The sequence below is a fragment of the Solea solea genome, chromosome 20 (genome assembly GCF_958295425.1).
Source record: "Solea solea chromosome 20, fSolSol10.1, whole genome shotgun sequence".
NCBI lineage: Eukaryota > Metazoa > Chordata > Actinopteri > Pleuronectiformes > Soleidae > Solea > Solea solea.
This window is the reverse complement of record NC_081153.1, coordinates 8,550,789-8,605,933: the sequence shown is the minus strand read 5'-3', so window position 1 is coordinate 8,605,933 and position 55,145 is coordinate 8,550,789. Positions and strand designations below refer to the sequence as shown.

The window sequence follows — 55,145 nt, the reverse complement described above, 5'->3', positions numbered from 1 at the left end:
TTCTTAATTTATTCTTTTATTTTTCTATCAAGGTGTATATTTTGTGTCTGGACGTACCTCAACCCTTGACCTGACTGAGGATTTGAACTGGCAACCGTCTGGTTCAGGCTGCCCTCTTGTATTGTAGGAGTTGTTAATTACCTGAAACAAACAAACAGACAACCTAACTACCTTAGCTAGCCTAGCTAAGGTAGTTAGGTTATTCACAACAAAAACAAAAAATATCTATAAAAAGAAAATATCTAAGCTAGCCTAGCTCATTCATCTCCTGCACCAAAAACATTGTATCTCTAAGATAACCTAGCTAGCTTGTTATTCATTCATTCATACATTCATCTTCTACACCAAAAGCCTAGTTAGCAGCCTTGTTATCTATGCCAAAAACAGGAAATACATATTTATCTAAGCTAGTTAGCTTGCTATCTACACCAAAAACCTAACATAGATATCTAAGCTAACCTAGCTTGTTATTCACTCGTTCATACTCCACCTCTTCTACACCAAAAACACAAATATGGATCATAGGGCTGTGGGAATTCAGGGCTTGTACAGAAGGAGTTTAAGAGAATCGGCAAACATTTTCTATCATTTCTGCTTTATTATCCACACAGAACTGGGTTAGGGTTGTTTTTGAAAACTTAAGTGTACAAAAACATTTATTGAAACTGTGTTTACAGAAAACATTTAAAGAACAGGAAAAGGAAAAAGATCATAAAGGGAAAGTGTTCTGTTTCTGTGTGGATACGACCCACATAATAACCCCCATCAGAGTGCAGAACCTGGAGAAACCTCACACATCCACAGGGAGAACATGCACTTTCACCCCACACTTCACCACTGTGCTGCCCCTCTCCAGTCAACCGTCCTCACCTCAGCTTTTCCTCTGGGTCGTTCATACGTCGATGTCACCTGGTCATCAAGGTCTTGTCACAGTCACGTGAGAGTCGTAAGCTTTGGAAGAATGGATGTGTGAATTGGTGTCAAACGGCCTGTGGGGGGAAGTCAGGACGGCTTAATAATCAGCTGATAGATGACGTGTCAGGCCTTAAAGGTGACCGATACTCACATGTGAATTCCTGGATTATTGTCTCTGCACTGTAACACTGTAACAAGAGGATTTCCTCAAAGGAAGAGGCGGATACAGACTTCTGCTTTTAATCTGGACTGAAGACGTTCTTTACATTGATGAAAAGATGTTTACTGATTTATACCAAACTTTCACTTTTTAAAGATAACAAACTAAATGAACCAAAGGACAACAGAATAACTTCCCTGAGATGTTCTGTAAATTATTAAAACATTAAAAAACTAAAAAAAACATAAATCTTGAGTAAAAGGTTGGGGAAAAATCTGCAAATTTGCTTGGGGACCGAAAAATATCCCCGGAGACCCGTCCATGGGTCCCAACCCTGACTTTGGGCCTGAGTGAATTTAATCTTCAATAAGAATGTCAACAATTATTTAAAATACTACTTACTACTTTTTTTCTTAAATGATTGGTTCTATACAACTCTTTACACCAAAGGAACAACAAAAAGAACATAAATTAATTTAAAGAAGCATTGGTATTAGTATAAGAGTGTATCACCCATATATTTATTTAATTTTTTAAACATTGTTGTTTTTCTATTTCTGTTGGGTGAATCAATACTTTTGTAATGTTAAGCGTTGTGTAATTCTGAAAGGTGTTATAGAAAGAAATAAAACATATTTTTGTTCTTACTCAGGCATAAAAACTGACACAGTATTTAACATATTATCTTTCTCCACACCACCAGGGTCTGAAGACACAGGTTGTAAAGTTGACTGAGGCAAACTGTTAATCTGTGAATTTTGGCTTTACTAATAAAGTTTTTAAATAGGGGTAAATAAATCCAGATATTTCCGCAAACAGATAAAACAACATTTTCTCGTCGGCTTTGGACTCAAATCATCGGAAATCCTGTCAAATCTACGCCTGCAGCGTCCGTGTGCTTATCTGCATCAGCTGATCGTGTCCATGGGGGACACAACACAAGGGACGAGACAGGAAATGACTCTTACGTGAGTGTTTTTTTTTTTAAAGAAAATATTCCGATCACTATGTGCAGCCTGCTCTCTCTGAATAATAAGGTAAACGTCAAATAAATTACTTTCTTCTGCTCTTTTTGTGTTTATTTCTACCAACATGGAGTAAATGTCACATCTCTGCTGCCTCTGCAGAGTTTGCTTTTTACAGAATATACTATATAATCCGTCCTGTATATGCATTAGGGTATTTTTATACATTTTGATCCACACATTCAATTTCTGTTCTTTATTTTTCTCATAAAATAACTTCATATATCATTTTTCTTTTAAAAACTACAGTATCAACAAAAATGTGAATTCAAAAATCTAATTTTCCCAGATTTGTTTACTCAGCATGACTGAGCATCGTCCCCCTGTCGCTCAGAATGAAGCAGACTCAGGTCTCAGATCTTTGTTTCCTCCCTGGTACTTTGACCAGTTCAGATCAGGAGACCCGGAGCTCCAGATGTTTCCAGGCTCCATGAGCTCACTCTGCTGGTGGTTCGGTTGGACCAACGTCTTCTAGTTGCCGGGAACCAGCAGGATGAAACCGTCTGGGCTCTTCTTGAAGTCTGCGTTGGTCTGACCTGGTTTGGCTTCCACTGTGACCGTCTTGGGTTTCCCTCGCATGTGTAGCTGCAGGGCTGAACGACACACCTTCACAGGAAACTGGACTTTTCTTATACTGGAAAACAAGAGACAAAGATTGATTGATTTAGTGCTTTTGTGTGAAGACATATTTACCAAAACAGAGTCCCTGTTTTTTAGACCGCGGTCAACTCTGAATCCTACTTTTCTCAAGTAAAAATCCCTGAGCATCAGCTCATTTTTTATGAACACTGTCTGTTTCTTGCCGTGAAGCAATTTTTTACTGGTCCTTAATAATTTATTTGCTTAGTTGCACTGGTGTTTATGTAAATAGTGAGGTTGCAACCAAAAATAACTCTTGTGTATCATATATAAAGGTCTCTGTCGATGTGCAAAATTAGTCTTTGTCTCATTTCAAAATCAACCCATTTGTTCCTGATGAAAATCTCCCCAGAGAAATTTGAATTAACGATACAAGGAACACAAAAAAACAACAACAGCAGGTTTGTTGTTGTTCTTTTGGACAATTCTGGCATCTCATTATTATAAGTGATGGGGTGGTGCCGCGTCCTCCACCCAGCCTCGCTGCTGACAGCAGGGATGAGGAGGAGAAGCTCGGTCAGTGCCTGGTCACTGCACAGTCAGCTGAAGATGATCCAGTGTGAAGTTTGTGCTTCCTCTCAGCCCTCGGGGATCCTACAGCCTCAGTCTGGCTAAGGAAAACCTCACTGCTCCACCAAACAGAGCTGGCTCTGCACACGGCGTCTCTGCAGTGTTCACACAGAGCGCCAACAGTATGTCACAGTCGGAGGCCCGGGAGACTCTGAGAGCACCGCAGATTTTCCTGCACGTGAGGTTATTTTTCTCTCAGTGAGTTGTTGTTTTTCCATCAGTGGACGAACTGTGTTTGAACCCGAATTAAAGCAGAACTTTGCAAGAGTGGTCGCTGTTTCTCCTTTTTCTCTATGGAGCTCCCCCTACAATTTCGGGGTACATATTTTAACAACATCCATCCATCCATTGTCTACCACTTTGTCCTCCCTCCTCTCTTACCCTCTCCTGGCCATGTGCATTTGTTTTCAACAGAGCTTGTCCATGCCGATCAATGTCTGTTTTGCATGCTTCTGTGTCAATTCTGGCCGATGTTTACTTGTGTGTGGCCCCTCGCTCGGTCAGACAGTCGCTTCTTCTTCCACTAACTGTCCTGATGTCCATCCATGAACCTTTTCTCTGTAGTCATCAACATCCTTTGTCCCATATAATCCCTATCCCTCCTCTGTACGTGACCAAACCATCTCCCCCTTGACTCTTTTACTTTATCCCCAAACCGTTGAACCTGAGCTGGAATATGCTCATTTCTAATCCTGTCCATCCAGGTCACTCCCAAGAAAATCTCAGCATCTTCAGCTCTGACACCTCCAGCTCCACCTAGTGTTTTTTTAGAAGTGCCACTGTCTCCGAGCCATTCATCATAGACCGTGTTGTAGACCTTCTACTGGTAAACCATGATGAAAATAACGTCAGAGGCCTGACTGAACCTGGTGCGACCAGAGCTGAACCCAACCTGTGACCTACTAATGACCGAAACTTTAAAATACAAAAATAAACCCAAAGTCCAACATAGTACCGCAACAGTACAATAAATAACTGTTTTCCTATAGAATCATCAAAGTTTGACCTCAGTAGTCACTAGAAACCTGCAGAAGAAAAGCTCGTCATTCACACCATTTACTTTCCTGCTGCTAAAAGAATTTGCTCTCAGCCTTTAGACATTTCCAAAGCTGGGCTGCTGGTCATTTCACTGAAGGTCACTCCAACAGGTGCAGCCTTGTTGCTTCTACACGGAACCATTTGGCTCTTGGAACCCCGTTAAACCAGCTGTCCGGCCTCAGAAACCCAATGGCCTCTGCAGGGGTTAGATTCGTTTGAGATACTGATCTCATCGCGCTGGTGAAACCCGACGCTGGCGCAGCATGTCGGGAAAAGCCCCCCCGGGCTGTGCCTGAGGAGAGTGGATGTTCTGCTGTCTGTGAAGGTCTGTGCTGCAGAAATGTGCAGTTTCCTGCTGCAGCGAGAGAAAAGATGAAACCTGTGAGACAGATTTGTCTTCAGCTTTCTGTTTAACAGATTTCACAGCCACAATCAAAACCCATTATTAACTCCATACTCTCACTCAGACAAACACTGGACAGCTGTTGAGCAGTGAAACTGATTGATTTCCCGCTAAAACGCTGGTCACTTGGCAGCTACAGTCGTGACAGTTGTTGCAACGTGGATTGATAACAACCAGCTGATATGAGGCCTTCAGTTCCATCAATTCAAGCAAGTTCAACACATTCTCCATGGTTACACTGTGTCCAAAAATGTAAGTTTAACGCCACAACTAATTCCATCACTGCATCTAGTGCACAAAAGTCAGGCACAGTAACCCAGACAGCATGTACATGTGGGCCCCATGAGGCTCATATTCAAGCTGACAATATACAGTAGGTCCAGAGTGGGTTTGTCCGTGGTTGCCATGGTGGCCCCACCCGTGTTACTGAAACCATATGGGACCTGCATAATTTGCCCACTTCAAGCCCATGCTCACTTAGCACCCACTTAGTACTCAGGTAGCCTAGAAAGGGGATTAAGAGGGCAAGCATGGGTGGGGCCACATTAGAAAACCACAGACAAATCCACTTGGGACCCATACTGTCAGCCCAAATATAACCCTTATGGGACCCACAGGGACATGCTGGCTGGTAAGGGCAGCCTCTACTGTTGTTATTGGGTGCTCGCTGGGTCGTTACCTGCTCCGTGAGCATACTATTGTTACCCAGTCCTGTTTCCGTAAAACCTGAGTCGTTCAATGCATGTGCAAAAGTGTTACCAACCGCCATAAAATAACCGCTAACCTCTAACATGTATATGTTTGATAGCAATAACTACTAAAAGGAACTATATCATTATTTGATTATCCAAACTGCCGTAAATTATTTGGACAGGAAGTAGCCTGTTTTGACAGGAAGTAGGTTTGTCATACTGCGGCAGCCTCGTGTTGCAATAAGACGCGACTTTGTTATTGACAAAGTAAGAGTTGGTGACTGTTAATACAATACACCATCATCATTATTGGATGTAACTTTAATTTAAATGTCCTTATTTGTATCATATCTGCAATTGCTCATGAGCTTGATTTTTATTTATTTAAAGGCTTAACACGGGACAAGAGTTGGAAACTAGCAATAACTATAATTTCTATATGTAAAGCATCAGTTTAAACAGCGTGTTTATAGCAGGCTGGAGTCGTGCTACAAGAGTTTGCATTGTCCCCCAATAAATTAACTACATAAATAAATAAAAATAGTAGCAACAATCTTAAGCAATTTGTCAGATATGAAACATAAAGTCTTGTTGTTTTCTAGTCATAGTTATTATTATTTGGTAATAATTAGTCACTGATGCCAGATTAATACTGATCAGGAAATTATAATGAAAGTTATTTCTGAGAAACTGAGAGCAGAAAGTGCATTAAAATAATATAATACACAATAACAACAGATTTTCTCTCGGCTTCTGTAAATCCGAGTTAAGTCGATTTTTTTGTTCTCGACTCTTGTGTTCTCTGAACACGGGCGTTTACATGAGAGCTCGCGTCACATGAAGTGTAGCGTTAAAACTCAAAATGGCCTCCACGGGCATAATGAAGGCGGCAGCACAAACTGCTTGTTTTGACATGTGTCTCTCTTTTCAGTTTTATACGTGTGATCGATGTGTGTGTGTGTGTGCGTGTGCGCACTGGGATTCTGTTCATAAACAAAGCCCACGGTCGACTGTCTGCCAACCAGCCCTCAAACTGCACTTGGATAATTCAGAGAGTGAAGCTGGAGACAGATCTGGGGCAGCAGCAGCTCCTGGAGGACCACACCACTCTTCCAACCACCTTCAACTGCTCCCCGTATCTTTTATTTGTCTGCCACCATCCTTCATCCCCTCTATGATTCCGGCTGCTGCTAATCTGACATGAAAACCTGCTTCTGGTGTCTCCATTATGGGGAATTACAGGCCGTTTTATTTTGCAGCCGAGTCGCAGAGGACGGACGTGTGTCGAGGCGTTGCCGAGGATCTGAGCGCTACACCGTGTTACTGATGCTGTTTGTGCCGCATTATGGGGGAATCAGATCAACGCCAGAAGTCGCTCCCAGGGAATGATGTGTCATCTCAGATCTCTGCTAACTTTCTGCTAACAACAGCTTTGTTCCTCCTGGAGGACAAAAATCTTTCCACTCAATAACAAGAAAAAGAAAAATGCTCTTGTGAAGGTTAATAACATAATCAGTGTCAGAGAAAACACAAGTTTGTTCTGATTGATCCATCAACAACTGTGGACAGCAAGTTGCAGAACTTACAGTTCAATTTGAAAGAGGCAAAAAGCTGGAAGCCATCACATAATCAGCTGTGTCTTTTCGTCCGTCTGTCCACACTGCCCTTTCTGACAGCCCCACATCAAAACAACCCTGCAATTTTCCCCCAGCAATCATAATTAGTGGTTCCCCAGCTGCCTGGCAACCATCACTGGGGAAACAGCATCATCTCCCTACATTGTGTGTGGGGGGGCAACGTGGGCCGAGGGCACTCGGGTCTTCAGGTGTGAGGCGTTATGGGTGAGGGAAGTGCAGGGTCTGCTTTTTCCATCACAGTGTTGATCACCTCTGATCCACTCTGATATAATTAACACCACCGTCATCAGGAAAACGTCTCCACTAGAGATTCTGGGAAAGACTTAGTCATACTGTAAAAGCAGCAAGACGTAGAGAGGCTTTTGATAAGAGGTGGAATAAGATGCAAAGCCGACGCTCACGGCTTGAATCATCGACGTGTGTCACCAACCGTGACGTTGTTAAACAGCGGGGGAATCAATCATTTTCTTAACACCAATTATTTTCAAGACTCCTGACACATTAATGAGAAAGTTTAACAGTGAATCAGTGACAGATGGAAGCAAACAGAGAGTCAAGCCTCTCCTCAAATCCATTATCAATGGGAAGAGATGTTTGTATCCACATGACAATTATGGGGGTGACTTCCAGCACGTCCTTCATGGTAACTGGACGATAATCACAGAGAATGAACCTGTTTCACCTCAGAAGAGATGATCTTCGGTCTTCGTCTATGCAATAAATATTATACCTTGTGAAAGTAATGCTGAAAGTGTCAAATACAATTGGGATTTGAGTTCATTTTAACTAAGTGTGAACATAAGTAGTTAAATTGACTTTTATTTTGACACTAGCTATGTTTACATGGACACAAGAAATCGGAAATAAAAGCCGATACGGCCCATTCGGAAACAAATTTCCTTCCGAACGAGAGGGCGGGTTTGTGCTGATCGTCATTCAGATCATATGAAGGGCTATCACGTGTCTGATCCATGTAAACGTGGTGTATTTCAGTTTTGTACAGGTACATATTTTTTTACGTTTCCATTAGGAAATGTCATCGTTTCTTGCAACGTTGCACAGTCCACACCCTGCCTACAGTTCTCAGCCGAAACGCAAGCCTGACACAGGGCTTTACCATTCCAAACCAAACCGGACCGTAACATGATGGAAACACAGCATTAGTGTCCAACATCACCAAGCCTGGGTTTTTCTTTCAACATCAGGTGATTTTCAAACTGCAGTAAGTGGACAGAACTCGTTTATTGCTGCCTCGTCTTCGGTTCCGGCAGTTTCACCCACCATCGTTTCTCCTCCGGTAATAGGGTTGGACAGCAGGAACATTCAGCCCACAAGTCAGCTGTTTGTGTTTTGTTGTCTCCGGCAGCGCAGCCAAACATGTGCCCGACTGAAGATAAAAGCCGTTGTTTAAACGGTTAAATTGCTGTGTAGTGCTCAACACAAGTGTCACTCTGTGGCGGAGGAATCCATTTGTCGCACTCTGTGGTCAATTTACAGGCAGCACATGTGCGACGTTTTGAATCCACAAAGAGGCCTTTTGATGCCGCCGCAGTGCTCGAGGTCAGTAGCTGAATCGCTCAGCGTAATTTCCACGAGGCTGTGTGTGATGCCGCTCGAGCGGATTGAACCAGCGAGCGAGTGGGAGGCACAGTGAGGATACAGTCTTTATAAAGAACTCCCGCTCTGCCAGAGGCCACGTCTTTGATGTGAACGTGTGGGAATGAGCTCATGAGAAAAATATGATGCGAGTGTTCACCGTCTTTCCCACCTGTGTCATCACACGGTTAAATTCTCCACTTCACCTCTGCTGCTCCCTCATCGTATTTACATTCAAACTGTGTCAGAGGTCAGCATTTCACCTGCCTGTGAACGCTGAAAAAGAATAGCTTTAGCATAATAGCATAATATTTGTAATCATTATTTCGAGATTTGGGACATTTTTCAACTTTTTCTGACATTTTGTGGATCAAACCACCCGATTAATTGAGAAAATCATCAAAAGTTTCATGGATTATGAAAGAATTTATTGGCAGCATATACAGTATGCCTCCAAAGGGAATACATGCCTGTTATTTTTAAATTCTATTCACATGTTTGTCGTTACTTTAAACGTGTTATAGCTTCAAGTGGTGAGGGAAAAGTCAGACACAGTAGTTACCAGAACACTTTAATACTGAGCTCACTTGTAATGAAGGTCACATGGTTTGTATCGTTGACTATTAGTGAAACCGTCCGTGTAATTTGCCAGTGGCTAAAACACCACAGTATTTTATGACCCACTTCCTCTTGTAATATTAATCCTGTCTGAATGGAGCTTTTGTCAAATGGACACATGAAGCATCTCAGCAGTTCAAGTAAACACGAAAGTCACATGCTCTTGTTACTGTCAAGTCAAATATATATATATATATATATGTATATATACATACATATATATACATACATACATATGTATACATATATATTTACATCCTGTTTCTAATGCTAATGATCATTTAATTAGCAATAAACATTTGCCTGCCCTCTTCCTTTACCACCATCCTCCTCACTCTTTAGATTTAAGAGCTTTTTATTTATTTAGATCTCTGCTTGTGTGTGTGTGTCCTCGTTGAACCTCGACAAAAACAAACATTTTTCAATCAAGCTGCCACAGAAATCAGGAGTGAGTCATCCTCTTTTCTCTGTCTTTGATGGCTCACGTGGTGTGAGGGGAACGCGAGTCTGACCCCAAGTTAATTTTGTCAAGATCGACGCCGAACAAAGAACGACTCTCTCACTTTGCAGGAAAGTAAAAGTAGAATTTATTGTTGTGTTGGAGCTGTTGTGATACATAGCTGTTGTATGTTTGTTTGTTCTTTTCGTGTATCATGAGGTCACATTAAGGTGACACTTTATTTTGATAGTCCACTCCTGACACACATTTACAGTTCTGTTGATTGTATACTGTAGTGTGGTTGACTGTCAGCAACTAATCTATGATTTGATGTTACTTGATGATCCTGTTAACTTTCAACTGACAAACTAATCAGAAGTAGATCAACAAATAAGATGCCGACACAATCTAACGATGACAAAATACTATTTATAGTCAACAAGCACTTTTGTATAGGGTTAGGGATTCTTTGGCACCCTTCCCTTGGGCTACTATGGTACAGTACAGTGTAGCTCCGCCCACGACAGTCAGCTGATTGGGCAACAGGAAGACGTGACTACTTTGCGACCGCTGTTCTCATGCAAAGCTTGACAGCTTTTGAGACGCACAGCTACAAATCGATCAAAAAAGAGCTGTTGGACGTCCTCCATTGTTGTCTGTTGTCACACTGGTATGATGTCGGGCACAGCCCACACCTGCTACCAAGTACAGGTATGCAAGCCTTACCGTTCCAAAACCATACCAAACCGAACCATGGTGGAAATATGATGAAGAGAGGCCTGTTTTGGCTATTTTCCATTACACAGTTTGATCGTGAGCCGAAACACAACCAGTTCAGTCGTAATTCACAGTTCAGTGACCGTGTCGGGAAGTACTGAACGATTCTGTGAACAAATCTTTTCAATGAACTGATTCTAATGATTCGGTTACACTGAAAACAACCACTTTACAAGTCACTACTTTGTGTGCTTGTGTCGCGTATAAAACGTCACGTCACAGCAGCTTCATGCAGCCGTGGTATGATGACTCCGCCCACGTTGAGGAGGTACTATAGTAATGGAAAACCATACCAAAACGAGTAGAGTCGAACGGTATAGTGGAAAAGCACCATTTGATTAAGACAGAAAATCAACAGATAGATTCAGGCTCTGTGGTTTAATGGGGAAAAACCAGTGAACCACACGACCGAGCCGGCTTTTACAGACAAGTAAATAGGTCAGGTCTTTATATACATCCACCCCAGGTTAAAAGCTGTTGCCATAGTTACAATCCATATGATGAAAAGTGCACAGGCTCTGGTTCCGTGCCATGCATCGAAACCAAAGCAACAGCCACATCAAAGCAAAAAAAAAAAAAAACACTGACATAAATGGAGAGTGAGAGGGTAAATTGAGCGGGAGGTCGAGCAGCCTCTGCTGTCCTGTCACTGCAGCCAGCAGGACTGTCAGAGACATGAACACATTGAGGACAGACACAGAGGGAGGGAAAAAAGAGGGGAGGCAGCAGAGAAACGGAGGAGGCTATTTCAGGCTCAGGATGACGCCTTTCACGACCTAAAAAAAAGTGAATCTAGAACAGAGACGGACGATTTTCGCCGCAGCCGACAACAACCTGACAAACTGTTGACGTCCGTCAAGGTCGAACAACTAAGTCAACAAGTTCTTTTCACATCAGTAGCTGTGTTTATACGTGTGGGTTACCCAACCCCATAGGACCTTTTTCCTGGCATAAACATTGACCTTGTCAGGACCAGTAGTCCTAGTGGAGACCAAAAACCTGGTCCTGATGAGGCCGAACCTACTCGAGGAACAGGTTAAGTTTAGGACTAAGATTTGAATTGTGGTTAGGTTAAGGGTTAGGGTTAGGCCCTTAGTTGTGATAGTAAAGGTTAGGGTAAGGTGCTACAGTACGTGATGCATTATGGCTAAGATGTGTCCCCTCTAAGATATAAAAACAAGTTTTTGTGTGTGTGTGTGTGTGTGGTCACTTCCCTTTGGGAGTTCATTAAAGCCACATCACAAGACCACACTAACATATGCTTTGAGGTTAATGAAATCATGTCGTTTTTTCTGAGGGTGACCCAGATGATTTCTATTAATGCAGGTTTTATAAAGAAGTAGAGGAACTGCTGCGGAAGAAGAAGAGAGGAAACACGGGGGGGGGAGAAAACGAAAAATATGTGATTGTGTGTCTCTAAAAAGACAGAGCCGGACCCAGAGGGGGTTTAATCTGTATTTTTTTTAAACTTTATATATCTAGTATTAATGATGAGTGCAGCAAATTATTAGCTACTGAGACGGATGAAAATCACATTATTCTGCTGCTGATTTCAATGGGAAAAATATTTTTGAATTCATTACCTCTCCTCTACAGTTATGTTCTTTTTTTAAGTACACCAACTGACTTATTTTATCAATATGATGCATTCACTAATATATCTTACTTAGCTTGATTTATTGTGGATTTTATATTATATACACGTGTCTGACCCTCAATGTGGACATAGGTTAAAATGTCCACTCCATCTGTAAATATATTTGAATTACTGTATATTAGAGGTTATATTCTAATTGTTATTATCTACAGAATTGTCTACACTGGGACATGTGTAAGTATATATACATAGATGTATAAGTACACACATAAAGCTTAATAAAATTATTTAAAGTGATTATACACTCACACAAACAATTTAAATGTTTGCCAACAAAGCCTTATAAATGTGACACACTGGACCTTTAAATGTTTTACAGGAGAAGAAATATATTTCACTTTGTTCAACAAACTAAAAGCTGCACATTTTTTGATCAAGCATCACAGCTCATATAAAGAATATATATTTAAAAACAGACTCATAGCATCGCCATATTGCCTTTTAAGTAAAGAATCCTCCTCAATCTTTGAGGTTGAAGCAGATCTTACCCTAAATCCTGCCTGTGCTCCCCCAGCTGTCCCAGCAGATGGTCCATGAGGCCGCCACCCCCTTCCCAAACACACACACACTTCATTCATGGTAACAGTTCAGACTCACGTCTTATCCACATCAAAACAAACGTGTCCCTATACGATCTTTTTTTTATTTTTTGTTCTTAAAAAAGTTTTCCACTAAATGCTGTAGTACATATGCCAGGCCTGTATGTGGCGCTGTAACACTACCATAAAAACACACCAAACACAAGAAGAAAACGGCGACAATACTGGTGAATCCCTAAATTGCATAATTTGGTTGTTTTCACGAAAACAGGGTGGCCTGGGAAGGAACCATTTCCAAAAAAATAGTGTTTTCGGGCTCCCAGAAAGCTGCTTCCATGTGAATAAAAACTTTTTCAGATTCTCCTGAACTCATTCCCGTGTGTACAGGCCCTACAGACACATGAGGATGTACAGGAACGAGCGACAGATGAAGATGGAGGAGGGACGTGTTTCTGTCTTTGAAGTTCAATTTTACCCTGTGCTGCCTTCACTGACCCAGTTTTTGTACAACGAACAAACTGTGCCACTGCCACCAAACATCTTCTCATCTGTAAAAACTCCCACGTCAGCTCTCTCAGGTTTGAATTAGAGTGATTCAATTTAAACAACAACAACAACAACAACAACAACAACGCGAGCCACAGTCTGACTTCACATCACAAACTAAAATGACGCCCGTGTTACTCGCCCGTGATCTGACTTCCTGACAGAAGGAAGCACAAGAGGAGTGTGTGTTTGAGTCTTCCTCCTCCTCCTCCTCCTCGCACACTTTCACAGCTCAACCCTGACATTGTCTCATGAGTCTGCTTTTAATGAGTAGCTCTGTAGAGGTCACAACCCCCGCCCCCCACAACCCTCCGCCCTCCATTCACCGCAGATGGCGGCACAAAGACAGGCGGAGAGCGGAAGCTCGCTCCTGATGGTCGTCTCTCCTTCTCTGACGCCCGACAAACACCGGCCAGAGCCGCACAGCTGCCGCTGCTGCTGCAGGCTCTCACACACACATTCTCACACAGCATTCTTACTGAGGACACTCATAGACATAGCCTTATCTTTAACCTAAATACAATTCTAACCCTAAAACCAGGGCTGAACCCCAAAAAAGCCCTTTAAAGTTGTGGGGAGCAGACAAAATGTCCTTATTTTCAGAAATGTTCTCACTTCCTATGGTTTATACGGTCTTTGGTCCTCACAAAGACACACATACAGGAACACACACACTCACACAGCATTCTTACTTAACCCTCAACATAAATCCAATTATAACCCCAACCATAAAATCAGGTGTTGATCCTAAAAAAAACAAAAACATTTAAAGTTACATACAAGAACACACACACAGTCTGGTTTCCATGACTTTAGAGACTTTAGACATTACAGTCATTTCCTGGAGACATAACCTTAACCATAACTAGTACTGGCCTAAGCTTAACCTTAACTCTACCCTCATCCTAACATGTCTTCACCCTAATATGTATTATTTTTTTATTATGGGTACATTTTTTATCCCCATAATGTGAGTGTCCCCACAAAATAAGTAATACCTGGAATACACATTCTCAGATTTCTATCCATTATAACCATAGGCCCTTGCCTTAACCATGACTAGTTAATGCCTAACTTCACCAAAATTCAAATCTTAGTCCTAAACTTCCTCAGAAATGTGGTTCTATCTTATTGTGCTTTTAAAATGCATTGTTTTACCAAACTCTAGTTTTTATTACTTTATGGTTCATGCTTTTATAAGTCTCATGTTAAGTGATTTTAGACTTTTATTGCTATTATTATTATCAAGTAAGGAGGAATTGGAAATGGAATTCCATTCCCCCGCAATAAAGTCACTTAAATTGTGGTTGAAATCAGGGCAAAAATGTCTACATTGACCTATGTTTTTTGAGTTTATTTTCATTTACAAATGTTTAAGCTACTACTTATATAGTTCATTTAATGTTCAGTCATATTTATTGTTGCCTCTAAACTTTATAAGTTGTCACTGAACTGTATAGTGTTTCTAATTTCATGCCTACCTGCAGATAAAACAGATGCAAACGTGAAAGTATTATTATTATTACTAACACAAACTCCTCAACTTCTCTATAATGACAAATTGTTTATTTCTTTATGACATGATCTGTGTGTTTTGTATCATGTAAGTGAAAAGACCCTAAAATTGATCAACATTAATTGTTCTTTTATACTGTATTTTATTCTAATAGTTCTGTCTATTTTGGATTTAATTTCTTATTTTATTTACTTTGCGGAGTCTGATCGATAAAGTAAATATATCTATCTAATTATCACAGCATAAAAAAGCACATTTTTTTTGTGTTTTGGCTGAAACACAATGAAAATCCGCAAAATGAGCTCTGATGCAAGTTTGTTTACCTTTTTTTCGCTCTCTCTCTCTCTCTCTGCGTCACTGCGTGTGACTCTTCGAGGATTTAAAGGACTAATACTTAGTGCTGCGTCTCAGCGGGCTGGACTTACGACAACTTGCCCACACTCATCGATTATCACCACAACCAAAACAGTCTGCTCTGTGTGAAAACTTGCAGGGTGCCCCATTCAAATCCAGTCTGGCAGAGACTAAAAGTGGGCGGAAGTGAATCAGATTCATAAACAGCGGCGACACAACAGGTTCAGAGTGATAAATGCGCCAAATGTCAGCGTGACTGATTCATTTCACGGCAGTTATTCAGAGCAAAGGCGCAGACGGCGACAACTATGACAGTGATAAATGCCAAGAATATGATTTGTGCAATTGTTATGCTGCATTAATAGACCTGCTTTTCTCCAAACGCCTCTGACCAGCGACAATGAGTCTAATGCTGTGTTGTTTATTCATGTGGCACAAAGACCCACAGGGATGCTGCGTATTTTCTTACCAGACAATCATTTCATCACCTGATGTCACCAATTAACTCCGCTTCTTCTGTTCTAATCAGTAAAATCAGCTACTGGAGAGTTTGATTCTCAATCAAATCTGCATAATAATTATTTTATTAAAACGAAATTCAGTCATCAGTGCAAGCAGGGGGTTAACCAAAAGTGGTTAACCAGACACGCCAGTTAAAATACCCATAATTACACCACAGATAAAAAAAAAAAGGGTACAGCCGTTTTGATTGCACTCGTAATTCATGTCTCTTTTTCAAGTCATCACAGCTATAACTGTGGTAAAGACTGTGACATTTTAGGGTTGGTGTTAAATTCCGTATTAGCGTTTAATGTCAGTCCTTAGTACCAAAGTTACCACTTTCAAACTGTGACTTAAAAGCATGTCACTACTTTTATTTTGCGTTTTTGTGAGTATATAGCAGGTTCAATAGCTAGGCTAGCTAATCTAGCTACGATAGATAGCTATAGCTAAGAGATAGATAGATATTTTTTGAAGTGTGTTTGTATAAAGCACTGACAAACACTGATAGCTAACCTTCACCTCGAACCCACCAAAATCTCTGTTAGTGCTAACATGCCTGCCAGCAGGGACACAGGGAAAAACTGATTATAGCCACATAACAAAAGTGTCAAATCTGTGTCTGCTTGCGTCTACGATATCTTAAGAATAGGATTGTTGCTTCATCTAAAGTTTGTCAACTGCTCACACGTCTGCGCCAAAGTCCATAGCGATTTTAGATCACAGCACACTGCTGCCTTAATCAAGTAACTTAAAATGTATTCTTTTTGTCTTTATTGTTTGAAATCCTTTAAAATCTGATTTTCCAAAGTGGCTCAAACTGAGCAAAAATGAGGCAGCAGTAGACCAGCAGCTCATGTGTCCATGTGAGCTAAAAACACACAGATTTTCTCTATGGACTTTGGTGCGGGAGAGTGAGCAGTTTACAGACATCAGTTTCCATTTTGGAAACATAAAGATGTGTAAAAAGATAAATTCCTCATCACCAGGTTAAGATTAAGCAGAAAGAGAATATGGTGATAGTATTATTGTCTGTTTTAGTGTTATAAAGTAGTAGTAACTGTTGGTACTGACCGTGTAAAATAGTCGACCAGCATTCCCACCAGTTCGCCCACTCGGTCCTCGTTGGGGCACAGCTCCCCTCGCTGCAGACAAAACAGGACATCATCCTGTGTAGACGTGTGTAGCGCCACCATCTGGTCGACCCCACTGGTCACGCTCAGTCCTGTGAACTGAGGTGAGAAACATGTGAGTGTGTGATTCAGATTCATAAAGTGTCTTATCAAAATGCTACACAAAAAAAAACATGTTTCATATTGTGATATTGATTTTTGAGTTCACTCTTCATGTTCTGCCTGACTGAGCAGTGATGAAAACACTGACACTCCAATAAAAAAAGGAACATAAAAGGAAAATAAAAGGCTACGACGATATAAAAAGCCAGTTTTTATATCGTCGTAGTCTTTTATTTTCCTGTTTTCTACAGTTCTGAGGACAAGCTTTCTATAAAAGGAACCACTTTTTAAAGATGGCAAACTATCCTGATCCAAAACATAATATAAATCATGACAAGAGCAAATTTGTGCACAATGTAGCGACTAATTTACAACCATATCTGTAAAGGCTAATATAATTTTGAATGAGTAAATTCATTATTTCCAAGAGATGTTAAATAGAAATAATAAAACTTGATTTTATGCATGTCATTTCAAACATTTGCACATAAATCTTAACTAATTAGGTTGAGAAAATTCTGTAAATTTGTTTGGGGACACAAAAAAACTCCCGCCCCAGTCCACTCCGTTGTATAATAAGAGAACATATAATGCAAAGGAGCTGCATGTAGGCTAAGAGATACTCAGTGGTACATACTTACAGCAGTGCCAGAAATTAATTTGTTTAAAAATGTCAGGGATTATCACATCAATGTATAATACTGGTGAATTTAATACAGTAGAGCACTGTATCTCCTGGATATAATGAAAACAATAATAATGCATGAATGAAGGCAGCGGATTATATCTGCTCTCGGTATGTAGGGTGAGAGAAATTATGCACGTGAGGTGCAGTGAGGGGAAAGCCATGAGGTGTGACCCAGTTGGAATTACGTATGGATTTAATGCGGCTGAGAAAACGTGAACGGGAGAAAGGTGAGGGAGTGCGAGCGAAATAGGAGAAACACAAAGTGAAGAGTGGCAGAGATTTTTTAGAAAGAGAAAGGGAGTTATCAGAGTTATCTAAGCCTCTTTAAGCCCCGAGTCCACACAGGTTAATCCAGCAGGGACGAAAGTGTGCAGGATGTTCCAGCTCGGTCAAGGCCAGAGTCTCGTTCAACCTGTCCCTTTAGTGGACAGAGAAACGCAGCGGTTTTTCTCTAAAATAGCAAAACACAGTGTTTCTATATTCATTTCTGAGTAAAAAAGTAATGAGAATCCTTAATCCACAAGTTAAAATATACATATGACTATGACATTTATCTAAGTGACTTAAACTAACCAAACGAGGCAGCAGTAAAGTAGCAGCTCCAGTGTTCCAATGAGCTAAAAACACAGATTTTCTCTATGGGCTTTGGTGTGGGAGAGTGAGCACTTTCAAAACCGGTTGGTGGGATAAGATGTTACATTTATCGCATTGTTGTTCTTGTCAAGTTCCACTTTAAAGACAAAAAAAAAAATCCAGTGGATTTAAGATAATCGGTTCTGAAACAGTGAGGTGTTAAGTCATGGTAAACCAGCAGATGACCGTTCGATCTAAAGAATCTGGTGACAGTGTGAGTGGACACACTATTCTGACCTGAATAAGACTCATATAAGGCTCAGTCTGAGCGGCAGAGCTTAATGGCAGCAGCTATCTTTAGTCGCTCGGCTGCTGCATACTGATGGTTTTTAACCCTCTGGCGCGTTTTTGAGCCATTTCTTTCTCTCTTTCTCTCTCGCTCTCCGCCTCGCTGGCATCCAGCTGTGCTGACTCATTTCATTAAGTAGGTGTTGCTGGCTTTTCTTTCTGCACTAATGCAACATTTCAACCTTTTAACATGTCAGTCTTAGAATATCTTCCCTCCAACACTGCACTACAATGCACTTCAAGCCACAGCAAGGGACAATTTCATGAATGGAGCGACACATAAAAGCAAAGACAAATGACATGAAATGAGAGAAAAATCATCATTTAGATACATAAATATAAGGAAAAGAGACATTCAATGTCCCTTAAACATCATATATTTCTATTAAAGCGGAACTTTGCAGGATTGTTACCCTAATTTAACAGCTTCAGAATCATTGTGATGGTTAAATGTCTTGTTGTTTAAGAGGCCGCTGTGACATTGACCTTTGGCGCCCAAATTAAAGCCCTTCATTCTCAGATCCAAGTGACCATTTGAGACAGTTTTCAAAAGGATTCAATTAAGATGTTTTTGTGATATTGTGCTCAATAATATGTTAAGCCTCCGCTGACCATGCTGCATGCTTTGGAAAAAGGCCATTCATGTGTTATGGAGAACATGTTTATACTTCTTTTTTATTATTTTTCTCTTTTGTGAACGACATATCAAACAAAGACTTTTACTTTGAAATTGTGAGCAATATTAACCTGGATATTTTACATTTTGATGAATTATCAATAACATATATATATCGATATAATTTTAATCTCAAATCACTGAACTTTTTTCGCCCCCTCCTGACCAGCCTAGAAGTTCACTGGCTCTCCAGGTCATTTTGAGTTTGAGGCCCCTGTAATACACCTCATGAGTTCAACACAAAAACACAAGAAAGAAAATGACCCGTGACCCGCAAGCGTGGGATAATGAATGGATTGTTTTATTTTGCTGTATTTATAAGGCCACCTTGAGTTCCGTGAAAAGTATTTTTTTGTATCGTGGATCATCAGCTAATAAGAACCTTCATTGGCTGTATCCACCATCTTATAGCACAACAGGCACAGAGCACATATGTTTTACAGCTCTCTCTCTCTGGACACAGTTTTCTAAAATGACAGTAAATATCAACAGTAAATTTGCCACAGCTTTTATTATAAACTGCTGGACTCACTAAACGGTCAAGATAATTCCAGCTTCTCCTGAACTTCTCTCATTAAGTCCCTACTGTCCTGTTTCAATCAAGTAAAGAAAAAAATCGGGATGAAAAAGCTATTTGAAATGACCTAAAAGGATCAGATTAAATAAAAGTGTCATCTACCATCTTCACTTTTAGTCTCCTTTAGTCCCCCGTGAGAACCCTGATCCAGTTTCTTAGATTAGACCATAAGAAAAAGAGCCAGTTTGGCCCCAGATGGCAGAAAACCTTCAGACTAGTTAACACAACACTGCAGCCTCACGTATACATGTACGCACCACAACGTCATTGTACGTTTCTTCTGTTACTGATAAACGGCAGAGACTCGTGTTAGAGATGATGGATGGTGAGAGTGTGTGCAAACAAAGTAAATGGACAAATGAGAAATAAAGGACATCTGGGATGAAGTACAGCACACGTCTGACCCACATCAGCAGCAGCTGTTAGGAAGTGGAGCTGCTATGCTGATGCCGTTTCATCCACACTACGATATTTTTCAGTTTCCCGTTCACGACGTGTCGTCAAAGTAGTTTAAAGGTAATTTTTGGTGAAAGGGGAAGTCACACATCTCTGCTTTTGTTTTATTTCGATTGGTCTTATTTATATTATATATTATATTATTATTATATCTTATATCATTGGAGGAATCCTTTAAAGGTACAGTGTGTAAAACTCAGCATCATTTACTGCTGCAGCTGAATATCCCTCGTCTCTCCTTTCACTTGCAAGTGAAATGGCAAAAATGGCCATCTCTGTAGAGCTGAGCTGACCCTGATATATGTATATATATATATATATATATACATGAATATAAAGGGTTTATTCTGAGATAATGACATACAATAATTTGTGCACACGTATACAAATTTTATTAATTCATCTTCAATTTCTGCCAAAATTAAGATGATTTAACTAACATTTCATACACTGGGCCTCTAAGAGCCATAATAACTATAACAATATTTGATCTTTTTTTTTTATATTTCTTCATTTTATTAAACATCATCATTTAAATCCCCTACAGTAACTAAAACTACACGCTAATTTAGTGAATCCTGTTGACAAAAATCCATGGATCTGATTTAGAAATGTTGGAATAATTTTGTATATTGATGAACCAGGGTATTACTTAAGCTGAATTTAAGAACGTATACCACAGAACGTCTTATATTTGGACACTATTCTGTGATACATTTAAAACATACTTATGCACACCAGTAGTGAACACAAAAATCATTGTTTTAGTTTCTTACTGGTAATTAAAGCTTATAAAGACAAAGTTAGACATTTATTCTGTTAAAATTAGAATATTTTTCTTGTCTAAAACTTGCTTCCCAAGATTATTTTTCTCTTAGGGCACAAAATAAGACCAATATTCCAGAAACGAGGCAGTGCAGAGTGAATATAATCACTGTTGAGTCCCTACAAGCATAGCAAATCAGTTTGTGTGTTACATTTCTTTGTGTGTTCTCCCACTCGAGTACTCACTGTGTCTAAAGGAAGCTTCTTCAAAACCTTGTACTGTTTCTTCGGCTCTAATTTGTAGACGTACTTGTCGGTGACGAGCACACCGCGATCTGTGCTCCTGTTGAATCTGTTCACCTGAGAGAGAGCAGAGAAAAGGAAAATAATATAAGTATAACTGTATGTGTTCTGTTTTCTGTTTTCATTTATAGAGCCCGTGTTTGCTGCTTGTGGAAACATCTGGGTTCAAATTCCGCATGGAGCCGCAAACACACATGAACAACAGAGGCGAGACAAGCGCTCTGGTGTTTCTGTCACTGTTGGCTCTTTTATTCCCGTTATCAAAGCCCACATTTCTTTAGATGTTTTAAATCTAAAGCTTCGCCCAGAATGTAGAGGGAGTCTCGCACTGCAAAATCCCTGATAGAGAGAATATGGTCATTATTATCTCCAGGGAGATTATAAGAGAAGGTTCATCAGGAGGTGAAGTAATCCTTAAAAGGGCTTCGGCTGCAGTCGATGGAAACCAGGATGAATCTTAAAGGTTAAGATAAGTTTAGAGATTAATTCATACTTAAATTCATAGTTTCTTTCATGATTAATCCTTTGATTTTTTTTCTTTTTCTTATTACTCTCTGAGAGGGTTATATTCACTGCTGGTACATGAAATCTTGAAAGACGAGCTTGTACAAGTGCGAAGGGATGGACCGGGGCAAAAAAAAAAAACAGCAAGTGAGAAAAACATCCCAACAATAGGGAAGAAACTCCTTGTGGGTACAGAGCAGATATTTTCTGTGTCATTGTTCTTTTCCCATGTGCTGTACCTTCCTGCAGAAGCTGGAGAAGAGGACCTGACCGTACTCGTCCCTGTTCCTCAGCTCCTTGGACACTCGGATGAAGCTGGAGCTGGTCTGAGGGCAGTCTCGTACCTGCGGACATGAAAGACACACATTATCGCATGACAGTTCAGACGGTGTGGGAGGGCGAATCGTCATTAGTCGTAAAACTCTCCGTGACCTCCCTCAGACTCTTTTTTTATCGCTGTAATTCCCTACGTGGAAGATCAAAGCTCGGGGCCTGGAGCTGCTGTTATCAGACACGGTGTTTGACACGAGGGAGCAGAGTGGATGATACTGGAGCTAAACTGCCTGATGAGAAATACAGTCACGGTCGGCTAAGAAGGAAATTTAAAACCGTGTCATGATAATAACGTCTTAAATCTTCTCTGGCAGTTTCTCCTCAGAGCTATTTTGCATTCATGTATGTAAACTGAGGACACAGTGTGACCCGGCTGGACAGCTGGAGCAAAACTGCATTTTTTTGTAAACGTGTCGAGCAGCAGAGATGGACTAAACTAGTGTCACTCGACACTTTGTCACCTGTACCGTCATATTTATTTCTTCTATAAACATTCAGACGTAAACATCCTGTTGCACAATGTCCGACTTTTGCAGGGGTTGTCCACATGAAAATAAGTCTAGGTGAATCCACGGAAGTTTTATTTTATCGTGTTGACATTTCCTCTGTACAGAAATTAAGATTTTAGTATTTTTTCTTGTGTAGTCAACTTGTTCACTAGTCAATGATGTCATAGTTCCACCTCTGTCACGCTCTGGCTGTCACTGTCTTTTTCTTCATTATTATCGTCCTCCTCGGGAGATTGTTTGGTCTGTTTGCGGCATTACAGCACCACATACAGGCCTGGCATATGTACTACAGAGTTCAGAGTTGTTTTTGGGCATTTGGACGATGACGTTTCCTGATGCAATGCTGTGTTTAACAGGGTTTAAACAATGTGAAGGCTGCGTTCGCCTCATGGTCACAGCCTTTTCCAGACCTTTCTGGTGTTAGCCAGAAAACGCCACTTCAGTGTGGATAAAGACTTGATACGATACAAAACTCTCTTCCTTCAAGTCAGTTGTTCAAGTCTCGTGGTAAAAAACACAACAACATCTGTTAAAACTGATTATTTCTATAAATACACGACACAAACAACTGTCTTAATTCACACGCTGCTCTATCCTTCCTTCCTGTGCGTCAAGTGATGTTAAACAGCCACATAAATCCAATCCATGCCGTCTATGTGCTGCGTCACACAGACTTATCTATAGGTCTTTGCAGAATTAACAAAAATCACGTGAAAATTGAAGCCCAGAAGGAGGCCAGGCAAGTCACAGATCATGTGACTGAGTAACGAGGAGAGTGACTCAGGATCGTGTGGCGGTCATGCTCACAGTCCCCTGAAGGCACCGCTCAAGCCTCCGGGCCACCAAATAACCCCAGATTAGCTGGTAAATGAGCCCACTGTGGAGTTCATAAAAAAAAAAGCCTGTGTTCACCAGCACCATCCTCCTTTCCTTTCATGCTGTTTACTGCGAGTCCCGTCACATGCGCCGCATACATTCACCATGTCAATGGATGATTTTCTTATGCTGCGGGGTCACTAAAGTCCTGTTCACTGTGAAAGTCCCACCAGGAGGCAGGGTGAGTCCAGTCCACTGGACAAAGGAAGGTGAAAGCATATGACGGTGTGGAGTGTGACACTGACCACAGAAAATGTCCCAGGTATAAAGTAGTAATAAATATGTGGAAGAGAAATAAGACAATTTTGCACCAAAATGATTAATAACACCATGTTAAATGTACATCAGCTAATGACTATTGATTTTGAGATACATTTTGTTTTTCAAATCTTAAAACAACAAATCTGACAACAACACCCTCAAAGATCTTGTTTTTAGACCTCCAACTAACGATCATCTGTCGATTATTTTCTCAATTATTATTTGGTCCATAAAATGTCAGAAAATGTTAATCTGTGTTTCCCAAACCTTGAAACAAGGATGTTGTTTTGTCCACAAACTAACATGATTCAGATGATGAAAAAACAATAAATCCATTAATTAATTCCGATTAATCATTTAGTAATTGATTAATAATCGATTCATCAAAAGTAGTGCTTTTTAACAAAGAAAAGCTGGTGTAAAGTAAATAAAAATCACACATCAATTAGAAAATAAAGCCTGAACGACTTAATAAAGTAAAACTGCATTAAAAACCACACTGCAACCCAGGCCTCATCTCTTACGTTGGCCAGGTAGTCCCTCTCCCAGGCTCGACTGACCCCCCAGTCTTTCCTCTCTCCACTCAGAGCCGCCAGAGCCGCCACCTTGGCCCGAACCTCGGCCATGTCAGACGGAGGGATTTTCTTTACGATCTGCCTTGCCCACCACCTGACAACAAGGGACGAGAACCAAAGAGTGTGCTGCGTGGGTGAAATAATACATCAAAAGATGCTGTACAGTACAGAGCTACAAAAACAGACTTTATCTGCAGAGTCACAACACAATCTCGATAAAACACATAACACCACCAAAAGATTAATTCCTGCTACAGTTGCATGACATACATTTGTGAAGCACTGTATAAATACTTTCTTGCTGTGACTGATGAGAGAATCAACAGCTCTTTTATGTCTGTGTAATAAATATGAAGCTACAACCAGGAAATTGTTAGCTTAGCTTAAAGCAGAGCATAGCAAGAGTCGTTGTTGTTATTATTATTTATTTTAGTAAAGAAACACAGTAATGCATACTATTTCTTGGTGTGCTACAGAGACTAGTGTAAGCTAAGTCCGTGCTAGCTGAAGTTTGAAAACACAGTAGCCATGTTGTAATTTGTCCCACCACAGTTAAAACACACTGTTTTAACTTTTAGTTTTTTGTTTTTTTTTACTTTTTATTACATTTCTCATAACATTAAAGATCTCTAACTTGTTAAGTTTGTTTGTTTTGTTCAGCTGCTGTGCTGTAGATGCACATGTAGCGCTGTTTGCATGAGCTAGAATGCTATCACATGCTCAGACTGTTGTCAATAAAGCTAACTCTGTCTTTTTTATGGTCTAAAACATACAAAACGTCAAACCTTTATTTAAGTATCAAGTATCTACACATTAAGTTGTTGACATTTATTTATTTTATTGCCTTGCGTGAGCTTTTATGTCTTTTTAATCTTCTGTACACTTCGTTCTTTGAGTGATTTATGGTGTTGGAGTTTTGTTTTGTAGGGTCTGACCTGCGATGCAGCATGACAGTATTGTTGTGAAACTGGGACAGAGCTGCAGGCGGGGTCGGCCACTCGACACTCTTTCCGTAGTCGGCCATAGTTCGCACATTAGCGAACCTCTGCACCACCTCCCAGAAGTGAGCCTTGACCTTGTAGCGTTTATAGCAGCTCATGATGGTGTAGATGGCCCTCATCCTCTGACACCTCATCCGAGCTAAAGCACCACGCCAAACCTTAGAGTTTTGAGAAAAAGAGGGACGCATTAAAGAGCAGGACGATGTCCCGCTGAGTTGGAGACAAACTTACGCTTCAGTTATAGAATCAGACTCTGCACAGTCATCAAAGTAGGTCAGGGAAAGGAGAGAGGAGAAGGATTTCTCACTGAGCAAGCAAAGTAATTGACTTTAATGTAACTATACTCTGGATCTCATTAATTCTCCCAATTATTGTTAGAGGAAATTAGGATTCATGCTGGCAGATGAATTTCAGTGAGTCATTACCAGGAGCCACATATTCATGAGGCTGTGGGGCAAACTGCCACCTCCGTTTTAAAACCCAGGAGCCTAACGTTTGAAAGTGGAGGAGATAATGTTGTGGATGATTAACTGTGATCACAAGATTCCAGCTCCACGTGAAGTCAAATTAAGTCTCTGTGACGATTAATTCTGTCTCTCACATCGATACATACCCATTATATTATGAGCAAGGGTTTAAAAATGACAGCAAATTACCTTTTGCAGGAAGAGCACCAGGATGGGGATGAGTGTAGCTCTCTCCTGTTCCAGGGTGAAAAGAGAGCGTGGTGTTCGGACAAACAGCTTGGTGTGCCCGTACGCCACGTCGTCCTGGAAACCATGCTGGGTGACGATGGCCTCCACCGCTTCCCTGTCGGAGGCCATCAGGTGGTTTGGCCAGGTGTACTCGCATGTCATTTTATACCTGGGAAATAAGTCATATTTTATGAACAAAACAGTGCTATTCAATATCTTTGGTTTAATCTACAGGGATAAACGATATCATAAAATTACTACTTGTCAGTTTACAACTTTGAAATCAATTTATTGGTTATGGTTATTTGCATTACAGCACTTTTTTTTTAATGAAATCCAAATTTTCTTCATGGTCTTTTTAATAGATTATTTCCACAAATTATGCCATCTCAATACCTGGAGTGCTCTCAGAAAGATACGTTTTTCTGCATTTGTGTATTAAGACAGTCTAGTTTCACTTTATTATGTAAATTCTCTTTAAAAATCAGTGAACAGCATCTAGTTTGAACTTTCTGTTTCCTACGGTTAACAGAGAGGATCGTGTGTAACAGTTCTTCATTGTCAAATGAAATTTGTTGAGTGATCACTTGTGAAAAGTTCTATTGGGTCAAAAAGAACTTCCTTGTATACCTTATTCATAATTCCTTAAATATCCCTAATTTGAAGATATGACTTATGGATTTCTATGAGGATTCCATATACTTCCTTATAATTGTAAAGGATCTATAGAGGAGAATGAAGACAGAGCTGAAATCCTGAGGAAATTTTGTTTCTTACCGCTGCAGGAAGCGAGCGTAAGGCTGCCTGTAGGCGAAGCCCGCCCTGCGCACCCTCACGTTCTCCAGCAGGCCGAGGTACGCCACCTGGTGCTGGCAGCGAGCATCGTCAAATAACACCGGTGACTTCATCTCGTTGGGCTTTATGCAGCGCACATAGTAAGGCTCCTGGAAGACGGAAGAAGAGAAAAGCAAAATAATTTAGCATTTAGGACAATTATTCAGTTATTAAACTGACTTTTAATAATTAAAACTAGGGATGAGCTGATTAGACACTTAGTATCGGTCAGATACTGGTCAAAATCACTGGATAGGATGTTGGAAAGATGAAAATGTGAAAACTGATACAATCAGGATTTTCAAGAAAGTAAAATAAGCTGAATTTCTGGGAAACTGTTTTTATTTTTCGTCCTAAAAAGAAAATATAATCTTCGCAAGCCAATAATAAGTTAAAACAATGCTTTGCATGAAATAACAACAACTCCTGGTACTACTGGTGTGTATTAAAATGTGGAATATAGAAATAAAATTCACTATCACAGATTGTTGTGTTTGTGCAAATACAAGAAATTATATGGTATAAATTCTTAAATTCAGCTCGATCAGATAAGTTAGGAAGACAGATTTCTGACATAACAGAATTTCTTTGCTTGTTTTAAGTACAATTTAAATACATTTTGGTCAGTTTTGTCTAGTTTTTCTTTTCCATCCTTTTAAGACCCATAACAATCTGTAAGTGGTTGTAGATTTACAAGATAGTTGTAGTTCCCCCATTGGCAGATTATTTTTCTTAAAACAAGACAAATTTTATCTATTTAAGAATATTCAACAAACAAATAATAAAAGAAAAAATGGTTTCCTTTCATTTCTCCTGAGCCACACAAGGACAAGATAATACAACAGCCTGACAGCAGGCCATCCCAAAATAACAGCAGGAAATGTCAGACTTCAGCCAGTGAGATGAGGCCAAGAGAGGTGAGGAGCAGCAGCAGCACATGCTGTGGTCTCCCACCACCTCCTCCTTCTCTCCAGACTCCACACAGTCAGACAGGATGAGGACAAGCAACCTACAAAAACTGTCTGACACCAATAACCGGCACATGGCCACATGTGCATGTTTCTTCAGGACAGCTGCAACACGCCATCACTTTATCATGCAAGGTAACAAAACGTCGCAGAGACCTCAGAATAGACTATGACTCAGACAAATCAGCTTATAAGAAACATGTTTTTGTTTTACGTAACCTTTTTGAGGGGTTCAGATTAAGGATCTTGTTGGTAAAAGAGCAAAACTAAACTACAAAGTCAAAATAGTAACTGCAAACCAAATTGTGCACAATAGATATTGTAGTCTTTTATTAAATGTCATTGGAGCAAATGAGCATATTATGTCAGTATCTTAACAGTAATTAAATCTGAATCATGATATAAGAAAAACTCAACCTTAATGTGAGCCCCTAGCTAAGTTTGATACAGCTAGCTACCACAACGGATTAGCTCAAAATTCATGTATGATAATGTTCTTCAGTGACTTGTAATTCCCTTATGTGAATGTATTTAAGTGTTTGTGTATTGTGTTTAATGTATTTATATACAGTATATAAATTGAATTTGTAAGAAAAAAATAGCCAAAAGTGGCAGTTAAGCACCAATAGCTGGATGCTAACTGTTGTATCAGAAAAAGGAGCTAAACTCAGTGCTTTTCACTGCCTCGACTAGTGTAAATCAATGTTGATTAGCCTCAGCCATTGCTAAGCTGAACATTTTCTTATGTGTTTTCTGTAGTTTGAGATAGATTATGACTAAATGTCATTGTAGCAAATGAATGAAGAATAAGAAAAACTTATAACTTAAGTTATAAGTTAACTTATAACTTAAGTTATAACTTATTATTTAATACCTACCTACCTACCTTGAAACCGACTATAGGCCTACCTAAACATTTTTTCTCAACTTCACAGCTCTTACACTGACAGAATCAACTGATAGAACAGCTGTAGTTGATCTAAAAATTGCCAAACGACATCTGCAGCTTCCCCTCTGAGGTTAAATAAAAAGTTAAAGGAAGTCAATCATAAACTGAAACCACTGACCTTGCAGGCCAGTTTATCCACCAAGGCCACAATGGAGTTCTTGAAGAGGGTGGCGGCAGTCAGAGGTCGCTTAGTGACCTCGGTGATGCTCAGCTGACCATCTGGCCACATCTCCTTCAGCACTGGGTTGGAACTAGGAGAGAAAAAGAGAGAGATGGAAAGCATGCTGTTAACTGGGCTAGTGAGAGGGAGGGGTAAAAACTCTTATTTCCTCTTAACCCAGTTACTGAACTGTCAAGAACAACATGATTAAAATTTTGTGAATGTATTCAGCACCTGTTGTACATAAGACGCTTGAAATCTTGGAAAAGCAGGTCCTTGTTTTTGTCCAAAAAGCCCTCGACAGAATATCTGGAACAGAAATAGAGGCGAAAAGTGAGTGTAATTGGACAAAAGTAGTTCAGAAGAAGGTGGGAGGCCTCACTGAAGGGTCCTTAAGGTAAAGCAGAGGTGTCAGGATGCTACAAGTCAGACAGAAAACAACACTATTTGAAACAGCGAGTGCATGTCATTAAAAGGGTCACTATCATGACCCACTAACTGACTGTAGTCTGCACCGGATGATTCACGGGCCTCAGGCCAGAGGATTAGAATAATAGTCATACTGCTTAGATGATTTACAAAGTAGGAACATGGTGAAAAATCCCTTTTTTGGGGAAAAAAAATGTAAACACTTAATTGTCTACAAACTAATCTGTGTGGCTGTTTCCAAAATGCCTGGGGAAAGAGCCTGCTGTTGTACAAACACTGCCTCAAATCCTCACTCACAATTCAATTACATCTCACACAGTGTAAATACTTTAGGAAATAAAAAAAAAAGAAATAATACAGACAAAATGTGCAGACTCAGACACTACACCCGGCACAACACGAACAACAGCCAAGTACTTTATCTGCAATTAAATATTTGTTCAAACATATTTAAATATTGGAGAATTTTACAAATGTGGGCCTTAAACATTTGCTTCAGAGAAATACATAGTAAAGGCATCTGTTTTGAAGTTGCATGAAATGTTGTTAAAAATTCAAGTTCAGCTTTGGCATCAAAAGTAAAAACTCGTTTTTTGTACATTAACTGTGTCCACATACTGTATATTCCTGAGCTTGCCATTCATATAATGTATAACAAACCCAGTGGGAGATTGTCTGGGTCAGACGCTTTCACACCTTCACAAGCTGTTCTTGATGTGTTCTCACTTGGACGTTTTCTGCAAATTTACCTAAGGAGTTGGTAAGAAAAGTTCTGGAAAATGTTCCAAACTTCAGTGCATGTCTGAAAACAGCTTATTTCCCAATGTCAGCTGAAGCTGTCTCCTGATGGATGGATGGATGGATGAATGGATAATACTCTTAAAACTTCACTGCCATAGCATATTTCTTGGGGGATACTTTTAAATATGAAATAATTACTCTTACATTCAAGCCAATACTCCATGGGACTCTATGTCTCAGTATAATGGTGTTTTGAATCCCTACATTTTCCCTGCTGCACACAGGAGGTGATTTATTTTATGTCAAGACAGACAGAGGCAAGGAAAAAGCACAATGGTGAAAATGAGCTATAATGGCTATACGGCTGAAAACACCAATAAGCCTCAAGAGAAGTTTCTAAAACCGATCAGTTTGATGAGATATAATATGCTTCTAGCAACTGAGTAGCATGGGGTGGGGGTGAGGGACACCGAAAGACATACGTCATGTAGAGACCGCTATTATTATTATTTTTAATCATTATTATTATTATTATTATTTATTATTATTATTTTTATTTAATAATTTTTTTTAATAAACTTTAATAAATAATAATAAATTCTTCAGGGGGGTTAAAGTCACTTTCCACAACTGCTGCAAGTCCCAAACTCCAGGTATAGGTTCAGTATAGTATGGTATGTTTTCTTTGCATTTCCATCAGGAATAGTACCGAAATAACCAGCCAAACCAAACGTTCCATTCTTTGGCACCCTTCCCTTGGATTACCAGAGTAAAAGGGTGTGGTACGATAAGGGTGGTTCCACGAAAGTCAGCCGATTGAGCTTTTCCGATTGGGCCTTTGTGATCGGTGTTTCGTCAACACTGTCTATTCTCTTGCATCGTTCGTTGTCATTCCACTGGTACAACACCACACTATGTGGCAATAGAGCACAGCACACGTTCCGCCTACCAAGTGAAGATACCGTTTCTCAGTCGAAAAACACAAGCCTGACCCAGGACTTTACAATTCCAAATTGAACAGTACCATGATGACAGCACAGCATTACAAACACACAACACGTCACATGTCCTCTGCATGGCTCTCTGTTTGTGTCTGTGTCCTCGTCCGTCACAGCTGGATGCAAGGAAGCAGCGGTTGTCCATGATGACGGATGTGTCCCCTTTGGTCACGGACACCACAACCACCGGACCACATTCTGGGAAGCTCGATGAAGGAGCGAGCAACAAGAACACACGCTTCAACAACAACAAGCCACAGTGCTGGTTTTACAAGGACAGGACATTGGCTGGAACAGGACGGACAGGACAGGACATGCAGTGATAAAGGCAGAGGTTATCCAGAGACGTGGGGATGATTTAGAGGACGGTATACTCATGTGAAGGTCAAGGTTGGTGAGCAAGGCGAGTCAGGTGACACAAAGATGAGATTTCTTGTGATACAGAGTTGCGCAGCATAAGGGACAATGATATATCTAATGGCCGGTGAAAGTGCTGCATGAGCAGGCATTAATACTGCAGGGAATTAAAAATGTGGACAGAGAAGAGAGTCAGGTGAGCTTTGCAGTACAGGAGAAGAAAGAAAAGGAGGGGCAACAAAGTAGGTCAAAGCTTGTGATGGCGCAGGGATGTTTTGGTGAGAGGAGGTGGAGGAGGATAGACTGGGATAGGATGGGACAGGCGATGATGGGGGGCCAGTGCCGTCAGAAAGCAAGGCATGAGCGGTGACAGCTCAGCTGAAGTGACCTCAGACGTGGCCCCGAGACGCGCTGAAGCCCGGTGATGAGGACAGGTAGTGACGGGGCCGAACATCTGTCATTATCGCTGCAGGTCTGTCACACACACTCTTGTATGGACCGTCAGGTTCACGCTGGCCGTGGTGGAATGTACAGAGAAGTACATTTAAAACAATAACAAGAGGGAAAATGAACCTAAAACACCACTAATAACAATTTTTTTTCCACTTGGAACCAATAAAAAAATACACGACCATAAACTATATTAAAGCCAAATGTAAAACCTAAATAAATAAATTGTGCCAATAAATACAGTTAACACTTCTACAATCAATATCTGCGGCCTCCCTGAATTAGTGATTTGCAGCAAACGCTTGTTAGAAGAATGGTCAAGGAGAAAAAAGAGACTCAAAGAGAGAAAATTAACCAAAAACCACAATAACAATAATTAATATTTGTAGTAACTGTATATGAGAGCTACAGCATATGAGCTTCAGAAATTGATTTAATTGCTGATTCTGAGATTACATCTCATCATCAGCTGACTCCATCCCACCACCTCCTCCTCCTCCTCCTCCACATTCCATGTTCCCTTGACACATTAACATCCTTCCCCTCACTAGACTGAGGCCAGTACACGTGAGCATTGAGGATCTTCTTGCCCAGAAGTCACAGAGGGTGACTGACTGCTGACTGTTAGCCAGGAGTACCCATCTGGCCTCACTGCCACTTTAAAATCCACTGAACACATTAGGGAAGTGGAGCATCGATGAAGGAGGAACACACACACTGTTTCATCGCCACTCAGTGACTCATAAACAGAAAAACCATAGACTTCAACATCAGAAAAGGATAAAAGCTAAAAAAGCCTCATTTATCATACAAAAACAATCACAAACCTTGAATCTCAATCTCAATATTAATAAAACTAATAGTTTTATTAATATTTCTTCACATTCCCGTAATAACCTTAATAAATGTTTGTATAAATAATGCAAAAATCATCCCATGGTGCCCCTTTCAATAAGATTATAAAGGTTTAGCCTCCAGCATATGAACAGAGCATGTATATGAGACTCACGTGACGTCTCCAGCATAGTGGCGAACACGAAAGTGTCTCTGGAAGTCCAGGGTTTTGTCCGTGGGGCTCAGCTGGGTATGAGGAGAAGGTTGTGCAAGTGTTAATAGAGGGAAAAACTCTCATTAAATGTATTTTTAAATAACACATGTACAGGAAAATAACACAGATGTCGACTTTAAAACCATTTGTAGCCACTGTTGTTTGAATTAATTTTTCAATAGTTGGTTTTGTGATTGAACAAAGGAACAGACTGAAACTCAAGGTTAATATTAATGTTTGTTTATCTTCAGTCTATCATATACTATATATTCTCTTCTCTTCTATCTTGATTTGTAAAACAAGTCTGAGCTCTGAATATTAGAGAAACTCTGCTCTCTACTGGCAGCAACACAAAACTGCACCTGTGTTAGTGTCTTATTTTTAACACTTGTGTATTTTAAAACAATATTTAATATAATAAATGTTCTCCAAGACACACGTACATTTTTAGCTGATTTATTTATTTTCATGGTTCTGAATGTGATGTGTGTCAGCTCATCATCAGTCATTCACAGTGGTGCCGCCTCTGTGGACTCGATGTGTTTACGACCTAAAGTGCCTCTCATTTAAAGTGTGAAACAACTTCTGTCACTAAGTTTTTTCTGAAAATGGTGACATTTGTGGCTTTGGCTAAAAATAAGATTTCCCCATTTCGGGTTTTTTTCCCCCTCACAGTTCCTGTAATAGTCTGAGGATATGTCAACAAAGAATTACCACTTCCTAATATAAGAAAATTCAAATATCTTTTTTTTTTTTTAACACGCTAAAAACAGAATGTAAAAATGTGATCATAAATTGGTTAACCATCATTTAAAGATGTCTTTGACTTTGTCCGCTCAGCAGAATGTGTTACGTACCACTTTGTCACATTTGGTGATGAAAAAGGTCTCTAAGTGTTTAAAAAAAACATGTTTCAAATCATGTAAACTTCAGTAAATATCACTGTTTGTCACTGTTTGTACGAATATTAACGTAAAAGACTAAAATCACAGGCGACATTTCCACCTTTTTGGCGTCAGTTCAACAACATACTGTATACAAACAGAGCTGGTTTAGCCAGTCCTGCTCTCTGTCTCCCTTTGCATCTATCAGTGGTACTGCAGCCTCTTCTACTTTATTTCTCATTTTTAAATAAAGTGTTTGAGGTTTTCTGTTTTTCTGTGTGTTTTTACATTGAGACACATTTTCAGGACAAAGCGCTGAGATAGCTAGCAAACTGAAGACAGTAGTGTAGAGCACACGTAGTTTTAGCACCATCAATTTAAATCTGAAGGCGGAACTGGGAGTGAATTTACCTCCAAATTGCCTGAGTAATGGACAGAAACATATCTCGCCTTGTGTTGTTTTTATTATTTACGCGAGTGGCCGCCATCTTGGCTAGCCATCTAGACTCAGTGAATTTTGACGACAACTGGAACACACCATTCATTCACAAGTGAATGGTAAACCGTTGTTAAGGAACGTCGAGGATTTTTATACCGTTTGAGCTCAGCCACTATTTTCTGACATATATAATGTAATTATTATTCTGTGATTGTGGAGAAGCTGACGTGTTAATGACAGAGTCGTTCATATGAGGGGCAGAGACGCAGCTCCAAACTTTAACGCCGAGGGCTGTTCTCACCTTGCGGGACGTGTAGTGGGGGTGTTGGGCCAGTTTGGTGTCCATGCTGTCCAGGCAGACAGTGTCTGTGACGTTACCCACAGTGAGACAAGCCTCGTCCAGGATGGAGATGATGCCTTTGTGCGGCTGCTCCACCAGATCCACGATGATCTGGTTGTTGAAGTAGTCGATCTGTGTGAACGGCACAGAAACAAGCCAGTGTTTATGGATTACCATTCATGTTTGGGATCCCTAACAAAGACCTAACAACATCGAGAAACTAGGAATAACTGTGTTGATCTCTGAACTGTCGACGCCATTTTGTTAGCGTTTGTCTCTCACATGTTGCCAGGTGATTCCCTCTCTCTGATATTCGCCCTGCTCCTGTCGGAGGATCAGCTCGATGAAAAGCTGCTGCAGCTTCTCGTTGCAGTAGTTGATGCAGAACTGTTCGAAACTGACAGGAACACGACAAAGACACAAAAGCTCTTCTGTTACCTCCGTCAACCATGAATCATGTATGAAAAAGACAAAAAATATTACCTGTTGTTCTCAAAGATCTCAAAGCCGTAGATGTCCAGGACTCCGATTACTGTGTTTTTCCCATGAAGTACTGGGTTGTAGTTTTTCACTTCAATGACGGTGTTGATGCGGGCGACGATCCAGCCAAACAGTCTTTCATAAAGAGCCTGCAGCGAGTAAAGTGTGTGTGTGTTAACAATGCATCCTTACACTAAATGATTCTAAATGACAAAAACATGAATCTCGTCCCGTTCATTTGCTCTGTCAAAATTAATCCAGTCATCAGAACCTTGGCAAAAGCGTCCCGTCCGAAGCAGGCCTGCTGCTCCGTGTGACCTTTCTCGATGACCTCGCGGCCCCCGGTGGCAACAGTTCGGTACAGCAGGCTCTTTGTGACGCTCTCTGGGTCTGTGGCCATCAGCTCAGCAATGTGGTTCACAGCCTCCAGGCCCACGATCTCAACACTCTCACCGTCGCTCTCAAACTGCATATTTCCCTGAAGGAAAGAAAGAAAAGAAAATTCAACTATAAGAAGTGAAACTGTATGAGTTTTAGAATTATTGAAGGTCCGTTTATCGGTATTTAAAGCTGTAAATCGTCTTGGGCCTTCATATTTATCTCACTTCAGTATGTGACTTTTTTTGTTTGTTTTTGGGTTATATTTTTGGGGAGGCCTCTTTTGTATATATATATATAAATATTGTACACACACACACATATACAAATATACATATATATATATATACACATATATGTGTATATTTAAGTTTGAGTCCCCGTCGTCTAAATCCTTTTGTATGAGCTTTAAAATGTCATATGTTTATCAGACTGTGCTGTAACTTACCAGCAGAAGAATGGAGGCCAGGATCTGGTAAATTGAGTCAATCTCATCATTTGTAAAGCCGATAACTTCCAGTGCACTCCTGACTGCTTTGTGGCTCGTGTGATCATTGTTCGAGGTCTGAAGAAACAATGAACAATGATGAAAATATGATTCTAACTCTGGACTTTGGCAACGGAAATCGTAAAATGTAAAACACAACTCACAGTTGTTGCTGCTCCCTCTCTGGTGAACGTATAAACAGCAGGGTCGTTCTGCAGGTGAAGTGACTGCAGCATTTCATTAGAGCCTCCACGCAGCAACTACACAAACAAAAACAGACACACAAGTTAAAACGGACCTTCATACCTGTACAGTTCATCTGCAACACTGGACTGTTCGTTTGGACATGAGTATAATCGTGTGTCATCTGTGAGTTTTGTCACAGCAGCACTGATGAGACTTTACCTGGTAAAATGAGTGGAAGTTCCTCTCACCCCCCTGCTGATGAACCACCCTGGACTTTAAGAGGAAAACAGCAAAACATTACATTCATTTTCAAAAGAAACACGGCATCATTTCAAGAAATGTCTTCATATACAACCAGTACAGAAATACACCAAAAAATGGAGAAGAAGAAGGTGTGAAGCTTGTTTCATATCCTGGGCGAGCAATTGTTAGCAATACCAGTTGGTAGCAACCTCTACACAGTTTTTTGTGCACACAAACTGTGTAGCAACAAATAAAAATGAAACATTTTGTCATACACAACAGAAGTTGACTGCATGTGTGAATGCGAGAGTGAATGGTTGTTTGTCCTGTGATGGACTGGTGACCTGTCCAGACAGTGTGCGACCTCGTCTTTCATTCTATTTCAGCTGGGATTGGCACCAGCTCCCCATGACCCTCATGTGGAGGATAAAGCGGTAGAAAATGAATGAATGACTAAACGTAAATAAGACGTACGGACAGAGCAGAGGGATGAGCTGTCAGATGTCAAAATCTACCATTTATCTACAGAAACCCTCTTTTCTCAGCACTTCAGTTGTTTAAATTCTTCAAGAAAAATAGACCATGTCCAGGAGAGTGTGTGTAGCAGTTTAAAACTGATGGCTGCCAGGGCAACGGCACCACTGAGGAACAGTGTGGTTATTTCTGCCCTCTGAGAAAGAATCATGGCACCATCATTCACACCGACTCCGAGCGCCAGACGGTTCTTCAGCGGAGAGAATAAATGCAGCAGCATGGAGAGCAGCCCCCCAGGTGAACCATTCATTAACACAGAGCAGCAACAGCAGCCGCACACCGGCTTCACAGACGCGTCTATTCGCGGATCTTCCCTCACACCTCTTTGTCTTTGCCTCGTGAAACATTCATGGTCGGGGGAAAAGTACATGAGCAGAACTTTTTCTCTTTTGTTTTGCAGGTTATTGGACACGTGAAGGTCTCCAGTCTAAAGTGTAGGACCCTCCATCATCCAACCTCCACTCACCTTCTCCAGTAGGTAGTTGTTGATGTGTCCTCCGGTGGGTTCGCCGTTGAAGTTGAAGTTGATGTCCATGTACTTGCCGAAGCGGCTGGAGTTGTCGTTGCGATTCGTCTTGGCGTTCCCGAAGGCCTCCAGCACACAGTTGGACTTGAGCAGCACATTCTTCACGCTGATTTATCACGTAGATTTATCGCGGGCAGCCGTTGATGGAGGCAAGCGAGGAACAGAAGAACGTGAGATGATTTGTGGGAGCATGAAACCCTCACAATCTAATAATTTATTTGGGTTACATTTGGAGCAACATTTGAGTTCATACCTCTGTCTTAAAAAAATCATACATGATCAGTCATGACCTTAAAATGGCAGCACTGCTCACCTCTCGACCTCTGCCCTCTGACTCGGGTTGGTGATGGCTGCTATGTACTGCATGATGTATTTACTTGCTTCTGTTTTTCCCGCACCACTTTCACCTGAAGGACAAAACACAAAAACTCAGAAAAACAGCATCCTAACAGCTGCATGTATTAACTAAACTTACAAGTCCAGTATGTGTGAAATAGTAACATCTATTGGTGAGACTAACCTCTGTCTAACCAAGCGTTTAAGGTAACAATGGTTATCTTTGTGAACCAGAAAGTATTTCGTTCTTCCTTTTTTAATCGCAAATTTACGCTTAAAAACACAAACTCTGGCTAGTTTGTCCACTCAGGCTGCCGTATAACCCATGTGTGTTCCAGGTTCCTCCTGAAGACCAATAGCCACCAGGGGGTGAAGTTTATTCTAGTTCTCTCTTGACTTATAACACCAGTAAACATTTTCCTGAGGAGTTGAATTTGCGATTCTGAAGGCTTTAAAACAAGAGTTCAGATACTTAAGTGTGCTCAAAATGGCCGCCTTCTTAATGCGAGGCATTTACCTAATGCACATATAAAAAGATTATTCTATGGCTCCAGAAAGAAAAAAACAAGTACTGTGAGCTCAAATATTAGGTGAATAAAGGTCTGAGGTACAGAAGCTGGGACAGAATGTCTTTAAATAGAAGTCATGTTTTCATCATGAGAGTCAATTAAAAATGATAAAGGCCTCAGAGAACTGTTGCTAGGAGACCAACCACAATGTTCTCTCATCTATACCTGGAATAAATACATAGAAAAAGCTGAAAGAAATGGCATCATTCATATGTTGTTTTTTCAATGTTTGAGGCCATTCAGTGAATCATTTGTGAGAAGGAGGAGAGAGACAGACAGACAGACAGACAGATGACATGGAGCCAAGAATCTGAGCTGCTGTGGGAAAGACTGAGACTTTGGAACGTGCATTTAACCGAGTATGACCACATATCTCGAACTAAAGTGTTAGGTTTAAATTCCATTTCTCTCTATCATTTTGTTTTCACTATTGTGACCCAAATCACAACATGTACAGGAAGCTATGAATCAACTACTTGAAGAACAATCAATAACGTGACAAAAACGTCATCAATAAAGCCACGGACTGATGGCTGTTGTCATGTCAGATAATATAGCAAAAGAGTTCTAACATGTAAAACAGTGAAGATCTAAACTACTATCTCTTTCATATGTTGAGCAGGTTTCACATGAAATCTCCCACAGTTTTGGTTTGTTCCACTGAGAGAGGAAGTGAGACTCTGCCAGTGACAGACCTGATATGACGATGCACGTGTCTTTGGCTCTTCTCTTCATGGCCTTGTAGGCTGCGTCAGAGACGGCGAACAGGTGAGGGGGGTTCTCATACAGCTCCCGGCCCCGGTACGCATCGATGGTTTCTTTGCCGTAAACGTCCATCTGTCTGTAAGGATTGACAGAGACGACCACTTCTCCGATGAAGGTGTAGATGCGACCCTTCTCAAACCTGTCCCCAAAAATAGACAACATGATTAGAATCTACATTACAGTATAAAATGTACATGTGAGAGTGTGTGTGGGTGTTTCATTTATTCAACCACTCATTTCAGGAAAGAGAACATTTGCTCATGGTTTCACACCACCCATGACCCTCAAGATGACGGTTCTACAAAATGATCATGCATTGTTGTCATATGTGGCTGACAGGAAGTGACACAAGTGTGTCGGTGTGTGTGTGTGTGTGTGTGTACTCCGAAAGCAGGAAATGAAGACTTGTGGCTCAAAGGGCGTTGTTGAGCTGGGAGGAGTGAAAATGTCATGACACACTAATCTTACCGCAACACAAAATGCTAACAGTAACTGTGTGTAAGTATGTGTTATAGTAACCAAACAATGGGCCAATATGAAGAGAAAGAATGGTGATCTAATGCATGATGCCTTAGTTTGATGGATACATCGAGGTCGGCTGAGAAATGCCACCTTGTCTTTGTGTTCAGACGATGCAACTAACCCTGGATTACCCCAATGTTTGGAATACGGGAATATCTAGGCAGACTTAATCTGCTGATGCGTGAAGTGGGGAAAAAAACATCTATTTATTTAAATATTTTGTCTAAATTTGAATGATCAAAAGCTGGGCTTGTGTTTCACATTTCTGCCAACATTTACAGTGTATTAAGATCAGGGGCCTCAAATTTAAATGACCTTGGGTTCACCAAGCATCTAGTCTGGTCAGTTGGGGTCCAAGTCAAACTTTCTTGGAAAAAACCCCATAAAGCATTAAAACATATTTATGATATTTGTGATGGCAGATATATACCACACAATTTCAAAATAAAAGCATCTGTGTTGACAGTAAAAATGTATTTACATTTATATCAACTGCATTATGACTTGATATTATGTAAGTGGTGGACCACATGATACTGACTTGAGGGCCACATGAAGCCTGCGGGGTGTGAGTTTGAGACCTCTGATCTAGGTTATCCTTAACATTTCCCACAATGACTTAAACTTCAAGCACGCAGTCTAGTGAAGTTAAGTGAATATAACTAAACATTCATCTTCTTTCGGCCTCTCCCCTTTAGAGGGCGCCACAGCGGATCATCAGCCTGACAAATGTTTTCGTTGTCAACAATGAAAATGAAAAGCTCCAGACACTAGAAACAAACGCGAGAACGAGGGAATGTCACATAGTGCAGCCTGAGAAATTATTATTCTAAACCATAACAATATAAAATGGGACAGATAATATAAACAGAGAACTGACATCTCAGGAGAACATCTCACTATGCTAACTAGTAAAAGGAAGCATGACTGAAATTGATAATATTGCTTTTGAGGTTTCCTCTGAGGAAGAGCTGGATTTGGCTCAGAAAAGAGAAGTGACCGCTCGTCTCCTTCCTGGTTAGTCACTGAACAAAAGCATCATTCACTGTGACTAATAAATGTAGCTGAACGTGAACACTTATAGATTTGAAGTCAATTCTGTACTGGAAGGAAAGACATATAAATATGCGGCTCCTTTTTTACTGGAACTACTTCAAAACTTAAAGGACCAGTGTGTATATGTATATATATATATATATATATATATATATATAGATGATGTGCTGGCTGTATGTTTTAATAGTTGTAACACTGTCCTCTCTACAAATCTAGAGAGATTAGCTCAGGACAAACATGTTAGCATTTAACCACCTGAGTATGAGACATTTTTCTCGTTTCATTCCTTCTTTCTAAAGCTTTAAGGCTACAAGCCACTAATGCTAAAAACTACGACATTTCCATGTAAAAACAGACGTCATGTAAATCGTTAAAGCTTTTAAAGCAGCTAACAGAAGTAAAGCTTGACCGCCTGCTTACACTGCTAAACTGCTAAAAACTCTGAACGTATAAATGTGATTTGATTATAGTTAGCGCTTATATTTAAAAAGCTGCATAATATGGTTTGATTAGCTAGTGCTTGTGTTAATATAGCCACATATGGTGATTTGATTAGTTGGCGCTCGCGCTGCCACAATGAAAGTGTAAAATGTTTCTACTTCTGTCTGAAAAACATACCCACAATGCAGTTCATTTAAAGTCTGTCAGCAGCATTTTGGCCTGTCAAGTCATAAAATAAAAAGTTATTTTATGTTTTGAAGTTATTACACGGTTTCAATCAGCACCAGATAAGTTTTAACAGGTGACAGTATGAAAAAAAAGATTATTCACTGTGGTTAAACCAGTGGAACTACATATGTGGAAAAATGTTAATTGAGGGTCTTGAAGAAGAAAGAATGCAGCTACAGTTTATCTCATGTTATTTCTGCTTCTAGGTAAAGATCTTGTGAGGACAACAAGGAAGTGAGAATGAAAAAGGCAGTCAATGCCTTTTACCAAAGCCGAGTGTAAAATACCAAATTTCCCCAAACAAAACCAGGAAAGAAAATAACACTTTCACTGTGACGGGTGTTTTCTAGAAACCGTTGTTGTGTTTTGGTACAATTTGCTTGACATGACAACCACTGTGATGTGGTGATGATCCAATCAACCACATGTTAACATGTAAACCCTGAGGCTGAGCGGGAAAAATAACCTCATGATTCATCCTTGTATCTTCAGTCAGGTTAAAGCTTCAGTACGTAACTTTAGGTGATTTTTCCCCCCACTTGTTTTTCTTTTCATGTTTTTGATGTCACTCGGCATCTGTTTGGTCTGAAATAGGCTCTCTCAAATAAAACATCATCATACCTGACTGAGGGAGTGTTTGGATGTATACAGCAGCAGAGCAGACTACTTAATGACTCTGCTAAAGGTTTTTTGAGCAGCAGAATTTTAACTTCTGAAACTTTTAATCAACACTTATTTATGTTTTCATTCAAACTCCAACCTATTAGCAGTCTCTAGGTTACTAAGGCAAAGCTGCATCTGTCTTGACATGAAACAAATCACTTCCTGTGTGCAGTGAGGGAATGTCACCAGCTGACACAAGATCTAATCACTGTTATACTGAGAACTATACTGAATTTAAGTTGAGTTATGATTTCAAACAAGAAATACCAAGTACAACCAACTAGCAAGTTTAAACAACTACTTTTTTTTTTACAGTGTTGCCGGACAAATTGTGTCTCAGTATAGCAGTGTTTAGATCTTGTGTCGCACGGTGACATACTCACACAGGAAGTTATTTGTTTCATGTCAAGACAGAGACAACTTTGTGTTAGTAAAGTGAGACAACTGCTAACAGGTTTGTAACCACTTTCACTACTTTCTTTTTACAGTGAATGGTTTGAATGAAAGTAGTGGTAAATATTAAAGAGAAAAGACCTTAAAGGGTTTCAGAGACATCTGAGCAGGACTGTAACAGCCAACTTAAGGAAAAAATATGAAATAGAAATAGAAATATGAAGCTTTGCCTATCATACAGAGAGTACACGTGAAGCGTGAACCTCTGCATCTCTGACACCCGGCTGCTTCCTCTCCTCTCTAACAGGACCTCAGGCCTTACCTCAGCTTCAGATTCTCCATAAACTGCTCCATCGTCACCTCATCCAGGAGCACAAAGTCTGACTTCCCAAACTCCAGGCCCTCCAGCTCCGCCATACCTGCGTTTAACCCGGCAAACACGCCAAAAAGAATCAGTCAGACAAGATACAGAGGAAGAGAAAGCAGCTCAAGGAAGAAGAAAGAGAAGTAAAGTCGACTTCTGGGGCCCGGTAGTGTGTGCGTGTTGTGGGCGTGGAAGTGGTGGAATCAAGGGTGTGCTTAGTCAAGTCACACAGAACTGTGGTTTACAAGCTGCAGCACGTCATCCTGCCCGTCAGCCTATGCCCTCACGCTGAAAAGACTGAATGTAAAAAGGCTGCCGTCTATCTTTAAAAAGCTTCTGCATCCTCTTCTGTCCGTCTGTTTCTTCCTGCCACAAAACCTCCATGTTTCTGAACCCTAAACTCTCTCTCGCTTCTTCTCAGCCTTGACTTGTGCAGAATGTTTGTGCGAAAGTCGGTTCTTCCCAGATGCAGGAGCCGACATGTGTGCCAGCAGAGTTAACCTTGCAAACTTGAGGTTATAGGAAAAAGAAAAGTGGCCTTTATCTCATGGGAAGGATCGAGGCATTTTTCTAAACTTAACATTGGCATCGACAACACAACGTGTCCCTCAGGGGTTTTTTGCTCTCAACTTCAGGTTCCCAGCCCTGTTTGGATACTGGAGCCAAAAAGGTGGTTTTTTTCATGTCACACAAAAGCTAAGCGTGTCTTTGTGTGTGTGTGTGTGTGTGTGAGGTGAGTTCAGGCAGCATACAGGAATGCTGACGAAGGATTTCCTAATCCTTATTCACACCACTTGCTGTTTTTTCTTGAAACCACAAGCATAATTTGTTTTTGCTTTATACACAAAAATGTTTTGTTTTCTATACAACTTTGAATAAACATATACCACATTACATCCTAACAAATATTTTATCTACTCACTGACCACATAGGTTTCTCAAAAAGGGGGGGAAAGGAGAGGAACAATTCAGTACAAGCACCCTAACCCTAACCCAGTAAAAAAAAAGGGATGTAACATAAGCACCAGATGGAAATAGGTGCCAAAATTGTAAAACTGTAGTTGTGGCTCATAAATGCTAAGTAATGCTGGAAATCCTGGCCTTCTGTACCTTTAATCACAAAAACAAGAGTTAGAGATCCTTTTATTCAACGACTTATAGTAAAAACTGAAAAACTAAGAAGAAAAACCCCCTTCTGTCATGTTTTCTGCATTGTAAATGTTAGTGGATCACTGTGCCTTTAAAAAGCTTTCAGAACACCGACGAGTTCACACACAGTTGAGCGTTTCAACATCAAATGTCACAGTAAAGAAAAGAAAACAACAAAGCGGCTGCTCTGACATGTTTGAGCAGCGAACGCTTATCTGTCCAACAACAGACGAGGGACACAGCTCACAAGCTACAGTCTGTTCAGTGACTACATTGACATTTACATTTTTCAGTGACACTCACTTTTTTGTCAGTTATTTTACTTTAAATCTAATCTGGTACTGATTTTTTTTTGTAATCATGTGTTCGAAACTGTTACGACATCAGTGTTGGAGAGGACTCTCTAAATTTACATGTACTTGATTTCTCCTTCTCACTGACGGTGAATGAAAATAAAACCAAAACTATCTGCATGGCTTGATTCCACTAAACTTAGAAAATGTTTTTCCTTTTGTTTTATATGTATGAAAGACATGGAATCTACTGTAAAATGTGGACTTTTCTCCGCTATCACAACATTTCTAATATGTAAAATATAATGTTTGGCTTTAAATTTGACGTTCACATGAGGTGAAAGTAATTTAACTGAAAATGTCTGATTGTGGGTCAGCTTAAAGGTTAAATTTACCCAAATTACCAAACAACTTTAGGCACACAAGGTCAATCTTTGTTAGAAATCATACTTTGAACAACACTAAGTTAGCATAGTACACAGACTCAAGCGGTCAAAGTAAATCTTTAGTTAAATGTCACCATGAGTGCAGCTGTTGCTTCCTATGGACCAATTTTGCACATTTTATGCACTTTTCATTCTTTGTTTTTTGATCATTTTGGTTGTAAGATTTTGATTGGTTTAGAAAGATTGTTTATTTTTATTTGATCTTGTTGTTTCCAGCTCAGCTCCTACAGTAAGGCTAAAATACACTGTGTGCAAACAAGTGTTATACTCACTGTTCAGTACAAAAATGTCCATTTGAAACTCACTTAAACTGACATTTTTTATCTCACTTTTAAAGCATAATACATGCATCATATGGAGAAAAAGTATGCCCTTTCCACTAGGTGGCACTGTCACAATTTCCCACACTCACACAAAATAATTTTCACCTAAGACCATGACAGCATCATGGCAAATAACCTGAGATTTAAAGTGTGAAAACATGAAAAACAAAAAAAAAAAGTTTAATATCAATAATTAGGTTAGATGCAGGTGAAAAAAAAAAGCTGATTTCCAATAAAAAATGTTTCATAGCTTGCTTATAAAAAGCACTTATTTGTGCTTAGTGGTACTAGTGTGACAAATATTAGAACCAGACCTAAGGTTTAAATCACTTGATACAAGGATTGATCAGAAACCTGTGAGTTAAAGGGACCTAAAAAATCAGAATGAGACTTTATGACGTACCTGTTTGTCTCAACATGTTCACATGTCCCGGTGATAAATTGATGACCAGTCCTGGATGAACACTCGCCCAGTGTCTGCTGGGATGACTGCCTCCAGCTCCTTCCTCAACCTCCTGAAGATAAGCAGAATGAACAATATACACACAAACAACACATTTCTACAGTAAAAGGTGTTAAATGTGTACAGTCACACAGTAAAGCACTCAGTCAAACATCCTTTCAGTTACCTGTTACATCCTCATCATCACTTCCTCTATCAAACACTGAACTGGGGCATCAACTAACCATTGTTTTCATCATCAATTCATCTGTCAACCATTCTTCTCGATAAATCAATACATTGTTTTGTGAGAAAATGTTGAAAAATGATTCTGTTTTAATGATTTCTTTGTTACAGAATCTGCATTGAACTGATGAAATTAGGACAGAAAATCACAAATAAATCACATGAACAAAACATTAATTAGATCACAAAATATTACAAATATTATTTAACTCAACAACTGTGCCGTATCTGAATTTAAGTGTGGGGAAGTACTTTTTAAACATAACAAGACAGAATCATCAGAAATTGTCGATACAGAGATTCATCAAATACAATCAGTTAAAGTTAAGATTCTTACAAATAAAGTTAAGATTCTTATAAAGAAGTACAAAGAACTTTTTTTGCACTAAAAGAGTCAATTTAACCTTTAGTGTCAAAGTTACACAAAAAATCTCAATTTAAGATTCTCTCAACTCTTTTTTTTTTTTAAAGTAACATTAAAATAATCAAATTCAACAATATTTCCAAGTACATTTGGTCCTAAATGGACTCTTTCAGTGTTATTATACCACGACAAAATTTACAGTGATGACAGCAGTGGTTCCCAAAATCTGGGTCGGGACACACAGGTGGGTCATAGGAGATTTATTTTGAGTCACCATCTTATTTGTTTTTCAAGCCTTTTACTTAAGATTTATTAAATATCATGCATAAAATGAAGTGATATATTTTTTAAGTCTTGGATGTTCAAAATGATATAAGTTGAGAAAAATATGCAATAATATTTAATATGCAATTTTGTGATCTTTAAAAAGTGGGTCCTTGTATGAAAAGTTTGAGAAACACTTGGTGGATAACAGAATTTTGCAAATGACGTGTGATGCTGGGATCAGACAACACTAATTCACAATTTTAAAGCAATTTATGGACGTCGGGAACTATGAACAGACGTGTGGTTTAACTGAAGAACAGAGATTTGGTGTCTGGGACGCTCCGAGACATCTCCTACGACATGCTCCAAATGTTGGTGAGAAATAGCGGAGCAAAAGAATTCCTGAACCTTTTCATTTCCTCAAACTTTTAAACTTTTGTTTTACATTGTTCTTTAAAACTAGTAACTGCTTGTAATTTGGAATTTTAAGTTTGTTTTCCTTCGCTTGAACAGGAACGTTGGTCTTTTCTTCTGTTTTCCTTCCACGCGTCTCAGAGTGGACTCTCCTCAAAGCTACACTTTGACCAGGACGAGCTCCTGTTTCCTGCCTGACTTTGACAACTTCCTGTGACGGCGAGTATCCTACAGCACCTACAGGTGATGGCTGAGCAAAGGCCCCGCCTTCTCTTTCATTGTTCTGTCGGTTGATTGGTGGCAGAGAGCGGCTCCTCCACCTGGATTTCTTCTCGAGCGTTCTCCCCGCACGCTGCGACTGCTGGACCGGTCTCCCCAGCAGCTCCTGCTTCACCTCGTAACTCTCGCTCGACGGCCCGATGAGGCGAAGTCTGTCGCTCATCTCACACACGAGCACCGTGTCCTGAATGTTGTTGTTTTTCTGAATCCTCTGCAGAAGCACTTTGCCTTCATGATTCATGTCCTTCAGGAGAACTTCCTGTGTGCGGAGTGAACTGTTCAGACCCTTCAGGAGCCTCTGGAGTTCATTGGCGGCCATCTTTGCGTTCCTCCCCTGTAGAGTGATGTTTGCGTTATCGGCAAATTGACGCACTATGATCTGAACTTTGTGGTTCTCTACAATAGAGTCAAAGTCTTTCCTCTTGATCTGCGCTGCGTAATGGTACACGTCTACATCAACTACAAACGACTCATGACTTCCACGTCTGACTGAAGTATGTTGAACTGCTCCAGGAGAAAAGGAATTTCTCTGCTCTGAAGAGGTTGAATCACTGCGAGTGTTTGACGACGGTGGAGAAACGTGCAGAGGGTCGTCTCCAGACCAAAACCTGCCTGTGTTATCACCTGAGCCTGGACTGCTCTTGTTGGTGTAGGATTTGGAAATCGCTCCAGAGGAAACCGACTGGACTCGAGAAGATGAGCCCAGAGGAGGCATCTCGGTCTGGATTTGAGAATCAAGCTGCTCCAAATGGGCCTTCACAGCTTTGAGCTTCAAAAATGATCCCTCGACAGACAACTGACCTCTGCTCACATCTGTCGTCACAAAGTCATGTGACCTGAAGAGTTCTCGCACTTTGGCCTCATCGTGGTAAACAGTCAGATCCACCGTGGCCGACACAAGGAAATCCATCTGCAAACACAAAACACATAGGAATAACTTTTTAAAGGTTTAAATACATCAAATGGCTGAAAACACACTGTGAAAACAGCCCGACCCGAAATAAGCTAAATATTCATTTTAAGAAAAACAATCCTCAAATGCAGGAAGCAAATTTTGCTTGGCTAGAATATTTAAAACTAGCTTGTACATTTTGGAATGTAATGTTCCTTAAAACGAGGGAAAAACAGGCCAAAAACTAAACTTTTTTTTATAAATTATGCAGATTATGATTTGTTTGCCATACAATTAGAAGAGGCTAGAAGTAGACTGTACTGTAGTTATATGAATTCATTGTATTTATTTCCACAGTCACTGGGGGAATTAATGCATGAAATACAATAAATAAGAAAAAAAATCAAGATGTAATACTTTTGGTGAACAAGTACACATGATAGTGTAATTATTGTTGTTGCAGTTCATGCTGACTGCCAGCAGAGGGCGGCGCGTGGTTAATAATCTATGAAAAGGAGTCCTGAGGGCAGAAAACTTGGCGCGTATACTCTGTACTTCTCCATTTCTTCAAACACTATAAACACACACGAACGACGCATTAACGGCGTCCATTTTATCGAACACGTGCTGCTGTTGAACACGTGACCTCTCAGCTAGAAACTAAAGGTTGAGGACGTTTTATCCAAAGTGAAAGTGTTTCAAAAGTTGTCGGTTTAAATTGTATGAATTACAACGAAGGACAGTGAAAACACGTGAACGCGCCAAAGTTAAAAGTAGCATTTTTAAAAACAAAACAAAAACGCACTTTGACAAATAGAGTTTCTTTCTAAATTAGCAGCAGAGAACAGCTGTTTCGAGTCACTGTTTGTTAGAAAAGGTGAAAATACTACCGGGTTTAGACCGTGAACGTCTCACGAGCGCAGAAAACTTACTTTATTTGATCGCTTGTTCACTTCTTGGCTGAATTTTACTGCAGTCTTGAGGAAACTGAAAGTAACGACGTCACTTCCGCTCGAGACAGAATAAAATACCAAACAGTAACACTTGTTTTCAGATCAACCTCATGGGCAACCCCACAATTAAAAAAAACAACAACCTGTAAACGATCAGGTTAAGTCCAATGCCATTATGATAAAAATAAAAACGTAGTTAAGTCAAATTCGATATTTAAAATCATTATGTAATCAAAATTAACATAAAATGTTCTAGGTGAAAGTAACTTTGCTTGCTATACTGACGCTGAAATATTGATTTAAATTGGTTTCAATTTACATTCATCAATCACCACTCAAAGGCGTTCCATGTTTAACCTTAAACACCTTATGCGTAGTTTAACACTGAAGTTACTCACCTGCAATGACCTTGATCATGGTGAAAGTCAAACAGAATCAATGTATTCAACACAAGATTGAAGTCATAAAAAGGGCTAATTAATTAATATAATGGCCTGCATGATATTAATCAGTGAACTGATCATGCTTGGGTGTTTTTAGTGGCTGAACTCAAGCAGCAGAACAAAGACCCTCAACATGAAGATCATCTACAACAGCAACATTATATATGACACATGAAACAGCAGTTTTTTACCATTGTACCATCTATTTTATCTGCCATTATCACACAGATAGGAACGGCCATCCAACACAGATCCAAATGTTTAACTTGGAGTCATTTTAGCATTTAATTTAAAGCATATTAGCTTGGGTTATTTGCTTATGTGTCATAACCGTGTGTCCATGTTCCAGCTCTGGTTTGAGTCTGTTATCATACAAAGTAACATACCAACAAACAACGGCTCCTACGTTTTTTTTTTTTTAAGTAGTTCATCTTTAAATCAGGAAACTCAAATGAAATTACAGCACATTTGCAACAAGCTTTGCATAGAGGACAATAACTTATTTAATTCCTAAGCCTTCAACAATCTTATTTCCTAAGCCCTCGACAATTTTAGTTCTTTAAGTTAGTAAAAGTGCTCACAAAAAACAAGGTACAAACAGAGCAAATTAACTCACATTTAATAAAGTATTTCAAATCTTTACAAAAAGAAAAATTTGGGAAAATACAGAGAAATGTTAACAAATCCACTGTGCAACCAAGTGTGAATATGGATATTGCTTAAGAAAAATAATTCTGTTTAATTGTTAAATTTCAACATTACATATTCTTTGTTACTCCACAGCTGACCCACTTTACTGTGCACATTGGATAATGATGCACTTGGCAGTATTTGCCAGCAGGGGGCAGTAAAAGTTCATACAAGTTCTTGTGAATGAGCTCCACAAGCTACAGGTTTTCCAATGCTTGGGCAAAATTCCTGCATTAAAGAGAGGATGCTGCGACTTTGTGCTCCCACTTCCTGTGAAAAGAAAAAACAGAACATGAAACTGATGGAAAAATCTGTTCAAGTTGTATTCTAAGAATAGTAATTGTTATCTTTAGGTGAAGATTTTGACTGAAGATGACAAACTTGGTATTTTTATATGACATACTATTGTTTCCTGCAGCTTCATATCCAGGTATGCTGTGGCAATGAACACAGTCACATGACCTACTGTGGCCAACCCAGGACGTTCTAGGACATCTGGAAAAGAAAATTAGAAATATTTCTATAACCTATGGTGGAAAACTGTAAATTCAACAGCAGAAACTGACAGAAGTGGATTTATGTTGAGGTTTAACTGAAAACAGAACAGTCAGATGTGTCATTTTAACCCATTACACAAATCACTCAGACATTTAGTGCATGAACCCAATTTCCACAAACAAGGTCTTGATTTTACTTTGTCAAAATACTCATGAAAACATCCAAAATCACAAAATCCTAGTCTTCGTTGTTTTATATTTCTTTTATCTGCTACAACTCATGATAATCATTGGTCTAAACAGTGGTGAAGTTAAGTTTAAAGTAATAAGATAAGTCATTTTGTGTGAGGTTTACCTATAACCCTGCCATATACAGTACACAGCAGGGCCTCAAACAGCCTCACATGTCTCTCTCTAGCAGACACGGTAGGAAAGAACAGAGTCACTGTAGACTCAGCCTCGCTGGAAACGGTCTGCACAAGTTTCACTATTTTAACACGTATAAGGAAAAACACTAGGGCTGCAGCTAATTATGATTTTATAAGTCACAAAGGATCATTACACATAAGAAAACTGGTATCTCACCACTGACATTTTCTCATGAAATCCCCCACTTTAAAATACAAACCTGTCTTTTTCAGCGTTGAGTCAGACTCATCTAAGACGAGCAGATGTCAGTCATCAGTCAGGAGGAGCGAGTGGAGCAGTCATTTCAGCAGTCCTGTTAAAAACAAAAGGTTTTATTAAACAGCAGCAACAATTCAGCGAGTTCTAATCAATTACTGCATTAATAGCCAACTATTGATACTCAATTCATAAACAAATTGGCGGTTTGTTTTCAAATAAATACAACTGCTGTTTTTTCAGCTTTTTAAATGTGAATATTTCCCAATGTCTTTGCTCCATTTAACAATTTATTACAAACTATGAAAAACTTTAGTTTGGTTAAAAAATGTCATGTTTTGTCCACAAAGCAGGAATTCATTGAACATCCATCCATAATCTACCACATTATCCTCCAAGGAGGGGGAAAAACAGAATAGAATAGATAACATAATTGCCTAATATTAAGTCAGAATAGAAGCCCCACAGGAAAATGTAGTTTCATTTGCACCTTCATAGTTAAAACACTCAAATAAGTAGGACATTTAGGAAAACACAAAAATAACAAATACAAAACATACATTGGCCTATAAGCATATTAAGACATGAAATTGAGTTCTTTGACAATAAAAATAAGTGAACCAAGCGTTTTTGACCATAATTTACCAAACCAGAGACAAAATAATTGCATATAAATAAAATGCACACTGACTACATTAAAAGCATGCTGCAGTTATTGTGCATGGATTCTTCTAAAGATAATTTAAATACTTTTGTGCGAGGTTTACCTATAGCCCTGCCATGTGGAGTCACAGCAGGGCCTCAAACAGCCTCACATGTCTCTCTAGCAGACACTACAGGAAAGTACAGAGTCACTACAGACTCAGACTCGCTGGAAGAGGTCTGCACAACTATTTATAAAAATACAATAACTTCCAGAACATTCACTCTGAAGCTATAATTTCTGACAAATGTTTACTCTGCGAGCCCCACGTGCTAACGGTTTAAACAACTTCGTCCTCTAAATTCAACTAGTTGTAAACACACGTGGTAAATAACAGTCGTACCTTTCCAGTTTGTCAACGATGTAGTGGTGCAAACACTGTTTGAAGTCTGAAAACAAAACAGATAATGAGAAATAAACGGTTAAAAACATGTTAATTCACGCTAGTGATACAGCTGGCAAAACTACACCAGGTACAGACGACATTTTATGAACCAATGCCACCATTATGTGACACTATGTTGGAATTTAAACAATAAACACAGAAAGAAACGTTTAATTCTATTAAATAGAAGTTAGATGGAGACAGATTAACTCGACTCACCTCTGCGCTCAGCCGCCATGAGTTGTTCAAAATGACCGTCTTCCCGGATGTGACGTAGTTTAAAGCCAAAACAAAACCGTGTAAGGTGTTCCCCTGCAGGGGGCAGTGAAGTAACAAAGATGGCTGGCGGCTGATGGCGAGAGCTGAAATATATGTATTTGTTTCATGTTTTAGGAACAAAATGTGTTTAAAATGACATGACATGAGAGATAGTGTGCACATACTACAATACAATTACAAAATGAGAAAGTAACATAAAGATTAAACATGAATTACAGCACATATAAACTCTTTCTTTAAAGGAAAACAAGGAAATTGACAAATAGTAAAGCTACTATCGGAAAAACACTTACAAACTACTTTATTTCTCCATAGTGACTGGTATCATTAAGTTGACAACATTACACAGTAGGTGAGTACACATTTAAGACTGTTGAGGATCCATTTGCTGATAGAATTTGCTGCCACCTGCTGTCATCTTGCTTTACTCAATTTGTCCTTATGTCTTTAGTCCAGCTTATGTCCTCACATGTTGCCTTGGTGTTGTTCAGTTATTCTTTGAATAATTGTTTGTTTTTATTGTTGTAATTCTGTTAGGTTTTAATAGACATGTGTTGACTTTACATTTTAACATTCTATTTTACTTTTAGGTTGACTAGAAACATCTGTCCAGGGACTACAGATGAAAATTGCCTTCTGGCTAACTGGTGCATTTACAGAAATGTTAATGTTAATGTACACTGTCCCTGTTAACTAAATCAATACAGTAAATAAATATTAATTCAATTGTTTTGGGAATAAGTCACTACGTTTTTCAAATCAAAGTTCTTCACAATGGACACTGTATAAAGCATTTTATTTTAAATTAAAACTGGTATATACGTAATTAATTTGAAAGAAAATGGCCTTGCCACCAACACAGAGCACTTTTATGTAGGAGGGCTTTTGTAACCCAGTAGACAGCCGTTGTTCGTAGGTGTTGGCAGCTCTGGAGCGTTCACAAACACTCGTGGTCCATGACTCAGACTGCATTGCCGCACAACAATACAAACACACACTATGGCAGACTTGTCCTTGGTTGTCTGTTGTGGCCTCCACCGTGATGCCTGGAATGAATTTGAGCATTGTTTGCCTGAAGTGATGCTGACGACTCACCCAGCTGACATGCCTGGCAGATACAGAAGAAGAAGGAGAATTTGTATTAAAACCAATACATGAGCTTATTGAGTTGATCCTCTGTTTTCTGTACGACTGGGAAACTTACAGGAAGCTGTGTTTACAAGAGTCAAAAAGATTCTCAGTTTTGTTGGTGCCATACATACTATACAAAAACATTAGGATCACAATCTTCCCCACAGAATCATTAAAAAACCCATATATCAGCAAGAACCTGTAGAGACAGATGTGTCCACTTCCAAGTGGTCCAGCGTTTTCCTAAAAACATCCAGTGAGACTTTATATTTTAAATCTTTCTGCAGTTCATTCAGGGAGCAGCAAACATACTAATGTTGGAATAATGTTCTCTCCGGCTGTTTACAAACTTATAAAAAGTATGCCGGCAGCATCATAAGGATCGGTTATATTCAGTCTGTCAAGTTTGGCGAGTTATTGGTCAATCTGTGTGGATTTAAGGTGACAGTGAACTCTGACAGGTTGAATCCAGCACCAGGTTGTGTTCATTTTTACTGCATCTTCATCTGCCAACATGAAGCTGCACTGATTCTAAACAGCGTCTGTTTTTCTGCATGAACATGTCTGTGCAACAGACCAACAACAATAATAATGACTTACCAGGCTTCAATTGTCAGATAATCCCATTTTAGCCTGTGGGCAGGAATCTTAAAATAACTCAGTGACGAAAATGCTTATAATCCCCTGCCTAAAAAAGAAATAATTAAATAGATTTACGTTCGTATCAGGCCTGACACAACACTAATACAGACATGTACTCATTGCCGAGGGCAGAAGAGTCATGTTCTCCATTATTATGGGAGGATTTGGGAGGATTTTAGAAACCAAGATACACAGAATGGGAATAACAATGCACACATGAAGTATGAAAAACAGTTATTTTCCAGAACAACAAACAGAGCTTGACGTCTGCAAGAGTTTGCTCACTTGTTACCTGAGCTCCTGCACATGAGGACTGAGCGTGGGAAAATAATTTTTATATCATTAATTATCGATATATATCACGATATAAAGCAAATCAATATTTCTGTAAGGCTGGGTGATATGTGTTTTGGATAATATCTGGACATTTTTTGTTCATATCCCTTATATATATATATATATAAGATATATATATGGATATAAAGCTGCACACTGGTTGTTTCTCTGGACTCATGTTTGTGCTTCTCAATAAAATATACTCTTTATGATCTGTATTACATGATTTTATAATACACTTATTATTACCTTTCATTTAAGATAATACCTGCTTTATTTCTTTGGCCTTTTTAGGATATTTATGTGTGTTAGAAACGATGAAATGGACTATAAATTTAATAAACATGATAACAATATAAATAGGACAACATGTGTGTGTGCTAATCCCATGATCTGTGAGCTCCATCTTTGAGTGTCGGGGCCCCTTGTGTGTGATGGAGCCACAGTTCCGGCTGATCTGGACGAAGCATCGATGACTCAAACACGAGCAGAACAGAGGTGCAGCTGAGGCACCAGCTGGTTCCTCCCTCCACACACTCACTCACTCTCTCCCAGCTGCTTTGACAAAACCACGCAGGGATC

At 39.7% G+C, this 55,145-nt stretch overlaps 2 protein-coding genes, 1 long non-coding RNA gene and 2 other non-coding genes across 5 annotated transcripts; all 5 read right to left on the bottom strand.

The window, feature by feature from the left end:
- Positions 1 to 622: 622 nt before the first annotated feature.
- myo1g (myosin IG) lies at positions 623 to 45,624 on the bottom strand. The gene is made up of 23 exons (XM_058619308.1): positions 45,380 to 45,624; positions 42,724 to 42,820; positions 39,029 to 39,237; positions 37,742 to 37,835; positions 37,369 to 37,534; positions 36,345 to 36,398; positions 36,104 to 36,199; positions 35,901 to 36,017; positions 35,346 to 35,552; positions 35,078 to 35,223; positions 34,877 to 34,991; positions 34,556 to 34,726; positions 32,893 to 32,963; positions 29,143 to 29,217; positions 28,867 to 28,999; positions 26,775 to 26,941; positions 25,959 to 26,166; positions 25,237 to 25,460; positions 24,251 to 24,395; positions 21,987 to 22,091; positions 21,187 to 21,300; positions 16,697 to 16,854; positions 623 to 2,734 (listed from the first exon to the last, which is right to left on the bottom strand). Exons 1-23 carry the CDS (start codon positions 45,393 to 45,395, stop codon positions 2,572 to 2,574), a joined length of 3,051 nt encoding a protein of 1,016 aa, XP_058475291.1. The 5' UTR covers positions 45,396 to 45,624; the 3' UTR covers positions 623 to 2,571.
- A 112-nt stretch (positions 45,625 to 45,736) lies between these two features.
- LOC131447494 (uncharacterized) lies at positions 45,737 to 48,927 on the bottom strand. Its single transcript, XM_058619309.1, has 2 exons — positions 48,813 to 48,927; positions 45,737 to 47,898 (listed from the first exon to the last, which is right to left on the bottom strand). Exon 2 carries the CDS (start codon positions 47,896 to 47,898, stop codon positions 46,708 to 46,710), a length of 1,191 nt encoding a protein of 396 aa, XP_058475292.1. The 5' UTR covers positions 48,813 to 48,927; the 3' UTR covers positions 45,737 to 46,707.
- Positions 48,928 to 49,878: 951 nt separating this feature from the next.
- On the bottom strand, positions 49,879 to 52,460 carry LOC131447495 (uncharacterized). Its single transcript, XR_009234048.1, has 5 exons — positions 52,395 to 52,460; positions 52,134 to 52,179; positions 51,092 to 51,184; positions 50,370 to 50,461; positions 49,879 to 50,236 (listed from the first exon to the last, which is right to left on the bottom strand). It is a non-coding gene; the product is annotated as an uncharacterized LOC131447495 (long non-coding RNA).
- Positions 50,802 to 50,942, bottom strand: LOC131448016 (small nucleolar RNA SNORA9). Its single transcript, XR_009234146.1, has one exon. It is a non-coding gene; the product is annotated as a small nucleolar RNA SNORA9 (small nucleolar RNA).
- Positions 51,838 to 51,975, bottom strand: LOC131448015 (small nucleolar RNA SNORA9). Its single transcript, XR_009234145.1, has one exon. It is a non-coding gene; the product is annotated as a small nucleolar RNA SNORA9 (small nucleolar RNA).
- Positions 52,461 to 55,145: the final 2,685 nt, after the last annotated feature.

Coding starts and splice junctions, on each gene's coding strand:
- myo1g (XM_058619308.1), bottom strand. Junction 37,836..39,028: donor CACGTGCATCGTCATATCAG/GTCTGTCACTGG, acceptor TTTGTCCTTCAG/GTGAAAGTGGTGCGGGAAAA. Junction 29,218..32,892: donor CACTATGCTGGAGACGTCAC/GTGAGTCTCATA, acceptor TTTCTGTTCCAG/ATATTCTGTCGAGGGCTTTT.
- LOC131447494 (XM_058619309.1), bottom strand. CDS start 47,898: ATGGATTTCCTTGTGTCGGCCACGGTGGATCTGACTGTTTACCACGAT.